The sequence below is a fragment of the Gossypium arboreum genome, chromosome 5 (assembly GCF_025698485.1).
Source record: "Gossypium arboreum isolate Shixiya-1 chromosome 5, ASM2569848v2, whole genome shotgun sequence".
In the NCBI taxonomy this organism is placed as follows: domain Eukaryota; kingdom Viridiplantae; phylum Streptophyta; class Magnoliopsida; order Malvales; family Malvaceae; genus Gossypium; species Gossypium arboreum.
The window spans coordinates 3,251,835-3,308,376 of NC_069074.1; the positions used below are offsets into that span (position 1 = coordinate 3,251,835).

At 34.4% G+C, this 56,542-nt stretch overlaps 4 protein-coding genes across 7 annotated transcripts; all 4 read left to right on the forward strand.

The window, feature by feature from the left end:
- Window positions 1–5,215: 5,215 nt before the first annotated feature.
- On the forward strand, window positions 5,216–15,984 carry LOC108472732 (protein ENHANCED DISEASE RESISTANCE 2-like). Of its 2 annotated transcripts, none has more exons than XM_017774288.2 (22): window positions 5,216–5,738; window positions 6,384–6,458; window positions 6,734–6,787; window positions 7,660–7,725; window positions 7,850–7,908; window positions 8,180–8,256; window positions 8,573–8,695; window positions 9,131–9,165; window positions 9,369–9,469; window positions 9,551–9,646; window positions 9,799–9,863; window positions 9,963–10,034; window positions 10,663–10,818; window positions 11,327–11,523; window positions 11,650–11,716; window positions 11,938–12,119; window positions 12,849–12,950; window positions 14,121–14,168; window positions 14,703–14,846; window positions 14,938–15,033; window positions 15,311–15,412; window positions 15,536–15,984. In XM_017774288.2, exons 1-22 carry the CDS (start codon window positions 5,478–5,480, stop codon window positions 15,626–15,628), a joined length of 2,271 nt encoding a protein of 756 aa, XP_017629777.1. In that variant the 5' UTR covers window positions 5,216–5,477; the 3' UTR covers window positions 15,629–15,984. The 2 variants fall into 2 exon arrangements, with proteins under 2 accessions (XP_017629777.1, XP_017629778.1); XM_017774289.2 differs by having other exon boundaries at window positions 11,327–11,499.
- A 4,114-nt stretch (window positions 15,985–20,098) lies between these two features.
- LOC108474142 (leucine-rich repeat receptor-like protein kinase TDR) lies at window positions 20,099–23,621 on the forward strand. The gene is made up of 2 exons (XM_017776063.2): window positions 20,099–23,011; window positions 23,093–23,621. Exons 1-2 carry the CDS (start codon window positions 20,491–20,493, stop codon window positions 23,407–23,409), a joined length of 2,838 nt encoding a protein of 945 aa, XP_017631552.1. The 5' UTR covers window positions 20,099–20,490; the 3' UTR covers window positions 23,410–23,621.
- Window positions 23,622–28,452: 4,831 nt separating this feature from the next.
- LOC108473865 (dicer-like protein 4) lies at window positions 28,453–42,162 on the forward strand. Of its 3 annotated transcripts, none has more exons than XM_017775659.2 (25): window positions 28,453–28,967; window positions 29,352–29,529; window positions 29,710–29,820; window positions 30,138–30,278; window positions 30,384–30,459; window positions 31,324–31,388; window positions 32,306–32,449; window positions 32,548–32,673; window positions 33,105–33,243; window positions 33,621–33,717; window positions 34,086–34,278; window positions 35,097–35,257; window positions 35,356–35,562; window positions 35,676–35,941; window positions 36,063–36,340; window positions 36,434–36,864; window positions 37,008–37,108; window positions 37,938–38,143; window positions 38,292–38,501; window positions 39,007–39,465; window positions 39,600–39,869; window positions 40,403–40,729; window positions 40,965–41,313; window positions 41,386–41,500; window positions 41,641–42,162. In XM_017775659.2, the coding sequence occupies exons 1-25, from the start codon at window positions 28,813–28,815 to the stop codon at window positions 41,789–41,791; spliced, it is 4,956 nt and encodes a 1,651-aa protein (XP_017631148.1). In that variant the 5' UTR covers window positions 28,453–28,812; the 3' UTR covers window positions 41,792–42,162. The 3 variants fall into 3 exon arrangements, with proteins under 3 accessions (XP_017631148.1, XP_017631150.1, XP_017631151.1); XM_017775661.2 differs by having other exon boundaries at window positions 36,066–36,340; XM_017775662.2 differs by lacking the exons at window positions 40,965–41,313; window positions 41,386–41,500; window positions 41,641–42,162 and having other exon boundaries at window positions 40,455–40,558.
- Window positions 42,163–49,419: 7,257 nt separating this feature from the next.
- LOC108471497 (uncharacterized) lies at window positions 49,420–51,006 on the forward strand. The gene is made up of 2 exons (XM_017773109.1): window positions 49,420–50,499; window positions 50,569–51,006. Exons 1-2 carry the CDS (start codon window positions 49,420–49,422, stop codon window positions 51,004–51,006), a joined length of 1,518 nt encoding a protein of 505 aa, XP_017628598.1.
- Window positions 51,007–56,542: the final 5,536 nt, after the last annotated feature.

Genomic DNA, 56,542 nt, shown 5'->3' on the forward strand with positions numbered 1-56,542 from the left:
AAAGCTTGCCTAATCCCGTGAATTCAGATTCGGTCAAGAGGTATTTTACCTAAAAAAAAAAAAACGAAGAGGCCAAGGCGAAAACCCGTAAAAGGGCGCTTTGAGACCAAAGGGGTTTTGAGTTGAAAACCCAGGAATGGGCGATTCAAATTTTGATCGAAGTTGGGGGCATGCAGTGGTCCTGTTTCCTCTGAATTGACAAGAAGGAGGGATGCTACATCTTGGGGCATCGACAAAATACTCTTGATCTTCCAACGCATACCGAGTTCAAAGGGTTCTCGAGAAATTTGTGTAGAGAAGTTCATACTACGATATCTGGGACACTTATTCTTATCTCATTCACTTTACATTTTTTTTGACAGAATGTGCTATCTCGATTAATTCGTTAGTTCTCATTTTGTATCTTAGCAATTTTACTATCTTGATTACCCTATTCATTTTGAGTTTTGTTCTCAAATAAAATTCCATTTTGTCTAATGCGACAACCTTTGTCGAGTGTTTTTCATTGAAATGATGATTAACGGACTAATAATATTCACAAAAGAGTTTTGCATATTACTCTGAAAAGCTTCTAAATGATATAAGGACCAAAACGGACTAATTGGTTTGAATTACCCAAATTTAAGGGTTAGAAACGTTAGAGGAAGAATAGCCAGATTGTGATTATTCTTGGGGTTTTCTCGCCGAGGTACCAATCGAAGGAAAGGCAGAATAATACGTTGATGAACAACGAGTAATACCAAATTAGGCAAAAAAAAAGGACATTTTCATTCATACATCATTCATAACACATCTAATTAGGAGCATTTGATTCATTTCGATCATAGCATCCTAGTTATTTGATTCATTCATAACACGTTTAATTAAGAGCATTTGATTCATTTCGATCATACCATCCTAATTATTTGACACATTCATCACATCTAGTTAGGAGCAGTTGATTCGACCATAGCATCCTAATCATTTGACATAAGCCTAGATACATGGAACTGATTCTACAGGTCATATCCCTAAAATTAGAAAGTTCACAAGCTTTAACCCCCAAAGCAGTAGGGTAACAAGCTGAAGATCGCAGATCTTGTCTCCTTGAAGTTACAGTGGAACAGATCGAAGACGGTGAACCACATCTCCCTAACCAGTAGTGGAACATATCTAAGCCACCATCCTATCTCCCTAAGCAGTAGTGGAGTAGGCTGGAGATTGCAAATCTTATCTCCCCAAGTTGCAATGACGATCGAGGACAGTGATTTTGTCTCCTAAGTAGTAGTGGAGCAAATCAAAGATGATGGGCTTTAACCCCCAAGCAAGAGGGTAACAAGTCGATTTATAGATCCTAACCCCCTAAGTAGTAGGGAAACAGATCGAAGATGATGGGCCTTAACCCCCAAGCAAGAGGGTAACAGGATTGAAATCAAGTATCTTTTCCCTGAAATGGCGTTGGAGCGGCTAAAAGCCACAATAGACCTCCTTGAAGTTTCAGTGGAGTTGATTGAAGTCACAAGTCTTATCTCTCTGAAGTTGTAGTGGAGTAGACTCATGACAGCGAATCTTATCTCTCTGAAGTTGCAGTAGAGCAGATTAAAGCTATAAACCATATACCTCTGAAGTTGCAGTAGGCTGGATCAAATCTACCATGACAAATCTTACCTCTCTGAACTTGCGGTAGTACGGATTAAAGCCATTAACCTTATCTCCTCAAGATGCAAAGTGGAGCAGTTGAAAATACCAAGTCTTATCTCTTTGAAGTTCTAGCGGGTAGACCGGGTTACTAATCTCTTTTCCCCGAGATCGCATTGAAACAAGTCGTAGCAACAATTCCTATACCTCTGAAGATACAGAAGATTGGAATGAGGCTATTCGAATAATAAAAGAAGTCAAGATTCGATGAGACTAGGCAAAATTGGCTATTTTAAGGTCTTTGCTCCATTCTCGCTACACGACAATGAGCAAAGAGGGGCAGCTGTAATGGCCAATTTTTGGCCCAAGTTAATAGACCCAAAATAACAAAAAGAGTTCAAAATATAAACAGTCTATTTATAAATAACCCAATTATTAAACAAACCCTAACCCCTACCTTGTCTGCCACCACTCTTCACCAAATGGCCACCGCGTACACCACCAATCGCAGGCCTCACGCAAGATCTCGACACCACCGCAAGCACGCAAGCAATGACAAACAAACAACAAGCAAAAAACATAAAAAGAAGCAGAAAACAAAGAGCAAAAAAAAGAAAGAAAAATAGATAATAGAAGTAGAATGAGTCGATCTTGCTATAAAATGCCACATTCGACTTCTTTGTTTTTACGATATTAGGCAATAAAAAAGCAATATACCAAAAAAAAGGTTGATGTCCGCTTTACTTTTCTTTATCTTCATTTTCGCTTTTTTCATTTCTTTAATATTTCATTTTGATTTTAACACAAATCTATTAAGTAAGAGTAGATATAAAACAAGAAAAGAAAAGGAGAGAGGAACCTCACCGAATCGTTCATTGCTAAGGTCACGAGGTCTCCCTCCGTCGTCGGGACTAAAAAGGGGTGGGGATCCATTTTCCTCGTTTCCTTCTGACTCAAAGAAGGCCAGGCCTTCGAACTCCTCTTGGAATAAGGCCAAGCGACTCATTTTGGTGTATTACCGGCCACCAAACACGGTGGTGGCGCGGTGGTCGCATGACTGAGCAAAATGGGGGGCTTAAAACCCTAGCAGAGGAATTGAAACGGGGGGTGTTTAAAAGTTTTTAAACAGCAGTAAAAGAATGAAATCTTTTCAAAAAAAAAAAGAAATGTTTTAGCTTAAATGAGAGGAGCAAACAACACCGTTTAGAAAGGGGAGGGGTCCGCATGTCTCTCTTGAATGGGAAATTGCCCACTTTGACCCCTCCCCCTTTTCTGACCCTTGATTTGATCCTGATTTTCGTTTTTATCCTTTCAAATAGTGCCCAATTATTTTGTTTCATCACCGATTTGGTCCCCGACCTAGACAAATTAAATGTTGTGCATAAGGGTTGGGGAAAATTTCTCAACCAAATTCCTCGAGGTTTCGCACATTTTAAATAAGTCTATTACCCTTCTTTTTCTTTTTGAATTCTTTCTTTAATTTTATTTAGATTTTAATTTAGTCCTTTTAATATTCACATTCATTTTATTCAATTTGGACCCTTAATTTTTATTGTTATTTGTAATTTCCCTTTTTCACATCAATCTAAGCCTTCTTTTATTTGTTTATCTTAAACTATTTTCATTTACCTTAAATTTTATATATTATACTGTTTTAAATTGTCTTAGATATCTGTTATTTTAAATTATTTCATATACTTTAAATTGCTTTATCCATTATTTATTTTAAATTCATTAAATTGTATTATTTATTCTAAACTGCTTTTATTATGTATTTTAAATTTTTTTTATTTTTACTTCCAAATTTCTATATGTGTTATCCATTTTCTATGTATACCCTTTTTAAATGTTTTGTACGTTATCTATTTTAAATTTCTATCTCCTAATATTTATTTTTGACTTATTTTCATTATTCATCATAAACTATCTTATATATTGTCTATTTTATAACGCTTTGGTTTTACATATCATTTTAAATTATTATATACATGTTAATCATTTTACATTACTTTTCATTTATTCATTTTGGACCTTTTGTATATCATTTTTGAATTACTTATTATTTGTAAATTTACATAATGATTATGCTTAAACCGCTTTTCAGATAAGGCATTTATTTTCAAATTTTCATATGTCTTTATCTTAAATTCTTTGTACATTGTTTATTTTTTATGCATATATTTATGATAAGTTTTTATACTATGTATATTATTTATTTTGAACTCCTTTTTATGTATTATGATTTTAAACTTTTCATTAATGATTTTAATTTTTTTATTTACTTTAAGTGCCTTTATAGTATTTATTTTAAAATCCTTTATGTATATATTTTATATTTAAGACTATCTATTGGTTTGATTCAAATCATTTTATATTATTACCTCAATTATGTGTTTATTAAGCTTATTATTTAATTGACATATGCTATGTTATTGCCATTGTGTGTTATAATTGCTCATTCGTATTTCCACTATTGTCATTTGCTCGCGTAATACTTTATTCATGTATGCATCATTTTTTTTATTATCGCTTTATGAATTAAATTTTGCTACATTTATCCAATAAATCACCTTATTTTAACCTAAATAAATAACACTTGTTGTTTAAATATTGCATTCGCTACTATTCAAAATGAAAATTTTCAAAAAGGCAATGTTATGCATTTTGAGATATCGAGGAATTGTGCCCTAACTTACGGGGTTTCGATTTTCTCGTTATTTTTAAATAGCAAAATATCCTTTTCGAGTTTTAAAACACATGAAATTCTCATTTAAATTAGAAGACAACCTTGTGCTCGGGAATTCATGGTATTGTGTCCTAACTTACGGGATGTGATACTCCGATATCTCGAGATAAAGAAATCTCTAAACAAATTGTTTTGAGCTAGTTCAAAGATTTTAAAATCAATATTAACAAGAAAAGATCGTATTCCAAATCCATTCCTGATTTTCAATTTTCAACATTTAGACACTAATTAGTCAAATTGGTACCAATTTTTGGGCGTGTCGAGGGTGCTAATCCTTCCTCGACGTAATCGACTCCGAACCTCGTTCTCTTGGATTTCAGAGACCAAAATGCCGCTTTTAGTAAACTAAAATTGTTTTATTAAAATAAAGGTGACCCGATCACACCAAATCAAGATCGGTGGCGACTCCTTTTAAATTTCGTTTTCAAAATCAAGTCGATTCCGCTTTCAAAAAAATGGTTTCGACAAGATTAATAATTTATAAGAATTAGATCAAATCAAAATTTTATGTATAAAATTATACAAAATTAAAATTTATATACAATTACATATTAAATTATAATTCATGTATTATTTTAAGATTATCCCTTTCCAAAAAGAAATAACTATAAAAGAAAAAAAAAACTATAAAACTATAAAAGAGAAAACGAAAATATATAAATAAAGGACGGTTGACCATTATGTAAACGTCGCAACCAGATGTTGCCACGTCATAAAAACAGCATGGTATGATCATAACTAGACAGTTGGTCCAAAGTTCGAAAAAACCGTTCCTATTTTCTCTCTGCAACGTTGACCAGTTTGGAATTTTTTATTTCATTTAATTTTAACGAGGGAAGTTGAATTGACCCTTCATCAAAAAGAACAGCAAACTGGACCCCACATACCAGTATCTATAAATGGAAAAAATTAAATGGGCGAAAAACAAAAAGATTCCTTCCTTCCCTCCTGACCACTCTCTGCTTGTATTTCTCTCTCCCGCTCACAATCAAAATCATAATCAATTCCTTCTTATAATTCATGGGAAAAAAGCTTATGAATCTGATCAATTCATCACATTAGTCACAAATAGTAGTTACTGTTTTCTTTTTCATTTGAACCAGCACATTTGGTTATGGCGGGATCAGGCGATGGAGGAAACGAGAGAGAGGTGTTGGAAGACAGCATCAATCACAGTAGCAGTTTTTCTAGACATAGGTATAGACGAAGCATGAGCTCCGGCGAAGAAGACAAGGGACTTTTAGCATTTTCCGGGTGGGTGTATCATGTAGGAACCAATTCGATTGGCCATGAGTATTCCCATCAACGCTTCTTATATGTAAAAGGGAAATATGTTGAGATGTATAGAAGAGATCCTCAAGAGAACCCCGGCATTGTACGTAACGTTAATTCTTCTTACTTGTTTTCAGTTTATTGCAGCTCGGTTGGTTTATTTCGTTGTTGTAGTGTATTAATTGTTGACAGTCGAAATTTTATTTACGTAGTTATAGGACATCCCCCAGTTCAATCAATGCTTAGAAAGCTAGATGCATTGGAGTTTGTAGGAAGCTGATTAAAGTTCATAAAATAATATTCAAAAAATCGCACCGAACTTTTCAATGATTGAATAATTTCATTTGTTGTAATCTTTAGAAGTTCTGATTTCAGTCTCTTATTACCTTGCTGTTACATATATGGTTGTGAAATTTGGCTTCTAAAATGGCCTCTTACTCAAACTTTGGGGCCTTTGATAGTAGAACTGTCATCTATTATGAGAATGCTACAATTCACATAGGCCACCGATTACACGGAGTTCAGATACATGGTTGTTTTCCTAATTAACCTCCTTCATAGGGAGAGCTCCCTATTTATTTTATCACAACGGTGATGTAAGAGAGACCTTCAAATACAGTATTCGTATGGTATTTAAAGAAAAGAAAAAAAGTTCTTGCATGTTTTTCTTTGCTATCTCTTGCCAATATTCACGAAGAAACAATTATTTAATTGGTTATTTTGGTTGCTAATATGTTTCCTTATACAGCGACCTATTAGGAAGGGTATCATAGGACCTACACTAATGGTGGAGGAGACAGGGAGTCGAAAAGTCGGTAATGAGGTAAGCCAGTGTTACTTATCATTTTATACGTTCATAGTTATTATTCACCATTTTTTTTTCTGAACTTTGCTCTCTAACATCACATTGTGCTCTCTTTATTTTCCAGTTTTTTTTTTCCCACTTTCACTTTCTGGTGTTTGCTTCTCTGAACTGTTTGATTTAGTTGAAACATTTCATGGTTTGCTGCTCGAATGGCTCATTTAAATGTTTTTATGCTTAATCAATAATGAAGCTCGATCTTGTGCTAACAGTTCTCTTCTTTTAACCATTTGTAGGAACTCTACACTATACAGTTTTACAATCGATTAGATGAGACAAAGAAAGGAGAAGTAAGTTTGTTTCACACATTAATCCAGTTGTGCATGACACGCGACATTTATTTGGACTATAGATTTTTGAGTTCGTTGACTTATTGGATATTGTAGGTTACATTACAGGTTATACCAATGTATGGGTCGTAGCATGCTTGTCTTGGCCCATTCTTAACCTCTCCCAATCTTTTTTTTGTTGAACCTCCCCCAACTATTAATTTTGAAACATGTCAAGAGATATTGCTTTGGTTAACTTCAGTAATTGCGTGGGGCTCATGGCTCTTGCCTAGTATGTCACATTGAAGAGAAAAGATGTCACTATGACAATATAATACCTGATTGACATTGGTAGACCTGACCTACTGTTTCTATGGGTATTCTAGTAAAACTGTACCTGGTTGATTTTATTTTTACCTTGTTTTTGGCCTATATATATAGTTCAAATGAGTCACCTAGAAAGCTTTTCGTTACTGGTTACTCGTTAAAGCTGACTTTTTGCAACTTCAAACTACGACTGGATGTGCCAATCTTTGAACCATGCTGCTCAGAGAGAGACAAGGGTCCCCAATCTCCTACAACTGTCAAAAGGAAAACCTCTTCTAGCATGCTGCTCTAAAATCCATGTTACCTTGTTCCCATAATTCTCATTGTTTCAGTATTCTAAACAACATTCTTTTTTAAATTTTTGGATCAAAATCCTTCATACCTTTAGTGCATCCAAGGAGCACTTTGTTGGTTCTCCAATGATATCTACGCAAGTGCCAGCTTTCCTTTTTTTTTTTTTTTTTCTCTGTAGACGGTTTTCTCTTTGAGTCACTTTTCTATATGGTTATTATGTAGTCTTGTGCGTTGAAGTGACTCATGGCTAACTCATACTTTTCTGCTTCAAGATTGCTTGTACCTCGGCTGAAGAATGTAAAAAATGGATAGAGGCATTGGACTATGCCAAGCAACAGGTAAAAAGAAGTCAGCTAAAATGGTTTGATTCATATAATGTGGTTGCTTTCTTAGAAGATATGAACTTCTTTTCCACTAATGATTTTTTTCTCATTCACTTAACTTGCTACCTATTTTTAACAGGCTGAATATGAGCTTTCAAGAGGAGGTGGTGCCAGAAACAAATTAAGCCTGGAGGCTGAGTAAGCAATTCTCCTTGTATCTTTCTATAGTAATCTTATTCTTACTTGATGTAACTTGAGTTAAAAAATTTTGGTTTTGGTATATTGGCTGGTGATTTTGTTTTCTTACATGTGTTAATTTAGAATTTGTAGTGGAACTAGAAGGTATAGAAGTTAGTAGCTACCTGTAACAAAATCAAGTTGATTTCTACATGCTTGTACATGTTATACTTTGTTTTGTCTGGCACTATTTTTTCTGATCGAAATATATATTACTTGTTTTGTTCTGAAGTATTGATTTGGAAGGCCATCGACCTCGAGTACGGCGGTATGCATCTGGATTAAAAAAGCTTATAAGAATTGGTGGAGGTGAGTTGGTTTCATTATGATTTTAAGGCTCTAAAGGAGAAGTTTGGTTTGTCAGTTCTTCAAAACTCTTAATATTCGAGGAATACTCTTCTGTGTCCACTTTGTAGTATAATTTCGTAAAGGCATTTGAAATGCAATTTATCATGTGAACCTTTTAGATATTACCAATAGAAGTACTGTTGAATCATAATAGCAAGTTAATGCTTACGATTAAGCCTTAAGATAAAATGAGTGCTGCATCGAATCGTCTCTCTTTAGTGTGTATTCCTAGTCAATTAGACAGCGCTGTTGAATCTTTTATTTTTGCATTTCATAGGTCCAGAGTTGCTTTCACGGTCAAGCTCAAGCTTGGGTACTGGTTCATCAGATGGAGACTTTGAAGGGGAGTTTGGAGATGCAGTCGAAGCACATGAATGGAAATGTGTGCGTACGATCAATGGTATACTTCTTATGCCCTTTTTTGGGTCAAATCAAATGCATTAATCCAAAACAAAAATGGCAAGCTAAAAAAGTGTATAAAGAGTAGCAATGGAATTGAACTTTTTATATTGGAGCGATGATAAATAAAAGCAACTCAAACAAATAATTCATGCAGAATTAGAAAACTTGTAATGATGTATTCTTTACTCTCACGTTTATGGTTTACTACACTCAAATCTATCCTTTTAAACAATTCTTTTTTGTCAGAATTTCTCTAGCTTTATCATGCATCAGTTTCCAAGAATGTTGGAATAAGATTTGAAAATTTCCTGTCTTTATGTGTAAATGAAAGATTTCATTGTTTGTAAAGATATGCGACAAGTCTCTCAATATGCATTGAATGGTCCTAATGAAAAAAGTTATATAACCATCTAATTATTCGATTTGGTTTCAGGTGTTAGAATCCTTGAGGATGTGGCTGATGGAAAGGTATTTATGCGATTATACTTATTGTTTCTTTTACTTTATTTTTCCTTTTTAAGTTAGGACAGGCATCACATATAAGGCAAGTTTAAAACTACCAGCTTAGTCCAATTCCAAACATGTAGTTCACATATATTTCACATTGAACTTGTAGATTTAGAATATCAAAGTTTTACAATTTCTCTTCATGTTCTTTGAATTATCTGTAGGGCGGGAAAGCTTCTCTGGTAAAGGCTGTTGCTCCCGTAGATGCAAGCGCAGATACTGTTTTAGAAGTAATCTTAAATCTGGACCGCCATAAGAGATACGAGTAAGTTGTTCCACCTATTTTCCATGATTGCATATTTTCGCAGTAATGCAAGTTTGGTTCCTTTACTGACTATCTTCACAGGTGGGATATGCTGACAGGTGACTTGGAGCTGGTAGATTCTTATGATGGAAACTATGATGTTGTCTATGGAACATATGATCCTAAATATCTTGGTCGGTAAGTTTTCAGAATGGATTACTTTGAAGAACCATTTGCTAACAATGTGTAGGGCATATATTGTAAACAATGTTGAATTCCTCTCATCGGCTAGAACCTGCATTGTCTCTTTGGTTATTGGCTTGCATTTATTTTTTGTTGCATGTTTGCAGATGGCAATCCAAGAGAGATTTTGTCTTCTCCAGGCAATGGTTTCAAGGGCAGGATGGAGCATACAGTAAGAGGATTCGCAAATAACAGTTTTATTTTATTTGTATGAAAACAAATATTTTTCTTGCCTCCATTTCACTCGCATATGATATGCATCTATTGGCAGCAATTTTGCAATTTCCTGCTGCACATAAGAAGCGTCCTACAAGAAATGGATACCAACGAACATCAATTAAACGTAAGAATCTGTATTGTTAGTTGGAAAAAGTATTTACGTTCTAATCTCTATGGCTTGAATGCATTGGGTCTTTAACATAAGAGGAAATGCCGCTATCTTTCTTTTGGGGGCTCTTGTACGATCTCTAAATACTTCAAATTTGGAAGAGAATTGATCTGTAATGATGATTGAGTTTTATATTCTCTAGTAGCAGCAAATGCTACTTTTAGAGGCCAGGTTTCCTGTCACGACCCATCACCATTCGACCGGCCCGGGCCATCGGGGGTATAATATTGATATTATCCTCTTTGGTGTCCACTGACTCTTTAAGGTTTTGTCACTCGAAGATGCACCTCTACAGGTTTTAACCTATGAATCTTTTTAGTAACTCTAGTACCATTTGAGCTAGATTCAAAATAAGTTTCCTGCGCTTTAATCTTGGGAGGCACACCTTGACAAAACCTTGCAGCTCAAGACCTGTAGAACGGTGATGGGGTCATGACATTTCCAGTATGTGGCAACTTAATTTTTCATAAACTAGTGATTATGGCACTGGCTGATGACTCTAATATGTTTTGTACGAGTCCTCTTGATATACAAGTCCCTTTTATAGCCACTCAATTTGTATGTATATTTCCATGGATGGCAGCATCTACTTGGGAGATTAGAAGTTTAACCAATGAAAAATGCCTTGTAACACATATGTTGGAGATGAATACTGCCGGATGGGGTCGATGGAAGAAAAGTAGTAGCTGCTCAAAGTTTGAAAAGACCATTCCATTCGCCTTATTATCCCAAGTTGCAGGTTGAGTTATCTAATCCAAGTCCTTAGTATCTTACTTTTGATATGATACTAGAAGTTAATGGCTTAGACATATAGCATTATGCTGTCTTAGCAAATCAGGTCTTGTATTTCTGTTAGAACAGGTGGACTTTCAGAAATTTTCTGCATTTCAGAGACTTGATCAACTAAAGACAACCTAACTCCACTGATCTCCAACATGCACTACTGTCCTTTCTTATTCCTAGGACTTTCATGATCAAGGGATGATGGATCTATGTGATTCTATTGGACAGGATTAATTTTTGTCTCAACCACTTTTTAGGTTTATGATGACAGTGTCACCATAAAGGAGTACTGCTTTCACAGATTACAAAGAGATATAGACGCTACCAAAAATGAGAACATAAATGACATTTTCAAGAAATATTAAAAGCTGAATCGAAACCTGCAGGCTTTTCTCCCTGATGTTATTTAACTTATGCCACAATCACTGCAGTGTCAGTTATGTTTTCTTGTTAATGTGTTTCAGGTTTAAAGGAATATATTGGAGCAAATCCATCGCTCAAATGTGAACCTTCCTCCCTGGCATTGCATTCAAAACATTCTGAAGGCGATCCGCCAGATGAATTCTATGATGCAGTTGCTGGTGACTCATCTTCAACATCAGAAGATGAAGAGAGCGATGATGAATCAGAGAAGGAGGTAATCCTTTCCTCTTCACCACAAGTGCGTTCCCCTCCTCCAGAAAAAGGACTTAAAATTTGTTTGCTCTATTTGTGGACTGATGTAACCTATTCATTATCGTTTTCTTGAAAAACTCTATTATTGATAATCTGCTCTCAACTTTATCAGGAAAAACCAGTCAAGCCGAAGCCTGCACCTGCGGCCATCTCAAGCACAGCTTTGAAGCAAGCTTCAGGTTCTTTATTTTCTTAGTTCTGTATTTGGAAAGATCAACCTGCTTTTATCTTTTATTTGAAAAAAAGGAGATTCTATCCAGGAAATATTTTTTATATTTATGCCTTCTCTTTTTCTTTTTCTTTTCTTTTTTGGTAACAATAATATCTTATAGCTTAAAAGATATTCTATCCTTGATCCTTTTGTGAGCTATTAAGTATACTAAGAATTAAGTCACTGCAGATGCAGCTGAAAATGCAAGTAAGGAATTAGATCTTTGTGTACCTCCTATTCATGTTGATCCAAGTCAATTCAACAGTGTTCTCCATAAAGGAAAGGATGATGCTGACACAAATTGTTGGACTTCTCCTGGTGGTGCGGGATTTATGATAAGAGGACAGACATACTTAAAAAATAGTGCCAAGGTGAGGTTTTCCTACCCTTGTTAATCATTTGACATGCATTTTTCATTGTTTTTATTTGTTCTGAGTGCACTCTTATCATCTTATATCATCAAAGCATGAAATTAAGAGTATCTGGTTTATTATAATGGAAAATTGAGATACAAATTGGAATGACAGTTGTCTGCTTCGTGTGTAGTTCTACTCATTCATTATGCTCTCATCCTGAGTTGATACATATGTTTCTATTGGTCAGTTCATATTGATTCTGTTAGCTATTGGTGTGATGCAGTTTCATTTACCTAATCTTGCCAGGTCTGGTTTCTAAATTGGATTAAGAAACCAAAATCGACTTTACATTTATAGTTTTACTGGTATTTCTGTCTTACCTTGTATTCTTTGTTTGGTTTCAAGGTTGAGACCCTCTCATTCAGTTCAGTAGTTGGAAGTTCTTTGTTTGAATCATTATTGTATTTGGCCCATTTATTAATTTTAGATTTCTTAATGTATGAGTTCTTTGATTGCTTTTAACTATATTTATCTTGCTTAATGAATTCTCTGCTGGACAAGTAAAGTTTCAAATACAGAAAATGAGGAAGCATGATTTTTCCTATGATGAAAATTTTCCTTTTACTTTATAGCTGACAGTCCTCTTCCATGGTTTTATTATATCTGTAATTTCTTCCTCGCATTCCTTGTTCTTGCCAATATTCTGTAGAGAATCAATTGAGTAACCTACAAGTCTTTTCGCAGATAATGGGTGGAAATCCCCTTCTCAAGCTCATAGCTGTTGATTGGTTCAAAGTCGATAAAGCAACAGATAAAATTGCATTGCATCCAAAGAGTCTAGCTCAGGTATTAAACCGGCTTCGTACTGTTTCCCTTTCTTTGAAGGTGTCAATGTTATGAAATTCATGTGAAAGTTGCTTCATTCTTAGCAAATTTTCTGCTTGGATTGGTTTCTTTTTGTTATTTACATTTTTCAAATTCTTTCCAGTAATTTCTTTGCAGATTAGCCATGCTAATATAATTTTATGAAATCTTACTATGTGCATTTTACAGTCTCTATTTTGAGTGCTAAAACCTATAAAATGAACTTATGGCTTTCCTGGTTTCACTGTTTTTCATGCTATGGCTTAGCCATTGTTATGCTAAAAGAATACTCTCATTTTTTTATTCTAAGCAAAACATTATGTATTTTCTTGGTTTTGTTTATAAGATGCATCTTGTTCCTAGAAAGTCCCCTTTAGCCTTGCTTATGTTTGAATGAATAGAGATTCATGTATCAGGAAGTCAATTTGCATGCTTGTTGCTCCTTTTTTACGTGAAATAAAAAGATGCCTTCAGTAGTGCTTTTATTAATTTTCCCCGAACTCGATTAGTATTTTAGACTGGATGAAACAACTATCGAACTTTTTGGTTATCTAAACAGTATTTAGTTCCTTCAATTTCCATTTCTCAAACCATTTATATTTCTTTATCTAACAATAAGAAACAAGGCGATTACCAACTTTCAACGCATCTCCCTTACCTTTTCCTTGATTTCGTTAACCCCATATTTCCCAAATCGTCTGTTTCTTGTCCTGTCTTTCTGGTATATCCACACAGCCATTGCAGCATCATCATCTGAACTGCAAACATCTTCTATGTATTATGAGACTTAGCTAAATAGCTATTGAAATGCCTGGCGGATCCATAGATGTAAGAATTTTCTTTCAGTTTGCAGATTTTAATTCGAGAATGGACTGTTTCTACATAGGACAATTTAGCAAATGGTTTGCTACTCCTACAAGCTGCTAGGGACTTTATCATTTGTTTTGGGACAGCCACACTATCTATTCTTGCATCTATGTACTCCTAATGTTGCAGACAAATAGCACATCATATTCTCTATCACACTGAACAAAAATGTTCCTTCACTGTTGGAAAAGGCTGATTCGAGAATATTGGAGGCATCGTGAATGATTTTGCTTGATTGAAAAACATTTTTATGAATTATGACCTAACTGCTATTTTCATTTTCAGTCTGATGCCGGAAAAAATCTTCCATTTATCCTTGTGATTAATCTCGAGGTACGCATGTGGATGCATTTCTACCTCCTTTATCTGCATATTTATTTAAACAAAACTGTCAATACATTGGAAATTTTTACAATTGCATAAGATGGTTATGAAAAATGATTTCTATTTTAAAAGCTTAGTCCTGCAGAAAACTAACTATTAAAAGCTCAAAGTTGTTTGCTTAGGACAAATAGGTTTGGGATCGTTATTGGTAATGACACTTAAGCCATATTTCTGAACACAAAATGATGTTTTCATATGAAGAAATTCTAATCCTGAAATAGCCATGTAATTAAGTGGATGATACGAAGATTAAAGTTGAAAATTTTTAACAAATTTTATTGTTCTGGATGGTCAATGCAGATCATGCTCTGACCTTCAGATTCACTTCTAGTTTCCACTTTTCTCCCAAACATACCGACCTTGGAGGATACAATGGGAATATTTGTAGCATGGGGAGAATTTTTGTGGAATTAATTTTTAGGTTGCAACAAATTTTACCTTGGTTTTTCAAAGAGGATATATGTTTTGGTTTCTTTTTTCCAGATTCCTGCGAAACCAAACTATAGTTTGGTCCTCTACTATGCTGCTGAAAGGCCAGTGAGGAAAGATTCTTTACTGGAAAAGTTTGCAGATGGAACGGATCAATTTCGTGATGCAAGATTTAAACTGATACCAAGCATTGTTGAGGTATGAAATTGTATATTGTAAACATCTCACCTAGTTGTTATCTATTGCTCTAATGCTAGTGAAAAGCTCAGTTGTTTCTAAATGTTCAAAGGGGTATTGGATGGTCAAGCGTGCAGTTGGAACAAAAGCTTGCCTACTTGGGAAAGCTGTTACATGCAAATACTTCAGGCAAGACAATTTTCTGGAGGTAATGCACTTGTGGTTTTGCTATTTTCCTTGCCTCGGTCTTGAGGCCTACATAGTATCAGGATCTATAAAGTCTTTTGATATCTCTATATTTATTAGTTCCATGGCAATGATATATGGTTCAATGATCTCTAGTATATTTCTATTTTTAAGTTGTTAATGCGTATTCTCATGGTTTTCAAAGTTGACAAGCAATCCTAGACTGGTATGAAGTTTTATCGACTAGTTAGATGAGGTGTTTCTGATCCTATACTGTTGCTGAATCTTTTATTGTGCAGATTGACGTGGACATTGGGTCATCATCTGTAGCGAGAAGTGTTATCGGCCTTGTCCTTGGATATGCCACAAGCTTAGTTGTGGATCTTGCAATACTAATAGAGGTTTGTGCCATGTCGTACTATTTCATCTGAGAAATTACTGTTTTCTAACATGGGGGTCTAGCTTTGCATTATACCTGAGATTGTGAATGGTGGGGATACTGATACTTTCCCCTCCATCTGCAGGCAAATGACGCGGCAGAATTGCCTGAGTACATTCTGGGCAGTGTTCGACTGAATCGTGTGAGGCTTGAATCTGCTGTACCACTGGATGGGTGAACGTTTTTCACATCTTCCCTGACTGTCTTTAAGCATCTTGTGCTCCAAGGTTGCCATCACTATGAGTAACCTTCAGTTTTAAACATTTCCTGTGGTATAGGGCAAGGCTTATTTGATGAGTTGGCTTCCAATTTTTAGTGCCATATTTTTATCCCAAATTGTGTATCTTTTAAGTATGTAGTTTCCTTGTTTTATACATGAACAAGATCAATTTTTCCTTTGAAAACATGAACAATATAGATATTTGAGAATATTATATATTCATTGGTACAAAAGACTTCCCACATACTTTTGGGACTCCTTTCAAGGGCCGTTGGGCTTATTGTAATCTTTTAATCCAAAATCGTTTGCTACAATTTTTTGTTGAGAGTGAGTCTACTATATATATTTGGATCTGAACTGGTGTTCATTTTGCCTGAAGAATCGGTCCAAATAATGTTCCATATAGGAGACTGTCATGTTGTTTCAAAAGGCCAGCTTTCTTGCTTGACACCTTGCCCTTAAAGGACAATCACTGCTCTCTTAAATTATCATGTTACACAAGTTATCAGTTCTCTTAAGTTCCATAGGGAGACTATTATTTTGTTCTCTGATGAATGCCCGTTTTCGGGTTAGGAACTTTGGTCCTATAATTGCATGGTTTCGGCTCCTACAACAAACAAACAACTTTTATTAGAGAATTCTTTTGAAAGGTTTTTTTAATTAAAGACACATTGCTTTAATGATTAATCACCTTACTAGCTCCACTCACTATGAAAAAATAGGAGATAAAAGAGACCGGTGAAAATATGTGAAAAGACTAGAGCTGTCTAAATGATTTTGATGTCCTAATATGCATTGTATTATATAAAATTTTTAAAATAAAATTTCTCACTTTTCATCAGTGTCAAGTATAAATATTGATGATGGTGTTTTTCTTCTTGTTGAATGTTTATCCCCTTGTGCTTTGGCTCATTTGTTTCAGCACCACCTATTTTTGACTAAATGTCCCCCCCCAACCCCCACCTTGCTCAATAAAGGAAACCATGGAAACTCAAATTTACCCTTCATTCAAACCATAGCCATACCCTAAATCAAGGCTAACCAATGGTCAGTTTTGATTACATGGGTGCCTGCCACTACCCTACCGTTGAGAAAAGAAGAGATTCTCAATTAGTTGGTAAACATGTTTAGGTGTACTTTTGATTAAGATATGAAACCAAATCAAATATGAACCTATTTAGGCTCCTTCTTTTTTGACTACTCGAGTGGGAATCTAATTCATTTCAACTTCAATATTTTTTTCTCCCCCTTAAAAGATGTGTTCTTTCCCACATCACACGGCCATGCATGCAGTTGGTGCAGTGTCCTTTTCAATCCTGTCAGGGTGAAAACTCTTTATATCTCTTCATTTTTTTTACACATCAAGCTCTCATTACTAATCATGGTTTATAGCTATTAATTCACAGTAATTGATCAATCTTTGATTCTTGAATCCCCCTCGTGTGCCCCTCGTGTGAGTTAAACGTAACCTTACGAAATCACCTTTTTAAGGTTTTTTTTTTTTGGCTCAAAGTTAAAAAAACATAATTACTGTGTAATCACCAGTTAAAACTTGTTGAAAAACCTTGAAAATGTGCCTCCATAAGCCATACCAAAAGGAAACAACAAGTAATGATAATGTTAGGCATTTAATGGCACATGAAAGCTCTCTCTAACTCTGGGGTATTGCATAATTTGCATTTGGTGTTTGTGGAGTTCATAGTAGCTTTAACAATGGCAGAATTTTTTTTTATATTTATTTTATCAACCCCATTAATTGAAACATAATTATAACACGCAACTGGGATTCTTCACCATCACGGGGCCACTGTGAAATTCTGCAGATTCTGCCTCTGCCCTCTGCTTCTCGTGAATGGCTGTGGGTTCCAAGTATTTAAGACCCTTTCCACTACCTTCCATAAATGTCATCAATATGGACGTGAGCTTCCCAATTTTTTTAGTGATGGAAACAAACAGACAACCTAAACTTTTTTCAAGTTATGAACAAACACGCATAAAAGGACAAGTTCTCCCTTCTGAGTCCAAAATTTGTTACTGAAACTGTACTCCTTTGTTTTTCCTTTTTTCCCTTCTTTCTTTATAGATTTAAAAAAAAATCGCAATTTGAAGATAAAAAATATATATTATAGATACCGAATCCCATTTATTTAGGTTCATAATATGAAGTTAAAACAAAACGCAGGGAAGTTTTCGCTTTGTGCTTGCCAACTTGCATCTATACCAAGATACCCACTTTCGTGGATAGAGAAGATGGGAAATGTTACTACTAATTAAAGAACAATGATGTAACCATGTAAGAATTAGTGCTCCCCATTAAGTAAATTAGTGGCTAAAAAGCAAACTACAAATGGAGAACAAAAATTACGTGGTCAAGATCAAGCTGCAATGCAACACTACTCTGACTTAAGTCAAATTTACTATTAGGTTAAATTTGGTATTAGTCCCTATGTTTTGCAAAAACTGTGAATTTAGTCCCTATACTTTTATTTAATCAATATTAACCATTGTACTTTTTAAAACTTGAAATTTTAGTCTTAATTGTACTTTTTAAAACTTAAAATTTTAATCTTAACCTAAATAATAGTAATTAAATTAGTTTAGTTAAAATCAATTACTAGTTTTATTCTATGTGTATAGTTGTAGATTTTGTCAGTATTTCTCAATTGGATATTTTTAAGAAATTCGATATTTTTAAATTTTAATTTTAAATTTAGACTAACCAAATATAATTAAACTTTGATAGTAAGAAAAGCCTCTATTATTGATGGTTGATACTTCCCTGTAGGGATACTTTCTTCGCACTCTCTTTATATATTTGTAATCATTGGATCGCATGTGGACCAGGAAGCTAAGCAGTCACTGCCAAGCAACACGCATTGCAAGGAAGGAGGAGGGGGTTACCTTTGTTTTTTTTGTTTGTTTTTATTTTTAATTTCCTTCAAAGGCACAAAAGGCTAGGCTCATCGTAAATCAAGGGAATTGGTGTCGCTTTTTATTACATCTCTCGTCTGTTTTTCTTACCTTCTCTGAACCTGCTTCTGTCTTTTCAACAACATCAAAATTTTAAAACATCTTTCAATTTGTCCCTGCATATACACGTTATAAATTAATTCAAACATTCACTCTACGTCTTTGGGTATTTAGATTTTTATATTAGAAAACCCAACAAAAATATTTACTTTCTTCTAGATGTTCTTTTTTACTACATAATGCTTGTTTCTTTCATTTCATAAAATGAATTTGTACTTGTTTTGTTGTGATAGGATAGAAATAGAACTTGTTATTTAGCAGTGTCGGTAGAAGGATTCTAGACATTCAGGTGAAAAGAATAGAAACCGAAAAAGGATTAAAAAGGTTTAAAGTGAGGAATATTGGGATTCATACTTAGTCAAATTCTTGTAATAGTTTTTAAATCTGCAGCAACAACTTTTATCATTTAAATCAGATTTCAAGGATATATCTACCTTTCATAATCGTGTATTCCTTGTTTTTAAAATTTGATGGAATAAAATTAAGTGCAATTATTCCAAATATTTCAATCTTATCAATAATAACATTTAATTAAAATTAGGTTTTCTAAATGCACGTAATCATAATATATAAAGTTTCTTTAAACTATCTTGCTAAAAATAAATATAGGTCATTGACTCACAAGTTGGATTTCATTTAGTTCACCTTAAAATATTATTATAGTGACTGATTATAATAAAACTTTCGTTAGGCACGTGTTAAGATCCTGTTAAATATTATAATTTATAACATTTTAAAATATATACTTGTTCATTACTTACATGTATTTGTATTTAATGAATGTATTTAGAGTAGATGTATTTAGTAGTTATACATGTACTTAATTAAGATACATGCTATATAAATAGTTATATGTAATACAAGAAAGAGAGGATGAAAGAAGACAAAATTTAATACAAGGTAAGTTCATTTCTTTCCTAAAAAGTTATTTCTGTTACACCTCCTTCCAACATACCCGTATTCTAAATACTTTTCTCTTACATTGAAGTCTTCTTCTACCTCCCTCACTTAGCAAAGATACTTTAACTTCATTTCTATGACTCTCCATACAACACCATGTGAACTATCCATAAAGCTCTCTATCTATTTTTACCCGCAACAATTTACCTTGTAAACAGCTCCCTACCTTTTCCCTCTTTTTTCCTCAATCTTCACCTACTGATATATATATATACACATACTATATGTTCGCCACGATCTTTTTTAAAATAATTTATAAAACTATAATCATAACTATCTAAAGAATAATTGATAGTAGCTGTCATGTTAATTGCCTAATAAGTATAGATTCTTGCTATTAAAAAACGATTCGCCTTTATCTTTAATTATGCAATTTTTCTTCAATTACAATGGATTATACAAAACTTTTTCTTTTAATTTCTTTAACTAAGAATTATAGGATGATTTAGTGATGCCCCCGATGCCCCCACAGTGTTGAGATTACTAATCAAATTAAGATAATGGCAATCAATTTGTATAGGATTCTCTCCAGTGAAAAAGCAAAGCAAAATTGAAGATGGCTCAAAGATAAGAAAGCTTTATTCGGTAATGGTGGCAAACATAATCCAAGTAAACTTAGGACCGCAAGGCCCCACGTTTGTCCCCAAAAGCAACCCAATATTATTCTCATATATCCAAATAAACATCATTCAACTTATTTCATGCTTCATGCCCTCCTTTTATGCAATTCCTTTCGCTATTTCCCATGCACCATGTTCATCTAACGAAAGCACAGAAAACACAGCTTGCACTATAGTTTTGTCTATCTTCCTTCTTCACTACGAGTTCCAATGGAGATCTTCCAGTGGCCACACTTGAATCTCCTCTTTTCTTCCATGTTAATCGTTGTGGTGTTAGCTGCTGATCCATATTCAGATGCTCTATTGAGCTTTAAATCCGAGATTATTGATACTTTTCACAATCTGGATGATTGGTTAGAGCCCAATAGTGGAAACCCTTCAGGGAAAGTTCATGCATGTTCTTGGTCAGGTGTTAAATGCGACAACAACTCCACAATTGTTATTGGTTTAAACCTTTCTACGAAGAAACTCGCAGGTAAGTTACCTGGGAAGCAATTCAGTGTGTTCACTGAGCTTGTTGAGCTCAACATCAGTCAAAACTCATTCTCTGGAGAAATTCCCGTTGAAATCTTCAACCTCACCAACTTAAGAAGCTTAGATATAAGCAGAAACAATTTTTCTGGCCATTTCCCAGGAGGTGTCACCGGTCTTCAAAGCCTGGTTGTTCTTGATGCTTTCAGTAATAGTTTCTCAGGTCCATTGCCTGTTGAGCTTTCCAAGCTTGAATTTCTTAAGGTTCTCAACTTAGCTGGGAGTTACTTCAGTGGACCAATCCCATCAGCATATGGGTTTTTCAAGAGACTTGAATTTCTTCACTTAGCTGGGAATTTTATCTCTGGAAATATTCCACCTGAATTGGGTAATCTCCAAACAGTGACACATATGGAGATAGGGTACAATTCTTACGAAGGGAACATCCCATGGCAATTGGGCAACATGCGTGAGCTTCAGTATCTTGATATTGCTGGTTCAAATCTCTCGGGATCAATCCCCAAGCAGCTCTCTAATCTCACCAAGCTTCAATCACTTTTTCTCTTCAGAAACCAGCTCACTGGATTGATTCCATGGGAGTTCAGCAGAATCTTGGCTCTCACCAATTTGGATCTCTCTGATAACTTCATTTCTGGGCCTATTCCTGAGAGCTTTGCTGACTTGAAGAATCTAAGACTGCTCAGTCTTATGTACAATGAAATGAATGGCACTGTCCCAGATGGCATAGCTGAACTTCCATCACTAGATACTTTGTTTATATGGAACAATTTCTTCACTGGTTCACTTCCAAGAAACTTGGGCAAGAACTCAAAACTTAGATGGTTGGATGTTTCAATCAACAGTTTCATTGGCAGCATTCCTCCCCATATCTGTGCAGGCGGTGAGCTATTTAAATTAATCATGTTTTCCAACAAGTTTACAGGCAATCTTTCACCTCTATCCAATTGTTCTTCGCTGGTTCGAATTCGACTCGAGGACAATTCATTCTCAGGTGAAATTCCTTTAACACTTAGCCATCTTCCTGATGTTTCATACATAGACCTTTCCAGGAACAAGTTTACTGCTGGAATTCCCTCTGATATTTCTCAAGCTTCAAAGCTTCAGTATTTCAATGTCTCTAACAATCCAGAACTAGGGGGAGTGATCCCTGAAGAAACATGGTCTTTGCCACTTCTTCAAAATTTCTCTGCGTCATCTTGTAACATCTCAGGGAATCTACCTCCTTTCAAATCATGCAAGTCCATGCTTGTTGTTGAACTGCAGAAAAATAATATGTCTGGAGTTGTCCCAAAGAGTGTTTCCCATTGCCAGGCACTTGAGATCATTAATTTAGCTAGCAACCAGTTAGATGGTCATATACCTGATGAACTTGCTAGTCTTCCTGCCCTAAGTGTTGCGGATTTGTCGCATAATAATTTCAGCGGTTCAATCCCTGCAGAGTTTGGGAAATCTACAAACTTATTACTTCTAAATGTGTCATACAATGATATTTCTGGTGCCATTCCCTCTGAAAAAGTGCTGCAATCAATGGGAAGAAGTGCATATGTTGGAAACCGGGAGCTGTGTGGAGCACCTCTTAGATCATGTTCAGCTTCAATGTCGATCTTTGGAAGCAAAGGCACTGGGAAACTAAGGTTAGTTCTTTTGCTCTCTGCGGGAGTAACCATACTCATTGCAGCATTGTTATTCTGGCTAGTTTATCTCCGCAAAGGAAACAAAGGCCAATGGAAAATGGAATCTTTTATTGGACTCCCACAGTTTACAGCAAATGATGTTTTGAGGAGTTTCAGCTCAGCCGATTCCATGGAAGAACTGCCACCGCTATATGCTGCAGTTTGCAAAGCAGTGCTACCTACTGGAATAACAGTTCTGGTGAAAAAGATAGAATGGGAGCCAAAAAGAATGAAGGTTGCCATAGAATTCATAACACAAATGGGAAATGCAAGGCATAGGAATTTGATCAGATTACTTGGTTTCTGCTACAACAACCATATGGCTTATATGTTGTACGATTACTTGCCTAATGGAAATTTGGCTGAGAAGGTAACAATGCCTAGAGATTGGTCAACCAAGTGCAGAATTATAACTGGGATTGCAAGAGGACTTTGCTTCCTTCACCATGACTGGAATCCTGCAATTTCTCATGGAGATTTGAACTCAAGTACCATAGTCTTTGACGATAATTTCGAACCCCGTTTAGCTGATTTTGGGTTCAAGTATCTGATAGAGTTGATCAAAGGTACAAGTTAACCATTTACTTTCCTTGGATTCATTTATTCAAAAACAACAATTTGAATTTCTTATTTGGAATTTGAAACAGGCCGGTCCAGTGAAGCTATCAAAGATGAACTATACATGGACATTTACAGGTTTGGGGAGATAATTCTGGAAATTCTAACTAATGGTAGGCTGACAAATGGTGGAGAAATCGTTCAAAGCAAACCGAAGGACGTTGTTTTGAGAGAAATTTATAGTGAAAATGAAGCAACTGATGATTCCACCAACTCATTGCAAGATGAAATAAAACAGGTTGTTGATGTTTCTTTGCTTTGCACCAGAAGCAGGCCAGCTGATAGGCCATCCATGAAAGATGCATTGAAGCTTCTTTCAGGGTTGAAAGGACAAGGTAAACAATAGTAAATACTTTTGAAGGAGAGTTTCAGCTTTCAATATTTGCTTCACATTTCAATGGAAGGAGGTGGACCTCAAAAGAAACATATTATTATATAAAAATAGTAAAATAATTTTCCTTTTTTGCCAATTATGTAGTAAATACATATTTTTGTATTTTGGTTTTGGTTGATCAGCTTGTTTATATCAACGAATATCTATAGTTATTTCCTGAACAATTGTCTTATATTACTAACTAATTTCTTTTTCTTTTCTTTTACTTTAGATTACATCATTTACGTGAATATAATTAGATATGAATGAAACTAACTAATAATGATTAATGTTACTTTAGTTTAAAATTTAACTTTTCGAGATGTCACCATTATACTCATCATTCCTAATGATACAAAGTTATAAACTACTTTCATGAACACCGATTTGTTGTAGAGAGTTTATTCTTAAAATATTGAATTCCAATTTGGCAAATTCAACAGCTACAGCACCAATATATATATTCTCCGAGATTTGTAGGTAACGCAGGCTGATTGAAAAACCATCTATAGGAACCGCTTGCTTTAACGTGGTAGCATTCATGACAGTAGTGAAGAAGAGTTTTGCTCCTTTTGTTTTATGATATTAACGAGTATTCAGATGCAGAAGATCCCATACTAGACAATTAACTTGTTGGGATCGATGCAAAGAAGATCCCATCTGCTTTCAGGGCAACCACGCGACTTATAGCAGCTAAGGGAACAACACGGAAGATTAAGGCGCCTGTCTGGACTGTGTTGGGGGACCATAAAAAAGGTGCCGTAAGGCAGTTGATGCAAGCCTCTCTTTTTTTCGTATGGGCCTTCATGGGTTTGAATTATATTCGGTAGTGACTAGCAAATTGGCTCAGAATGTTGTTTGATTTACTGTATCGAAATTAAATTGTTCATTAATTTTTGATAAATTATAAGAAGAATGTAAAGCCCTAGTAGTAATATGATTAGTGTGACTTGAACTCAGGCTACATCGGAGCAATGAACACTTTGACCATCAAGTCAACACACGGAGTTTAATTTGGTTAATTTTTAATAAAAAAAGTAAAATGCAATCTAACAACTAATATAAAAGCCTCTATGATATTTTTACCTAATTTGTCTATTCTAAGTGAGGCTAATAAGTCAATGATCAAGGTATATGTTCACTCAAACAATGTTGTTATATAAGGTTGTTTAACATTTGACCATCTAAGGATTCTTTTAAATGAATAATGCGTTTAAGTATAATGAACGTAAAAATAACTGCAGCGATAAAATTAGATAATATAATAATATTATAATATAAAATTTAAAAAAATTAAACGCAACATAATAAAAATAAACATCCGTCCAAATTAACTATTCAAAAAAATCTGAGTAAAGTGTTAAGTGCTCCTGGCTATCGCGTGGGCGATCCGGGTTTCATCCCAAAGATGATTAATTTTTTTAATTGTTTACTCTATCCTTCAAAATTTGCTGCGCTGGTTGGTACTTGGTAGGTGCCTGGATGCTGGAAAAATGCAAGTGTACGTCCAAGAAAAAACCCCTATAATGATGGGCAAAGCAAAGGCCCAAACAAAATATCTAAAGTTTAATATATTATGTACCCTTTTTTCTCTATTAAATTTCAATTTCAATTCTAATAGTAAGTTTAGCCGAGTGATGTATTTAGTTGTGATTAGTATAAGAATAATAGTGATAATAAGATTAAATATTATAGCGATACTATAATATGAGATAAAAAATAAGCTAAATGCACTGCATACAATCGTTTATTTAAACTCACCATAATATAATTTAATGATAAGCGAACTCAATTTAAACTCATTTCTTTATAAGCAACACCTTAACATTATTTTTTTCATTTCACATTTTGAAAGATATAATTCTTCATCTTTAGTAAGGTTCTTAAATTTGGTGTTTTAATCTCATTTTCATATTTAGTAAGGTGCTAATTAAGTAAAAGAATATAAGTAATTACATCATTCTAATTTTTTTAGGCAGGTACAGCTAATTGTTTGCTTTTTATGTCCATGTGAGGACACGCTCTAAATGGCAAATAATCTAATGCACCTATAAATATATAGATACTTTTCTAAATGCGTGGGATATTGACAGATAACAAATAACAACAGTTAAAATGTAAAATATCTCTTTAGCTCCTCGTAATTTTAATATTCAATAAATTAGTCTATCTAAAAATAATAATTTAATCTCTATCAATTTTAAAAGTGAAAATTAATGGAAATTACCACGATGTTAATGTTTTTCTTCAATTATTTTGATTGGTATGATAGTAATTTTAGTCATCAAAGAATGTGTAAATATCACAACTATTTTTTTATTTTTCTAGAATAAATACTAAATTGATAGAAAATATCAACGTCATGACAAATTATCCTTAGTTGCACACTTTTGAAATTGAGGGATTAAATTGCTCAGATTTTTTAGAAAGATCAAATTGCCCAATATCAATTTTGAGAAAGACCAAAGAAGTGTTTTTACCAAAAATATTATGTAATTTTCTCTTAAAAGACAACCCATAAGATTATTTTTTTTAAAATTTATCTCTGATAATAAACAGCTAGCATTAAAAATACACATCACTTGAAAGTTTTGATTTTTAAATTTTCATTTGTTTTTCTTTCAAAATATAATTATTTATAATAGATACTGTTATTTTTAAAATATATATATTTTCTTACCTACAAAGTGAGTGAGTGAGTTGAATTTCAGTTATATATCTCCTACTTTTAACTTTTCAAAATATAAACTTTTTACTGCATTGTGGCATATACGGAGTGAAGAAAAAAATGCGGATTTCAATTATAAAATTTTAAGAGAATTAAATGTAATTTTATAGTTGTATTAATGTAAAATTTTACATTTTCTTTAAAGTGTTGAATTATAAAAAATTTACTTCTTAAATGGATCAAAAATAAATTTTAAATTGGGCATGAAATACAATTTGATCATTGTATTGATTTAAAATTTAAACTTTTTAAAAGGGCTAAAGAGAAGAAAATATTTTGTGACCAATCTCTTATTAATCCCCTTAGTGTTACCTCTAAACATACTTATAAGAATTACCAAGTGTGTAGCCAAATATGTTAGGAACAATTATGGGGAAGACTTTGCCAAGATAGATCAATATGATATTGGATGCAAGATTAGACTTCAAGGTGATAAGGATGAGGAGAATAATCCACTTAAGATGTGATTTTTATGCACTAATGATATGGTAGAGTCTTGTGTGGACTTTTGGTAGTGCTCAATTGGTTAGCTAGAGTTTTGTCATCAGAGCAAGTTGGAGACAATGGATTAATATGCAATTATTGGCGGTTGATCAATATGATGCCTCTACAATTTCTAATATAGAGATTATTGCCAAATTGTACTCTATCCTATTAGGCTATTATTCAAGACAATCACTTTTCGGTTGTTTATAGTGATTTATTGTGATATGTAATCCATATCATATCTATTTACTAAACCACTTTTAGTTCCTATTAATGAAAAGTTTTGGTTGTCACTCATTGGCTTAAGTCAATGATGCTTTGCTTCGCTATCGTTTGTTATTCTCATTAGTCGTTGCTTGTTTCTATAAATGTCTCAAGTTTCAACAATAGTAATGTGAGATTCAGTGCTTTCTGAGTCTACATCCAACGATTAAGAGGAGTCTCTCTCATTTTCAACTCACAAATTTTTAAATCGATGATCTTGCTCAATTCAACATGTCTAATTACTTGAGTCTCCGGTCGAATATGCCAATTGTTTGTGTTTAGGTTCTTAGTCTTAGAAATTTTTATTGATTCACAGTGGTTGAATCTATGAGCGTGGAACAACCAACCACCATCATTTGTATTTCCTCTCGTTTTGTTTTAATGTCAAACTCTAACTATTTTCTTTTTTAAAAGCGAGAGGACAAATCATCTTAATAATATATATTTTTTGTTGGCCGGTTTCAATCACGATTTAGTGCGATGTGGTAATTGTTGTGACACTCGAGTCTTGTTGTGCCTGGGTTTCTTTAAGTTCTTGGTGACTTATGGTCTATTGAGTTTCTATAAAAACTCAATTTGTTTGGGGTTCTTTTGCATCCGTTGTTTCAAGTAAGAGATGTTTCTACTACCACATGAGCAATGATTTGTATGGAAATTTGCTACATCATGATTCTTATTGATGGTTGAGAGTGTTGTTTGGCTGAAAGGATTGTGATAACATGCCGACGTCTTTAATTATTCCCGATTTAAATAAGGAGGCAAAATTCAAACAAAAAAAACTCGTTTTATTCCTCATAATTTGTAAGTTATTTTGCCTTTTAGCGCTATGTTTAGTTCTGGGCCGAAATTTTGAACTGCTTTCTCCGTTTTATATAACTAGATTTTTTACTTTGCTAGCCATTGTGTATACATGATGTCAAAGTTTATGGAAAAAAAAAAAAAAAACTGCTACTTATCTTATTTAATTAGTTTTTATTTTTAAGGTATCATATAATTATCCATAAAAATATTTAAAAGTAAAGTAACTTTAGGAGTTGTTTATATTACAAATTAACTTAAGTAATTAATTTTAGGTTAAATTTTGCTATTAATCCTCCTATTTTGTAAAAGTAATGGATTGAGTCCTAATACTTTAATTTGATCATTTTTAATTTTGTACTTTTCAAAATTTAAAATTGATGATAACTGCTAAATTGATTAAGTTAAGTTTTATTATTTCTAAAATTTAATGCACTAAATATATTATCACATGTGTAATGTCATGTAAACTTGTTATTTTCACATATTATTTACTAAAAATCCGTTAATAGATTAACAACTGTCATTTGAGTCGAGATTAAATTTTTAAATTTATGAGTTAGAATAATTCAATTAAAAATATAAATTAAATCTATAATTGTACAAAACAATAATTGAATTGAAACAAATAAATATAATGGTTATTATTTAATTTAGACTAAAATTTGAAAAGAAAAAAAAAAAAAAGACTAAAATTGGCTCAGACAGCGGAATTTAATATATTGTTTATTCATTTGTTTTTGAGAATAAAAGGAACTATTCTCAACTGTTTAATTTTGATTTTATTTATGAAATTTCGGATTTCCGAGTGAGAGACGAGATTCGGCAGTTCGACTCATTAATAAGCGAACAAATGTAATGATAAAAAATTGTTGGAAGAGGAGTTACTAGATTTGACTTTCCATTGACTGAGCACAATTCATAACAAGAAATCCTAGGAGACCGCTCTGCTTAGTAAACCGAAAGGGATTTCGACATCTATTTGTCCATTTGATCAAAGCAAACAAGAATCTTTTGTTCTTTTTGCTTAGCAGTTAAGACTTGGAAAATAAACAATTTTTACCAGCCTTCTCACCGCCGTGGCTATAATTCCCTCATTGATGCCGGACGGCGAATTGTCCACCGACGGGACCGAGCTGTCCATGGCCTCTAAAGTTAAAGCCTTTTCTACTCCGTCGCCGATCGTTGAAATCAGCCGAAAAGATGAACCTATAATGGAAAAGAAAGAGAAGGATCCACGAAAAATTGCTAGAAAGTTAGTCCCTCTTTCACTTCCCTATACATGTAAATATCTATGTTTATTTGCTCCGGTTTTTTTTCTTTATGCAATGTGGCTTTGCCTTGGTTCTCTTTATTTATTTATTTTATTTCTTTGCACGAGTTCAGTTAAATTAAAACGAGAGCTATCTGTTTGGCTTGAGGGAAGTGGGAAGATGGGGGAAGGGGGTTGGAGGGAAAACATGAAAAATAAAAAACCTTGTTAGATGTTTCTGTTTCAAAAACATCGAAAGCCAAATAAAAATAAAAATGCACTGTTTATTTGAAGTGCTGTTTCCGACAACCTGTGAGAAGCTTTTATATATTTAATTTAGTTTTTATATATTTAAAAATCACGTCGGGTTTTATGCTTTCATTTAAGGTATCAACTGGAGTTATGCAAGAAAGCCATGGAAGAGAACATAATTGTTTATTTGGAGACTGGTTGTGGGAAGACCCACATTGCAGTTCTGCTTATTTATGAGCTTGGCCATTTGATACGGAAACCTCAGAATAGGGTATGCATTTTTCTTGCTCCCACAGTGGCTCTTGTTCAGCAGGTGAGCTACTTTCTATAATTTTCTGCATTAATACTTGATTGTCGGGAATTATTGTTTATAATATTGTTTTGGCTAAGTTTGGGATTTAGGAACCAACTTGGATCATCATTCGTCAATTGTGGATTCTTTGCAGCAGTGGACCATGCATGGTTTTTAATGGAATTTGTTATTGTTTTGTAGCAAGCTCGGGTTATAGAAGATTCTCTTGATTTCAAGGTTGGGACTTATTGTGGTAACTGCAGACACTTGAAGAACCATCATGACTGGGAAATAGAGATCAAAGAATACGAGGTTATTATGTTCTTTGATTGACACAAGTTTAAATTTTATCCACGTGTTGTTCAACATCCTATGTTGTTCACATGTCGTTCGACATCCTATGTTGTCCACGTGTCATTCGACATCCTATGTTGAAAGCTTAATTATAAAGAGATATGTCTTACGAAGTTTACCAATTTTAATTTATTACACTTGACCAAATATGTTATTGGTTTTTCTTCCTCCATCCCCCCTCCCCCTTATAGAAGATTTTTAATTAGGATTATGGACCCTTGAGGCTTTCATCATCCTTGCCTTATATTTCTATTCATGTTGAATTTTTTGTACAGGTTCTTGTTATGACTCCCCAAATACTACTTCGTAGCTTGTATCACTGCTTCATCAGGATGGACTTAATCGCTCTTCTGATATTTGATGAGTGTCATCATGCTCAAATTAAAAGCAACCATCCTTATGCAGAAATCATGAAAGTAAAGTGCTACATGAAGTCACATTTGTATTCTCAATGATAAATTTATATTAGTCTTTATCAGTTGATGTATTTTGATTCTGTAGATTACTTGACAATCATGTAGGTTTTTTATGATAAAGCTACTGCATCAATGCTTCCTCGTATATTTGGAATGACAGCGTCTCCCGTTGTTGGTAAAGGTAATTAAAAATTGCATTTCTTTTGAAACAAAAGTCTGAATTATTACATGGATCAGCCATCTCCTTTTCAATTCCTCTCGGTACAAAAACTTTTCCCTTTGGAAGTATGAGAAATTAAAGGTGTTATGAAATGTGTTGTGTGTAAAGGCGGAATCAATCAAGAAAATAAATTCGAATGCCTACTTTTTTTTTATGGAAAATGTGTTCGGTGAATGAAAACAAATGTTCTTTTCTAAAAATGTTCGTGAAATATGTTTGATATTACTAAACATTTAAAAATGAGAGGAAAGGTTAAAGAAATAAATAAAATATCCAATGATATTATTCTTGATTTCAAATTTCTCAACTTTTTCTTTTGTAATTTCATAAGCTTTTGATAAAGAGATTTGAGTAGACAGGAACAAGAGATTGTAAATAGTTCAAGATGCCTCTAGAGACAAAAAAGGAAAAAGAAAGCAGTTAAGGGAATAATTACTGCTAATGGCTTCTAGTTATAAGTATTAACATATATTATTAATTAATGGCTTCAAATAGTGTTTAATTATGAGTCAACTTAACTTGCAAAGTGCCAAGCAAAGAAGTAATGGACATCCCGTGTTTTCAAAATTGAAAAGGTGTCTTTTTTTTGGTTGTTTATTCTCATATTTGAACCCATTTTCATTATTGTTTTCTAAAAACTTGTTTCCATTTTCAATTATGCTACGCTTTTCAGTTTATATGATACAAATGTTTTGGATGATATTGCATCTTGGAGTGCTCTTCAATGATATATTTTCCTCTTTAACCGATAGGCTGTTTTAGTTATTAGTTGTTATCTCATCTTTTGATAGCTACTTCTTTGATTACCTTATCTTACGCATTCAGATGCTTCCAGTCAAGTAAATTTACCTAAAAGCATCAACAGCCTCGAAAACTTGCTTGATGCTAAGGTGAGTCTTCGAAACTTTCACTTTGTGAAATCTGGTTTGGTGCAGTCTCTTGTTTTCCTTGTAAAAACTAATTATGGTTGAAGATAGGGAGCTAAGTTCAATCTTAATTCCTACATGATGAATAAAACTCCTAAACAGCATTTCATGTATGTCATGGGAAGATGTTTGGTGCCTAAACGCTTCCTTGTTAAATTAGAATAAATGTAGCTTATGAAGATACTATTCTTAGTTTATGTAGCTGGGTTTTTGTAATGCTGTTTGAAAATGCTATGCCTACTTGTGTTTGTTAGCCTGAATTGAGGACTCTGGTTCAGTCAACTTTTTCCAGACTTTCATAAGCTGGAGTAGTGGCAGGTCATAGTTCATCTTGATTTAGTGAGTCAACAAGGACAAGAAGATCTATTTGGCTTTCTGCCTTCTCACTTGAGTGCAACTGATCCCTATTTACTTGATCTCACTAACATACATGTTTAGCTATAGGAGAACTGTCCCGTTTGGTGGACAAATGTGTTTGGTCCTCTTCATAATTTCTCTAATCAGTCTTCCAGTAGAACTGCTTAGGTTGAAGTACAGAAATATCTCACCTTGAGTCATTGTGGTCAGTAATGTTACTATAACTGTTTTAAGGATTCAAGCAACCACTGTAATTTTGGCCAGGTGGAGTAATGTTTATTGTTGTCATATCATCGTAATCATTTTCTTTCTCTTCCTCTTCCCCTTGCTCTGTGTGACTGTTCTACCATATATCTTTGGAGATGCAAAAACCAAAGTTTCCTTTTCAGTGAGGAATGTTTCCATAAACTAGACTTTTTAGTTATAATCAAAATTGGGGGATTCTTTTCTTAAACCAATTTCTGTTCTGATATAGATGCTCAGAGTAGTCAATTTTATAATATTTCACATGCCGCAAATTGTAGGTATATTCAGTTGGAGATAAGGAGGAATTGGAAAGCTTTGTAGCATCTCCTGTGGTTAGAGTATATGATTATGGTCCTGTCAATTTTGGTTCTTCTTGTTCCACCATGATCTATTGTAGTAAACTTGAGGAGATTAAGCGCCAGGTGTGTTTCAGTGACACATTTGCACTCTCTTGATTATCTTGGAAGAAGCTGTATTTATTTATTCATTTATTTATTCTGTTTCTTTATGGCAAGAGCAGTGCATACCTCTTGTCAGGAAGAATGGTGATATTCAATCTGCCAGGAACACAAAAAAGCTGCTCAACAGAATGCATGATAATATAATCTTTTGCTTGGAAAATCTGGGCATTTGGGGAGCATTGCAAGTAAGATCTTGTGAAAACAATTGAATTTCTTGGTTCTGTTAATTTGCAGTTGAGAGCCTTTCCCTTGCAATTAAATAATCTGCTATTAGTGTTACTTTGATTCTTATTTCATATTCTGCAACTTTTTTCTATTTATCTGAATTATATTCACAACCTCTGTACTCTGGCAAAATCATGTTGGAGAATACCTAATAGAGCATAACATTAGATTCACATGCTATTTAATAAGGCTTTATTTTTGTAAGGTTTTTTTTAATTCATAGGTCATTACTTGCTACTTTTTTTTGTGCACTGCCAATAAGCAGTGACTACTTATTTTTTATTCTTTCATTTAATTTGTATCAGTTCTAGCTTGTTGCAGATTTGCAGGTAGTTGCTGATTAAAGTATCCAAGGAAATTCTGATTTATTTCCACCTTCTGCATTTTGTAGGCTTGCCGACTTCTTTTAACTGGTAATAACTCTGAGAGGAATGAATTGATAGAAGATGAAGGGATTTTAAGTGACGACTCTGTATGTGATCGATATCTTGTTCATGCTGCTGATGTTTTTGCTTCAGATTGTACGAGAGGTATAATCTTTTTAGGCCTTTTAAATTCTAGCTTCAACTTCGTTGTAGCTATTGTTTGGTTTCTTGGTGGCTCTATACCCAATTATGTGTTCGTCAAAGATCAGTTATGCAGGAGAGATATGGGATCGGTGTAGGGACTTTTTAGTAGTAGCTTCAACTTAATTCTGCCTTCTGTCTCTGTTAATTGATGGTCACATTACGATTTGCTACACCATTGTAATTTGTATGTATTAAACTTCTAGTAATCAGTGGGTTTTTTTTTTTTTTTTTTTGGGTAAATGAAGATTCTTAGATTTTTGAATTTATATTCTCTGCTTATTGTTTCAGTCAACTTGAGTAAGAATCTGAGCTATTAGTCTTTGTTGCTGATATTGTAGATGGATCTGCAAACGATTTATCTGATGTAGAGATTTTGAAGGAACCATTTTTCTCGAAAAAGCTGCTACGTCTTGTTGGAATTCTTTCCACCTTCAGGTTTGTATTCAAGCATGTATAGTGGTTTTTGGTTATTTGATAGATATATTGCATGGAAACTCTATCAGACCATTTCAATGGTTATAGTACTTGGTAAACAAAACTTCTTTATTTGCATATTATGAATTATGTAGTTCTTGCAACACTAGGAGGCAAGAGAAGGGACTTAATGCATGAGGGCGATGTACTGATGTTAATTCATTTTAACTATGTTGACACGTCTCATTTTTTTCTATCTGGTTGCTTTCAAACAAACTCTACTGCTGCATTTTTTCATGCCTTTAAGCATTTTGCTTTTCTCATTATTTAACTAACAAGGTGTATCATACACATATTTCTCTCACAAACTTCTATAATTACTGTTACAGGTTACAGCCAAATATGAAATGCATAATTTTTGTGAATAGGATTGTTACTGCAAGATCCTTGTCATACATACTGCAAAACCTTAAGTTCCTATTATTTTGGAAGTGCCATTTTCTTGTGGGAGTCCACTCTGGACTTAAAAGTATGTCAAGGAAGACAATGAAAAACATTCTTGAGAAGTTCAGAACAGGAGAGGTAACCCTTCTGCTAGTGTTAATATTCCTTGGTCGCCCAGCTCCTTCCAATTCGTGAATTTTTTAATATTCCTTGGTCGCCCAGCTCCTTCCAATTCGTGAATTTTTTAACATTCCTTGGTCGCCCAGCTCCTTCCAATTCGTGAATTTGCACATCATTCAATTGTTACTTTTATTTCTGCATTTTAGCAGACTAGCTCAGTTTATGCTTTAGGCACAATGTGGGCAGATTTTGTGTTTTTTGACATCCACATATCGTTTCAATAAATGTTTGCCTAAGGAAGTGCATTTCCTAATGTCTAGAAGTTATTATGAGACAGAAGCTCATTCATTCAGTCTTTGTTCTTGTAATTTGAGCCTCTAGTTCTAGTTGGTTGTAGCTTATGTGATGTTTGGAGGATAATGGTAACAATTAGGAAAACCTTGTGTAAGTATTGTTAAGGGTTCTGTGTTGGTTGAATTAATTTATTCCAATGTTTAAAAAACTGGACTAGAAGTCAAACCAGTGAGACCTCCGTTTATTGGTTCAACTGGGCAGACTGGTTGAACTTCTTGTTGTGCTAAATAATTATTGAATATAGTAAATATCTAATAAAACTGATTTAATGTTGATTCAAGGGAATAAAGGTTCAAATCTCATCACATACAATAAAGTTTAGAAAAGTCGAACATCTCTTTTTACATTTTTTACTAGTTAAATGGGTTTTATATACTGGACCAGACAGGCAATTGGTTCCTGGTTCAACCAGTTTGCCTGGCAGGTCTGTCTGGTTTTTTTACACTAATTTATTTTTGATTCCTTGAATACTGACTTGGCAGTTGAATCTTTTGATTGCAACTAAAGTCGGTGAAGAAGGACTTGACATTCAGACATGCTGCCTTGTGATACGTTTTGACCTTCCAGAAACTGTTGCGAGCTTTATCCAATCAAGAGGACGTGCAAGAATGCCTCTCTCTGAGTATGCATTTCTGGTGAACAGGTGCTATTCATAAAAGTATATGCTATTTGAAGGTCTGTCAATTTGGTTCTCTTTCTGTAATTGGGAAAAAATAAGATCTCTTTCTCTTAACTTTGCAGTGGGAACGAGAAGGAACTAGATTTGATTAAAAATTTTAAGAAAGATGAAGATCGTATGAATGTGGAAATTTCTTTCAGAACATCTACTGAGGTTTCTATTGGTCTTGAGGAGAGAATCTATACGGTTGATTCATCTGGTGCTTCCATCAGTTCAGGATATAGTATCTCTCTACTTCATCATTACTGCTCAAAACTGCCCCATGATGAGTATGCCTTACTTTTTCGTTCTTACCTGCTTTTGAACTTATAATGTCACTATATATGTTTCTTGTGGAAATTCATTTACTAATTTAGATTATCCACGTGAATATAATTTTCAGGTACTTTTTCCCCAAGCCAAGCTTTTATTATTTTGAAGATTCAGGAGGAACAATCTGCAATATAATATTACCTTCTAATGCTCCAATAAATCAAATTGCCAGTACACCTCAATCTTCAGTTAATGCTGCCAAAAAGGATGCTTGTCTAAAAGCAATTGAAGAATTGCATAAATTGGGAGCCTTGACTGACCATCTCTTGCCACTGCAAAACAGTGTTCTTGAGGAGGAAACATTGCTGGTGTCTTCTGATTCTGGGAGCTCTGAAGGTTGATGCAGAGCAACTTTGTTGTCTTATTCTTTTCCTCTTCTTTTTGGTTGGGTGGCTGGTATAGAAATAATCACTTTTGCTTGTCTTTAATCTCAGCAAAATTTGATTCTGTTTTTCAGCAGATGAGGATTCACGAGGTGAACTACATGAAATGCTTGTTCCTGCTGTGCTTAAAGAATCATGGACTAACTTAGAGAACTGTGTCCTCCTTTATGCTTACTATATAAAATTTATTCCGAATCCTGAGGACAGGAGCTATAAAGAGTTTGCTCTCTTTGTCAAGTCTCCTCTCCCTAAGGAGGCTGAGAGAATGGAGCTGGATCTTCACCTATCTCGCCGTAGGTCGGTGATGACAAAGCTTACCCCATCAGGAGTTGCAGAATTTAAGAGAGAAGAGGTAACAATGTTTTGTTTCTGTCAGACTTTGTTCTAATTATCTTACTACCAAAACTCACTGTTTATCTGTGCATATGTATCCGTGCATATGCAGATCATGCAGGCACAGCATTTTCAAGAAATGTTCTTCAAGGTCATCCTTGATAGATCAGAACTCCTTTCTGAATTTGTTACTTTAGGAAATGTCTTTCTTTCATCAAGCTCCTCAACATTCTATTTACTGCTTCCTGTTATTCTCTCCAATTGTGAGAATAAAGTGACAGTGGATTGGGGGATTGTGCAAAGATGTTTGTCGTCTCCACTTTTTAAGCCTCCTGTTGCAGCTGCAAAGATTGAAAATTTCCCTTCAGATGTTTGCTTGCACCTTGTAAATGGTTGTAGGAGTATAAGAGACATTGAGAATAGTTTGGTGTATGCCACACACAAGAGGGCCTTTTACTTTATTACTAGCATCGTTGGTGAAAAAAATGGTTACAGCCCATATAGAGATTCAGGCACTTTAAATCACTTGGAGCACTTAAACATGTTGGTAGCTCCACTCTTGATTCACAACTGTTATTAACGTTATCAGAATAGCTTATGGAGAGGTTATGCTCACCAAGTTGTTTAGATTAGGTTTTTATCTAGTATTCAATTGATAAAGTGTTAACTTGAATGTTGTCAATCAGGTCTGGCATTCATCTTAAGTACCCTGAACAACCTCTTCTGCATGCAAAACCTCTTTTTAAGTTGCACAATTTACTCCACAACCGAAAGCCGGAAGATTCAGGTAGCTTCTCGTTTGCTTTGCTTTCATTCTTGTCATTGTTCCCTTTTCGCTAGGTATGTTGCTTATTATACTGGATAATTTGTGTTCAAGATATGATATTGCTACCATCTTCATGGGTATATTGCTATTTGTTTTGTCAGATTGCATTATTTTTTCATGATGGGAACAAGATTTATGGTTCATTATTGATAGATTAGTGCTACATTGCCTGTAATTGACATGAAATGCCTGATTTATAGTTAATTATTTGTTAATGATTGTCCTTTTCCGATTTTTCTTCTTCTTCATCAGAAAACACTAGAAAGCAAGAAATTACCAATTTGAAGTAGCCTAATATCCATGCAGCTTATTTTATGTGCAAGAGATATCTTGAACTGTATTCTTTTGGAAATGAGAAATTCTCAAGTTGGGCAATTGAATGAGACTATGAGTTCTCACATGGCATTGAAGATTGAGGATTAATCTTTCTTTTCCAATCCTAGACTTAAGGATTACTAGCTAGTAAGTAGAATCAGGCTATTGCAACAATAAAACGCTTTACAACCAGCCTTGCTGGCCATTCTTTAATCTGCTTCAGCACCTGGATTAATGGGGCTATTGGTTTTTGTCCGAATCTTCCCTGGATATATACTAGTATATCGTTAAAATGTTATTTTTAATACAACCTTTTTAGTATCAAAAGCTTGAGCCATTCTGGATCCCCCCTGCCCCCCAAAGGAAAAAAAGGTCCTTCTCATTTTCTCTATCAGTAAATCAAACAAAAGGGAAATATGTTTCGTTGATTTTCTCTGTCTTTTCATTTCTTAAGGCTGTTCTTTGTTGTAAACAGAATCAAATGAACTGGAAGAATACTTCATTGATTTGCCTCCTGAGCTTTGTCAGCTGAAAATAATAGGCTTCTCCAAAGAGATAGGGAGTTCGCTTTCTTTGTTACCATCAATTATGCATCGCCTGGAGAACTTGCTTGTGGCTATTGAACTGAAGCATGTTTTTTCTGCTTCATTTGCCGAGGGAGCTGAAGTTACAGCCCTTAGGGTAAGACCTCAGTCCACATGATATTATGAATAGTGCTTTTGGTTAAGTGTCTGTTAAGTTAATTACTGTGCTAGTCCAATCATTTAATCAAGAAATGCAAGCATCTCCATGAATGTTATCTATGACTAACAGTTTGAAATGGTGTTAGGTTCTAGAAGCTCTTACTACAGAGAAGTGTCAAGAGCGTTTTTCTCTTGAAAGGCTTGAATCACTTGGTGATTCCTTCCTCAAGTTTGCTGTGGCCCGCCATCTTTTTCTTTTACATGATGCACTCGATGAAGGGGAATTGACTAGGAGAAGGTCAAATGTTGTAAATAATTCTAATTTATTCAAGCTGGCAACAAGGCGAAATTTACAGGTTTGATTGTGTTTTAGAAAGTGATATTCTTATACAGAAGTTTTGACTTCTGTTATGAATAGCATAATTGTTATATTTTTGAGAAATTTTAGCTTTTGGTCAACATACTATTTCAAACATAGAACATTTTTTCGATTCCAGTCTGCCATTCTTCACTGCTAACAAATGTGAAGTAGTTGCATCAAATGCTAAGGTGCATGTTCATGTCACTCATCCAATATGGATAAATTATCTTAGACTTGTAGACATAGAAGATTATAGAAAAATGTGGTATTTACTAAAATGATTAAACTAAAAAACAATGTGTGTGGTTAGAACCCTCTTCTTGATTTTGGAATTGTTAGCATCAGCTGTTGAAGGAGTTTTGGGTGTACTCAAATGCTTTATGTTCATGCCACTTGGAATGGATGATTTGAACCTAAGAAGATTTAATATGTCTATGTCTATTTGGTGTTTTAAGATAAATAATTAATATTTACGGTTCTGTGTTTCCACTAAATTTCAGGTTTACATACGTGATCAACCTTTTGATCCTTATCAGTTCTTTCCCTTGGGCCATCCCTGCCCAGTAATTTGTACAAAAGAAACTAAAGGAACTGTTCATCCACAATCTAGTTGTCAAGTAGATCATGCAAAGAGTGAAGTCAGATGTAGTAGAAATCACCATTGGCTACAAAAGAAAACAATTTCTGATGTGGTTGAGGCTCTTGTAGGAGCATTTATAGTTGATAGGGGCTTCCAAGCGGCAACAGCATTTCTTAGATGGATAGGCATACGAGTGGACTTCCAAGGTTCTCAACTTAATAGTATTTGCGCTGCAAGCAAGAGATTTATGCCACTTTCCTCCCTATTGGATATTGGAGATCTTGAAAATTTATTGGGTTATCAGTTTCTTCATAAGGGTCTCCTCCTTCAGGCGATTGTGCATCCTTCTTTTAATAGGCATGGTGGAGGCTGCTACCAGGTATGCAATATGTCTGCTTTTCTACTTAAGGAAATCAGACTCTCTTTATGTTTTGTATTTTTCACCTGCCTTGTCAGTTTTATAACATTCTATTTTCTGATGTAACAATTAATAATACTTTGATACTTTTCCAGAGATTGGAGTTTCTTGGAGATGCTGTCTTGGATTATTTAATTACATCATATCTGTTTTCACTGTATCCAAAGTTGAAACCTGGTCAGTTGACTGATTTGAGATCAGTGTCAGTGAACAACAAGTCCTTTGCCAATGTTGCAGTGGACAGACGCTTACACAAATTTCTTATGTGTGACTCTTGTCACCTCAACGAGGCCATAGAAAAATATGTTGACTTCATCACATCATCACCAGACAGGGGATTATTTGAAGGGCCAAAATGTCCGAAGGTAAGAATTACTAGCTGTTGTATCTTATGCCCCCTCATGCATGCTGTCCTCTTTCCCCCCAAGATATAATGAATTTTAGCCATCTTTATATAATGCAAGTTACGAATGCAAAGCTTTATTCCTAACCTATGATCATTGGATTTTTTTTTTAAGTTAAAGTTTAAGTTAACGAGGTCTAGGTGGAATACAATATTCTAATTAAAGCTTGCAACTAAATTATATTCATGCTTATTGTCTTATTTGTTTAAGAGAATAAATATGCTGGATTATGATAAATTTAAAAAATAATTATGAGCATTAGGTAGAATGCAGTATAATAATCGAAGCAAATCTTTTTTGGAGCTGATTTAATTTTATGCTATTTTCTTGTTTGAGGACGAAGATGTGGGTGGCAGATTTTGATTCTTTCTTTAAGTTTGATTTATGGTGGAACTGATATTATGATAAAAGCAAATCTGTGTAAGAACACAATGCTACTGCACAATACCTTCAAGAAGGGTTTTTAATTTAATAGCTTTAATGTATTGATACAGGCTCTTGGTGACTTGGTAGAGTCTTGTTTTGGTGCTATTCTCCTTGATACAGGGTTCAACTTGAACCGTGTTTGGAAGATAATGTTATCCATTCTGGATCCAATCAAGAGCCTTTCAAGTGTGCAGCTCAATCCTATCAGGGAAGTACAGGAACTTTCCCAGTGTTATAACTGGGATTTGCAGTTTCTAGTTGCAAAAGTTGGTAGAAATTTTTCAGTGGATGCAAAGGTAAATGCAGGAGATGTTCCTCTATGTGTTTGTTCCAGCAACATCAATAGAAAAGAAGCTATCAGAACTACTGCACATCAACTATATGTAAAGTTAAAGGTAACAGGTGCCCTGCATACTTACCTATTCCCTCTTCTTGATGCCATTAAAACATGATGCTTTTTGAATATGTACTCATATTTGGTTCCTTGTAAAAGTTAATATCATTTATAGCCCAGTCTTAGTGTAGGTATATTCCAAACTTGTGAAGCTTGCCTTTTACTGCTGGTCGATAAATGATTGTGAATTTGGGACTTAACTTAATCCCTGTCTCTTCTTGTCTTTGAATGTACAGGCTCTAGGATATGCACCCAAATCAAAGTCCTTGGACGAAGTTTTGAAGGGAAGCCCCAAGAATGAAGCCAAGCTTATTGGATACGATGAAACACCCATTGATGTCACTGTTCCTGACATAATTGGATTTGAAAACATGAAATTGCAAGAATCTCTTGTGAATGATTTCAACCCCAAAACCCGTTCTAGTAAAAAGACAACTTCTAGCGGTGTATCTTGCATCTCGCCTGGTAGCAGACCTTTTGAAGTAAAAGCAGCAAGGGGTTCAGCCTCTGGTATTGAACCCAAAGGCACACCCCCCAATTGCTCCATTGTGGATCCTAGTTGTGGGATTGACTCGCCATCCAAAGGTAATTGATTCTTACACTTTTTGTGACTAGTCAGTGTGGAGCAATTATCTTATTTGTCTCTTAATTTCTCAGGTGAATCACATAGTCGTACTGCTAGATCACAGTTATACGAAATCTGTACTATCAATTGCTGGAAACCCCCTTTGTTTGAATGTTGCAAAGAGGAAGGACCAAGTCATTTGAGATCGTAAGTACACGATGCATATATACTAGAAAAGACAGCTGAAAAGTCTTCATTAGGACAGTTCGAAAAATCGGAACTTCAAACTACTTCCCTCTTACTTGAATAATTTTACTCAAATCCTATATATTCAAAATCTTTTGCAGATTCACTTACAGGGTAATAGTTGAAATCGAAGAAGCTCCAGATATGATATTGGAGTGCTTCAGCAGTCCTCGGACCACAAAGAAGGCAGCAGCCGAGCATGCAGCGGAAGGTGCGCTCTGGTATTTAAAACATGAAGGATACTTACAATAAGTCAACTTAACCGACTGAACCTCATTGCTAGACATAATGGAGATCAAGGTTTGAATTTAGTCATTTTGCTACCTCAGTTCAATGGCTCTAATCTCTCTCTTCATCCCCTATTTAATGAACTTAAAACCTGCATTTTCTCTAAAAATCGAATAAAGATGATTTAACAACAAAATTAAAATTTTGCTTCGAACTTGTTAACGTGGCATTTTTGGTATGTCCATGTATCCAACAGGGAACCCAATTTAATTCAATCCATGTATCTGGTGCTGTGTCATGAAAGTGTAAAGATTAAATTTATTAAGCTCGAGATAGAGGATTAAAGCTATTCAATTGAGACAATAAGATGATCGAATTTAGATTTCAAACTCAAATATGTTTGATGATGTCTATATTGATGGCTGTTAACTAAACTCGAACAATATCAAAATTTGATGTTGTCTTTTTTTCTTTTTCCTTTTCTTGGGCGTTTGTTAACTAAAACAAACTCGGACAAAGAAATTTGGATAATATGCATTTTAAGACACGTGGACAAAACTTGTTTGGTTTATTAGACAAAACTTCGATAATCTAAAAGTTAAAATTTTAATGTATCGATTTCAATCACACATCTACAAATTAAAAAAAAAAAAAGAAACATTATACAATCTAATATAAAAATATATTTTGATGCAAAATTATCAGCTTCGCCAGTGTCGTTCTCAATGGTGGCATCTCAAATCTAACATGATTCTAACATAGAATGATAACTGCTGATATGGGAAAAAATTAATTTAATAAAAATCACATTGAAAATGAATATTACTTGAGTAAAAAATAAAGACGAAAATAATCTCATTTTAAGAATGAGCTAATATCGAGGAGAAATAAGAACAAAGAGAAACATTTCGGCCATGCAATTCTTTGATGGGCACCATCTAATTTTATTCAGCGAACCGGTTAATCCAGATCCAATCTTTAGTCACGCGAGTTTTTCGCACGTGTGAGCCATTTCCCCGCCAAAACTCCATCACCTTCCCGCCGAAAGAGCCCAAATGATAATTAAACATCAAGGAAAAGGAAACGTCTCAGAAGGAGCGATTTCGCTTCTTCATTTCAGAGAGAGTGAAAATAAAAGATAATCGTAGTAGAAAAAAATGTCGGGATGGGACGAAGGAGGGGTGTACTACAGCAACCAGGCGCAGTTCACAGATGCCTCCTCGGAAGCGGAAGTGCCACCGCATCGGCCACTTCGAGTCGCCATTCCGTGCTCCCTAAATTCAAGGAGTTCATCAGAAACTTCGAGAAGGAGAAGAACGTGTTCCCTCACAGAGAAAGCCTCGTGGATAACCCTAAATTCCTAGTGGTCAATCTTGAAGACCTTCTCTCCTTCTATTCCGATCTCCCTTCCCTCCTTCGATCCTCTCCCTCCGACTATCTGCCTCTGGTAAAACACTCTTGCAAGTATTAATATCAATTCTATCAAAACATATTCTATTGCTTATTATTTTTAGTTATTAATAACCGTTTTAGTTTGAGCATGGTATTAAATTGCGAGCTGCAATATAGTGTAACGGCACCATTGTAACAGTTTTAAAGGTCTCCACGACTCAATATTGGCGCAAGGCAATAAGGGAATCGCATAACGACTTTTGCAGTTTGAAGCTGTTACTAACACCGTAATAAATTTTCAAATTATCCGAAATATAAAATCACATAGAAAAATCACTCAAATATTTTTAGACTTAGCAAAAAAGAAAAAATAATCTTAAATAATAATAAATATTTAACTTATGAAACATTCTTATTTGATCCTTGGAATATTATAAAAATGGTTTGATCATTGGAATATTTAACAAACTTCTAACATTATACTTACATTAAATCAACAAATTGCATGCCTATTATCACCTTTTTTTTAGCAGTGATTATCAGGTAAAGCTTTATTCTTAATGCAGATTATCCATCTCACTTTCAACAAAATTCAAGTTACGGACTTATTGGTTACCATTTACTATACCACATTTTTTTTATGAATGATACATCTTATGGTGCACACAATGTGATGCCTTTTTCACATGGAGTGAGAAGCGATCAAAACCAAGGCAGTGATGAAAACTTTTTCACAGAATTGTAAGAAATGAAGTTTTTATATTTGTATTTATGTATTTTTTAAATTATGTAAAATAAACTTTTTCGTGTTAGAATATGAGAATATTATATTCTTTTTCTAATGAGACTATTTATATTTTACTCATTAAAATTATGGTTGTTATTATCATTCAGTTAATATGATAATATTTGTATAATCCATATTTATTTTTAATGAATTTTTATCTATAAAATTATATTTTAGTTTTAAAATAAAACATATAAAAGAGTATATTAATATTAGAATACTAAAATATAGTTACAAAATATGTAAATATAATATTTTACAAGAGTCCGCATCATCTCAAATCAAGAATAATAATCGCAATCGCGATAGACATTGCAACCGCAATTTAGTACTATGAGTTTGAGATTGCGGCTGTAGAGGTTTTAGCGGGTTTGAAGATGAAAGTAGCGAGACATTCGGGTGAAATGGTGGAGCCGCAGACGGGCGAGGTTTAGATTTTACTTACATCAAAGGAATATCCAGTTTCTATGTGTTCATTTGGGGTAATTGTTTGTGTTAAAAACAGTCTATTTCGATTATATTTTCACAAGAAATTATATAAATATTTATACACATAGTGAGCCTAACTTAGGAAACTTTACACTAGGAAATGAGACTAATTCTAGGGATGCTTGTACCTAAAAACAAATTTTAAAGTTAGGGATGAAATATTTATAGAATCCTATTTGATACACTCAAATATTCCTTAATTAGAAAACGAGATCGACACTCCCCTCAAGTCGGGAAGTAGATATCATCCATTCTCACTTGCTTACTAATTTCTGAAACAACTTCCCAGACAATCCTTTCGTAAGTATGTCTGCTAGTTGACTATTAGCGGACACAAATGGAGTGCAAATTAAGCCATAGTCCAGTTTTTCCTTTATAAAATGTCTGTCAACCTTAACGTGCTTCGTTCGATCATGTTGAACTGGATTATGTGTAATATTGATAGTAGACTTATTATCGCAATACAATTTCATTGGACCTTCCCACTTGATCTTCAAATCTTTCAAAATAATTTTTAGCCATAACAACTTACAAACTCCAAGAGCCATCGCCTTAAATTCAGCTTCTGCACTAGATCTAGCCACAACATTTTGTTTTTTACTCCTCCAAGTTACAAGGTTGCCTCCTAGGAAAGTACAATAGCCCGAGGTTGATATTCTATCAACCATAGATCCTGCATAATCTGCATCAGTATAGGCTTCAAAGGTTAAATTCTCCCCCTTTTTAAATAGGATTCCTTTGCCGGCGTGCCTTTTAAGTACTGTAGAATTTGATATACGGCTCTAAGATGTGATTCTTTGGGATTGTGCATAAACTGACTTACAACACCTACTGCATAGGCAATATCTGGACTGGTATGAGACAAGTAAATGAGCTTCCCTACAAGTCTTTGATATGACCTTTTATCAACTGCTGCATCTTCTAGTGTATTTCCAAGTCTGTGGTTCACCTTTATGGGTGTCTCTACTGGTTTACAACCCAACTTGCCCGTCTCTATCAACAAATCAACTATGTATTTTTGCTGAGATATGAATATTCCTTCCCAAGAGTGTGCCACTTCAATACCAAGGAAATATTTTAACTTACCGAGCTCTTTGACTTCAAATTCTTTTACTAGGCATTTCTTTAAATTCTCCATTCCTTCTAAATCATCATCAGTCACTATAATATCATCAACATAGACTAATAAAGCAGTCACTCCCCCTAAAGATGAGTGTTTTACAAACAGAGTGTGATCTCCTTGACTCTATTTATACCCCAACTTGAGCATTCCTTTGGTAAATCTTCCAAACCAAACCCTCGGGGACTGTTTTAGTCCGTACAGAGCCTTTTCTAGTCTGCAAACTACTTGTCCTGTATTTGGACCGAATCTTGGAGGAACATCCATATAGACTTCCTCCTCAAGATCACCGTGTAAAAAGGCATTTTTGATGTCAAATTGCTGTAATTTCCAGCCTTGGTTGGCAGCTAGTAACAACAACACTCTTACAGTGTTCATCTTTGCAACAGGGGCAAAAGCCTCAAGTAGTCTATTCCATACATTTGAGTGTACCCTTTAGCAACCAATCTTGCTTTGTACCTCTCCAAAGAACCATCTGACTTATATTTCACTGTGTACACCCAACGACATCCCTCTAGTTTCTTTCCTCTCGGTAATTTCACTAAGTTCCATGTCTTATTTTTTTCAAGAGCTTTCATTTCAACTTTCATGGCATTTTTCCAATTCTCATCTTCTAATGCCTCGGATATAGTTTTGGGAATGGAGATAGAATTTAGGCTAGTAAGAAAGGTTTTGTGGTTATGGGTCAAGTTTTTGTAAGACATGAATAGGTACAAGGGATGTTTTGTACAGGTTCTAGTCCCCTTTCTAATAGCAATGGAAAAATCATCTAAATTTGCAGTATTAGAATTCAAAGTAGATTCAGCAATTACCTCAGGTCGTATAGGAGAAGAAGATGATTGAACTTGCACCGATGCCTTCTTCCTTGAATAAACCAGTAAAGGACGAGTAGTGTCCTAAATTCCTCTTGGTGATTTGGGTGTATTAGGCTCTGTTTCAGATTGTATAGGGGCCATTGTTTCAAGTCGGGTAGGTTGGTTAGTAGGCAAGGACTGAGTGGGAGTGTTTGGTTGCTGGACAGAAGCTGGAATGTGAGTGTTTGGTTGCTAGATAGGAGCTAGAATGTCAAGAAGAAAGAATTCATTGTCCTTATCTTCTGTGAATAAGATCTCCCTCTAAAGATAAGGACCAGTAAAGAAATTCTCTTGTTCTGCAAAAGTAACATCCGCTGTTACAAAAAAAAAAAATTGTGGCTGGATGATAGCATTTGTACCTTTTTTGAGTGGAAGAATAACCAAGAAAGACACACTTGACAGCTCGTGGATCAAATTTTCCTCTATTTTGAGAATGAACATGTACAAAGGCAACACAACCAAATTTTGGGAGTAAATTTACTTGAAGTATTGAAATCAGGAAAGGATTTTGCTAGAACTTGCATAGGACTTTGAGATTCAAGGACTTTTGTAGGCAATCTATTTATCAAATGAGTAGCAGTTAAAATAGCTTCCCCCAATATTGTTTAGGGACATTTTTTTGGAACAAAAGGGCTCTTGTAATATCTAAAAGTGATAATTCTTTCTTTCAGCAAAACCATTTTGTTGGGGTGTACTAACACAAGATGACTCATGTATAATGCCTCTTTCTTGGAAATATGTTGATAAACATGTCAAATTGTATATTTTTTGTGCTTAATTTGGTTTATTGATGAACTGAACCCTGCTAATTAAGTGTTTTTATGATTTAATTCTTGTCAGGGATGCAATTGATCAAAAACAAGCTGAAAAGGGGCCAAATTAGAAGAAAATTATTGGAATGGGCCAAAGTGAAAAGATGGAGCAAGCCAATGACTAGTCATAAATTTAACTTTGTAAAAAGCCAAAAATAGGAAATTCTATTTTAAGTTTATTTATTTTTAATTATTATTTTAGATTTTATATTAATTTTCTTAAGCTATTTTTAGTAAACCCTATCTATATAAATAAGGGGTTTTAGTTCTTACGAAATCATCTATTAATCAATTGTCTTTATATTCCTATTTCATTTTGGAATTCTATTATCCACCTTGTTTTCCTTTTTCTTAATTCAATTGAGCATTAGATTATTTTGTCTTCTTTTTACAAAATTTGTCTAATTCTCTTTGTAAATATTTTTCCTATCCATTTCCACTACCTTTTTCATATAATTTCTATCATTTCCATAACCTTCAAGCATGATTAAATTCATACCACACTAAACCCCTTTCAGCTTTAAGCCGGTTTTAGCCCTGTCAAAAAACCCGTGAGTTACGAACCCGAGCTGTTTAACTCCCAATTTTTGATATTTATTATTTCTCCGGATTAAGAGTATGACTTCGTCAACTCACAATGACTTCGTCAACTCACAAAGTCAAGTCAATACTAAGTCAAAAAAGACGTCGTTTGAGTTAGTGTGGCTAGACGTACAGTTGGAATTCCGAAAGGATCGATTGTCTAATTGGTCTTCTGTGAACACATTGGCGTACCAAGTAGGGATTGCTATTTGGTTCCGTCAAGGGATGTAGTAACCGGATTTAAATGTCCCAAACGTTTGAGGGCATTGGTTCGAGCTAGGCTCTTCTAGAACGCAAAGCTGTCGGAGTTCTAAATCACGAACGTTTCGTAGTTTGTTCGATCGGTAAGGGTTAGTTATAGGATGTTCCATAACTAATTTACACAAGGAAGAGTTGGTGTCCGAGGCGTCCTTGGTAGCTATAACTAGCTTATCGGAAAAGAGGAGTTCACCTAATTTCGAGGAACGGGTCAAAGACTGGAAAACCCGTGCTTAAGGCTGAGCTAAGTTTTATTGATTTTCCTTTAAATTACTTTGTTATTTATTTTTATTTCATCTTTTACTTTTTACTTTTTACGTTTTCTTGTGTTTATTTCAGGTTTCATATTTTATTTCCCCCCCAAATGTCGCGGGCACGACAACTGCCCAGATACTAATCTGGTTAAGAAACAAACAATTTTCAGTAATTCCAGTCTCTGTGGGATCGACCCTACTCCCTATACTGCTTTAATTTGCAAACTAGGTGTAGGTTTATATTGGTGGAATCGATAGCCATCAGTTTTGGTGCCGTTGCCGGGGACTGGCAACACTTACAATTGTTTAAATTGTCTTCATGACCAGATCTTCATCCGGAGATCTCGAATACGACCCAGAGATCGAGAAATCAGCGCGAGCACGATGAAAAGAGACAGTAGCTCTTAAACATGCAAGTAAATCAGGAATTGAGCTAGGACAAGGGATCCTAGAATCTGACGTTGAAAAGTTAAGCTAAGTAATTCGAGCAGAGGCAATTCGACGTGGGAAACGAGTCGAAGAGGTTGAACCTGAGACCAAACCACTCTTTGAAACAAAAGGCAACCTCGGTGAATCAGAAAGGATGGCAAACCGAACCATTCGTCAACTAGCCGCTGCTCCCAACGAGCAAACACCGTTATGCATCAACTATCCAATTGGAGGAACCCCTTTCAAATTAAAGTCGGGCTTGATTCACCTTTTGCCCACTTTTCGAGGCTTGAAGAACGAAAATCCACACACTCACTTGAGAGAATTCCATATGGTCTGCTCAAGCATGAAACCCCAGGGAGTACCCGAAGATGAGATCAAACTTCGGGCCTTTCCTTTTTTTTTAGTTGATACAGCAAAAGAATGGTTATTTTACTTACCTCCCGGTTCTATCACAACGTGGGATGACTTATCTTGTGTATTTCTTGACATGTTCTTCCCAACATCACGAGCAGCCGAGCTTAGGAGGGACATAGTGGGAATTCGCCAATTGGAGAGTGAATCGCTCTACGACTACTGGGAGCGGTACAAAAAACTGTGTGCGAGTTTTCCTCAACATGGGTTGACCGAACAATCACTTCTTCAATATTTCTACAGGGTTTGCTGCCTATGGAAATGAAGATGATCGACGCTGCTAGCGGAGGAGCGCTTGTCAATATGACCCCTCAAAGGGCAAGAGAGCTAATATCCACCATGGCGGCAAATTCTCAACAATATCGGCCAAATTCAGAACCGACAAGACGGGTTAATGGGGTAAACGTTTCAACTTTAGAAGATAAATTGGATAAACTTACGAATGTTGTTCAATCTTTGCTTACAGAAAAGAAGAGTTTGACCCCACTATGTGGAATTTGTACTACGTCTGAACACCCGACAAATTTGTGCCCAATCCTTAACGATAATTCAACAGCACATGTAGATGCTGTCGGAGGTTTTCCGGGACCTCTGCAAAGACGTTATGATCCTTTCTCCAAGACCTACAATCCCAGGTGGAAAGATCATCCCAACCTGAATTACGGAGCTAATCCCCGATATAATCCATCATACCAATCGAGACCTCAGCAACCACTACAACAACAACACAAGCCGAGCACATCTCTAGAAGCTGTTGTGGAAAGACTTGCCGCCGATGCTGCAAAATATCAACAGAGGACAGACGCATCAATACAAGAGTTAACTAATCAAGTTAGTAAACTCTCAATGGCAGTTAATCGCTTGGAGTCTCAAGGTAAATTACCTTCCCAGACAGAGCCGAACCCTCGGCAGAATGCCAGTGCAATCACTCTTCGTAGTGGAAAGGTTCTGGAAACAGTACCAACTAAAAGTCATGGGCAAGACAAGGAACAGGAAAAGCAGATCTCCGATGCAACAACCAGGCCAGAATTAGAAGTTCAGAAACCAGTTGTGATGCCACCTCCTTTTCCAGGGAGGCTTGCAAGGGATAAGAAAGAGAAGGAGGAAAAAGAGATCCTCGAGACATTCAGGAAGGTGGAGGTAAATATTCCTTTACTCGATGCTATCAAACAAATCCCTCTTTATGAAAAATTCCTCAAGGAGTTGTGTACTAGAAAGAGGAGGTTAATAGGTAATGAAAGAGTAAATGTAGGAGAAAATGTCTCCGCAGTACTGCAAAAGAAAGTTCCACCCAAATACAAGGACCAATGTATGTTTGCTATTCCTTGTGAGATAGGCAATGTAGGCATTAAGAAAGCCATGTGTGATTTAGGGGCTTCCATTAATGTTATGCCTTATTCTATTTATAAGCTGATTAATGCGGGTCCTTTAAAAGAGACAGGAGTAATAATCCAGTTGGCGGACAGATCAGTCGTCTATCCCGAAGGGCTGCTTAAAGACGTCCTTGTAAAAGTTAACGAATTAGTTTTCCCTGCAGATTGCTACATTGTTAGTATTGAAGATGATAATTCAACTAATTCGTCTGACATTTTGCTTGGAAGGCCGTTTCTAAGTACCGCGAGGGCAAAAATAAATGTTCGAAGTGGAACACTGACCATGGAGTTTGATGGCGAAATTGTGAAATTCAATGTCTACGAGGCCATGGGTCATCCTAACTCTCTATTAAATATTTCTAGCATTGATATTTTAGATTGTTTAACTCAATCTTATTCTGAATATCATGACTTTGATGAGTTGGAAACTGTCCTTTACAGAAACATTGACATGGATGTTTTACATCATCTCTAAGAATTCGCAGTCATTGAAGATCCATTGCAAGAAATCGTCAATCACTTGGATATCCAACCTTCGTTGACAAACCGAGGTAACCAATTTGAACTATTACCTTCCCAAACTAAAATGTTACCCTCGATTTTGCAGCCACCGATCTTGGAGCTTAAAACATTACCGGACTATTTTAAGTACGTCTTTTTGGGAGAAAAAGACAGCTTACTAGTAATAGTGTCAAACAAGTTAACCAAAGACGAGGAAGAAAGTCTAGTTCGAGTTCTGAGAGATTATAAGGAAGATATTGGTTGGACAATAGCCGACATAAAAGGGCTAAGCCCATCCACCTGTATGCACAAAATTTCCATTGACGACAACACGAAACCAAAAAGGGATGCTCAACGGCGCCTTAATCCACCCATGATGGAGGTAGTAAAGAAGGAGATCCAGAAACTGTTAGATGCTGGAATGATATATCTGATTTCCAACAGTAATTGTGTAACGCCCCTAACCCGAATCCGTCACCGAAATAGAGTTACGGAGCATTACCGGAGTTACCAATTCATTTATCAGATATTTCATTAATCCGATATCTTTTCTTTTCCACGTTCAAGTATCGTATTCAAGTTATCCGGATCTTTATAAAGAAATTTGATCGTCGTTTTCATTTATTTCATGTTATAATACATTCAACTAATGCTCTAAACAAAATTATCATTTTACCCCTAAACTTTTAATTAATGATGATTTCATCCTTAGGTTAAAATAAAATAAAATTATTGCAATTTAATCCTTATTTCCAGCCGTTATTCTCACACAAATTGATAACAACCTATGAATTCTATAAAATGTCGAATTTTCCATAATTTCAACACTTTTCAATTTAATCCTTAAAACATGTTTTTCCACGATCTTGAGCTAAATTAATAATTTCATTCAATTTTTAATTTAAATAATAAAATAATCCATTTCATGCAAATTGTTCATTTCTAACATTTTTTACAAAATTGCCCATAAAATTTTACTTTTATTCAATTTAGTCCATAAGCCTAAAACATACAAATTAGCCATGCTAGCTGAATATTCATACATATTTTCCTCCTCCTCCTCTCCATTCCACATCCTTAATTTATATAACATGCAACAAGTAACATTATCAATAATTTCACTATTTACTTATGTATATTAAAAGCATCCATTTGCGTCATAGTCACTAAATTATTTATATCTTAAGCTACGAACTCTAAAATAAGATCCGCTAATTTTTCCGAAACTAGACTTACTTATCTTATTACCATAAAATTTTCAGAATTTTGGTTTAGCCAATAAGTACAGATTTATTCTTTAAAGTTGCCCTTTTCTCGTCATTCGACGCTCCAACCCTTCTTCACTAAGAATTAATTATCTCATCGCATTTAAATTAGGATGATGTTCCCGCTAGACTCTCTAAGAATTTTAAAAATATAAATTTAATCCCTTAATTATTTTTCTCCAATTTTTTATGATTTTCCAAAGTTAGAACAGGTAACCCAAATTATTCGATATTGTCTCACAAAACTTATTATATCTTATGATTTACAATTCCATTGCTTACACCGCTTTCTTCTATAAGAAACTAGACTCAATAAGCTTTAATTTAATATTTTATTCATCCTCTAATTAGACTCAATAAGCTTTAATTTATTATATATCAAATCATCATATAATTCCATCACATATTCATAGAAACTTTCAATTTCTTTCATAGAATCAAGAACTAATGAATTCAACAAATGGACCAAGTTGTAAAAGTCACAAAAATACAAAAATTTCAAGAAATAATTAAGAATTGAACTTACTTGCAGTAAAAATATGAAAAACCAGCTTAAGGGAACTCTTCCATGGTGTTTTTGCTGATGAGAATGCAGAAAAATAAAGAGAAATCTAGATAATTCCACTTTAGTCCTAGCTTTATGAAGTAAATTTTGCAATTTTCTAATTTTACCCTTATTTTCTTGGTGATTTCATGCTCTTGCCGTCCAGCCCAAATAGACCTTGGGTCTATTTGCCTTTTAAACCCTCTTTCTTTTATCAGTTAAGCTATTTAATCATTTCCCACAATTTTGCATTTGATACAATTTAGTCCTTTTTGCTCAATTAGCTATCAGTACTTTAAAATTTCTTGACGAAACTTTAATACTAACTTATTAACACTCCATAAATATTTGTAAAAATATTTATGGCTCGATTTAAAATTCCCGAGGTCTCGATACCTCGTTTTCAATTCTAATTATTTTAATATATATATATATATTTTTTTTTTTTGTACATTTCACTATTTCAAAATTTTTCCTAACTTCACATTTAACTTATACTCACTAAATTAATAATATTTCCTACTCATTTCTCGGATTTAGTGATCTCGAATCACCGTTCGACACCATCGAAAATTAGGTCATTATAACTCTCCCCTTTAGGGATTTTCGTCCCAAAATCTTACCAGAAGAAGTTGCTTCCAACACTCATAAAACACCTTTACTAACTTCTCAAAATCACAATTTGATTTAACCTCGAATATCTTTTTCCATTCACCTTTGAACTCTAGAACACAATGTTGGAACATACTGTCAAAATTCTAAATTACCCTCTCGTGGATGCATATACTCACCGATCATCAAATGAAAACTCAGACTCTACCGAAATGATCATACAGATCTTTCTTTGTCAAATGAACAACCATAAACTAAATAACATTTTCCTTTCCGATGTTAATGACAATCCCAATTCAAATCTATAGTCATTCTATCTCATAACACACTAGTATTATCATTGACGCAATAATCCTAAATGTTCTTAATGTTAGAAACACTTGCTAACAAATAGACATCTGAACATGAACTCAAAGATATTATGTAACGCTCGTGCAATCACTAGTACATCTAACTCACAAGAAGATAATAAAGATCTTGATAATTTCTCAAAGAAAGCTAGAAGAAAAACACTGCTTACCGACTCTGGACTTTCATCATAACAGAGATAATATACTTTCCGCATGTATAAAACAAAATCATAATCAGTAGAAACATAAGAATAGTCTCACATAAATTTTTACCGTTAACTTTATTTCCAACATATTAAAATAGAATTCCAAGAAGATGAAGAAATGACGATCATCAACCGACCAGACCAATAGGGCTTTCGTCTAACATCATAATTAACTAGCATTCTCAAAACATCAGAACTCCACCAGAGACTGAACAACCACATACACATATCTCTGAGGATAAAAGAATATATAGAATACCCAGAAAAGATGATCATATTCGTTTCAACTGTAACTATCACACACCGATATCTTTACTACTCAATTATCATTTTTTTTTACTAATTCTGTCATCATGAACCCCGCATCATTCCATTCACTAACGAAAACCAATTCAGGAAAAATTTCAGCAAACACATACTTCAGACATTGTATCTGAATAAGTCGACTAGTCGAGGTTAACTTTTTCTTTAACCGTGACATTACGTAATCTGAATGATCTTTAGAATAATCTGATATCTTTTTTTTTTAAACTGTATTCACTTGTCAAACTATTTTCAACTCCGTCTGCATTATTAATTATTCCATTACTGTACTCATTAGTTTCACATTTGTAACTTATTCAACATTTTTTTTTTTGTAAATTTTCATTATAAAATACTACATTTGTAAGAGGGTGAGGTCGTAAAGCCTCTAACTGAGTTCTCATAAATACACACATATAACTTAGCGTTTATCATCAACATCATATCAGCACAATTACATAATTCACTTCAAACAAATTAACATACATGATTATGCTACACGAACTTTTCAATTATCCATTTCAAACTAATGTACTTAAACATACATTCCATGAATTTTGAGTAAATTTACTCATAGCATTTACTTAATCAAACAAGTGAGACACATAATATCATATGAGTGCCACACAAACATAGATAAGTTTATCACAATATAAACTTCATTTCATTCATGTTTCATCATTTCTCAACTTTTGATTATCTCATTTCGTACATTGTCACATACATATCATGAACTTCTATTCTTTCATTTCTAAGTTCCTTCTCATCATAAACACATTTCAAATATCTCAATATCACTAACTCATACTTCTCTTACCATATACATAATTTAAATTTAACATTTAATAATAAATAATTTGAATTATAGTAATATAATCGTCGTTGAGTATGTTTGTACTCAGTGGTATTACCATAATTCAATTTATAAATACTATAATAAATAATAGACATCAAACATGTAACAATATAAGTCATATGTGTTAATTATGCTTTAATTTCATATCTCGGCAATAGTCTTTCATCAAATGGCATCATATATCATTTATATTATCTTTAATCAATTCATGAACCTTTGGTTCAAGCTTTCAATCTCATATCTCTATTTCAATTCACAATTCACATTTCTTTTCATAATTCCACTTTTTCACACTTTCTATAGTTTAATCGATCAAATTCATTCGATTTTTTCATTCCATTTACTCAACTCTATTAACATAACTCGGACTTAGACGGATACACGGATCCAACCAAACACACCAGTAAGGCACATTGTGCCTAAAACGGTACATAGTACCTGATCAGAATACGACACATAAGTGCCTGAAATACGACACATAAAGTGCCTGACAGTAAAGCCGACAAATCCCGTACACTTCTAGTTCCTATGGCATGCCAATTATATCCGACTAGTCCGACAAGTTAATAGGGAATTCAATTCTCATTTCAATTTCACTTAATATTCATATTTACCCCTATTAACAAGACTCGGACTTTGGCGGATACACGGATTCCATCCAAACACACCAAAATGTCCAACCAAAACACACCAGTATAATCCTCCAAAACACACCAGTATCATATAATCCTCCCAAACACACCAGAATAATATAATCCACCCAAAACACACCAGAATAGTACAAAGTGCCTCTTCGGATAAATTCGAAGGATATAAACATCAGCATATCCAAATCTCATCTCCAAATCCCTTCTCAAAATCCTATGGCATGCCAACTATATCCGACTCAGTCCGGTACAGTTAATAGGGTATTCAATTCACTTTCCAGTTTCCAATCAATACACATTTCAATTAATCACATATTCATATCAATTTCATCACATTCCCAATCAATAAAATTTTCAAATATAACATATATCCAAAATTCTATTTCCACATCAAATACATATATCCATACAAATTTAATTCAATATTGATACTTACCTTAAAATTTTACTTACTATACACATAAATTTAAATATAACATTTATTCATACCTTTATGAGTTCCGACTCATCATAATCTACTTTTGCTCACATATTTGAGTATCGCTTTCAACATTATCGTAATTAGCTCGGTTGGGAAAGTATCTCTATCTTTAAGTAAAATAAATCTCATCAGAGCTGGAAGATATTAAATTATCTTATCACAAGTTATATAATGGCATGTATTTCTAGACTTCACATATGTTACGTTCGGTCCGAGAACCGACTAAACCTTAGCTCTGATACCAAT

What these genes read in the sequence shown, in the direction of transcription:
- LOC108472732 (XM_017774288.2), top strand. Translation starts at nt 5,478, where the DNA reads ATGGCGGGATCAGGCGATGGAGGAAACGAGAGAGAGGTGTTGGAAGAC. An exon ending in TGGACTATGCCAAGCAACAG is followed by an intron (nt 7,726 to 7,849) that starts GTAAAAAGAAGT and finishes TATTTTTAACAG; the next exon opens with GCTGAATATGAGCTTTCAAG. An exon ending in TCCTTTCCTCTTCACCACAA is followed by an intron (nt 11,524 to 11,649) that starts GTGCGTTCCCCT and finishes CAACTTTATCAG; the next exon opens with GAAAAACCAGTCAAGCCGAA.
- LOC108474142 (XM_017776063.2), top strand. Translation starts at nt 20,491, where the DNA reads ATGGAGATCTTCCAGTGGCCACACTTGAATCTCCTCTTTTCTTCCATG. An exon ending in TCTGATAGAGTTGATCAAAG is followed by an intron (nt 23,012 to 23,092) that starts GTACAAGTTAAC and finishes AATTTGAAACAG; the next exon opens with GCCGGTCCAGTGAAGCTATC.
- LOC108473865 (XM_017775659.2), top strand. Translation starts at nt 28,813, where the DNA reads ATGCCGGACGGCGAATTGTCCACCGACGGGACCGAGCTGTCCATGGCC. An exon ending in CAGAATTTAAGAGAGAAGAG is followed by an intron (nt 36,341 to 36,433) that starts GTAACAATGTTT and finishes GTGCATATGCAG; the next exon opens with ATCATGCAGGCACAGCATTT. An exon ending in CCGAAAGCCGGAAGATTCAG is followed by an intron (nt 37,109 to 37,937) that starts GTAGCTTCTCGT and finishes TGTTGTAAACAG; the next exon opens with AATCAAATGAACTGGAAGAA.
- LOC108471497 (XM_017773109.1), top strand. Translation starts at nt 49,420, where the DNA reads ATGAAGATGATCGACGCTGCTAGCGGAGGAGCGCTTGTCAATATGACC. An exon ending in TTCCTTGTGAGATAGGCAAT is followed by an intron (nt 50,500 to 50,568) that starts GTAGGCATTAAG and finishes TCTATTTATAAG; the next exon opens with CTGATTAATGCGGGTCCTTT.